Source organism: Callithrix jacchus, chromosome 5 (assembly GCF_049354715.1).
Source record: "Callithrix jacchus isolate 240 chromosome 5, calJac240_pri, whole genome shotgun sequence".
Classification (NCBI taxonomy): domain Eukaryota; kingdom Metazoa; phylum Chordata; class Mammalia; order Primates; family Cebidae; genus Callithrix; species Callithrix jacchus.
This window is the reverse complement of record NC_133506.1, coordinates 3794213-3864700: the sequence shown is the minus strand read 5'-3', so window position 1 is coordinate 3864700 and position 70488 is coordinate 3794213. Positions and strand designations below refer to the sequence as shown.

General features: G+C 47.6%; 1 protein-coding gene across 14 annotated transcripts; it reads left to right on the top strand.

Moving 5' to 3' along the window:
• Positions 1-10426: 10426 nt before the first annotated feature.
• On the top strand, positions 10427-67365 carry CEP250 (centrosomal protein 250). Of its 14 annotated transcripts, none has more exons than XM_035297994.3 (34): positions 10427-10567; positions 16069-16191; positions 18639-18927; positions 20061-20117; positions 22933-23015; positions 23237-23402; positions 24159-24265; positions 24495-24746; positions 27065-27161; positions 28960-29061; positions 29583-29741; positions 30276-30454; positions 30745-30927; positions 33352-33496; positions 34301-34447; positions 36135-36365; positions 38096-38289; positions 38514-38641; positions 38846-39015; positions 44443-44610; positions 45003-45137; positions 47237-47380; positions 48616-48749; positions 51083-51221; positions 52228-52570; positions 53068-53189; positions 54598-54718; positions 56348-56469; positions 57216-59831; positions 63532-63645; positions 63829-63987; positions 64399-64500; positions 65404-65463; positions 66761-67365. In XM_035297994.3, the coding sequence occupies exons 3-34, from the start codon at positions 18742-18744 to the stop codon at positions 67022-67024; spliced, it is 7329 nt and encodes a 2442-aa protein (XP_035153885.3). In that variant the 5' UTR covers positions 10427-10567; positions 16069-16191; positions 18639-18741; the 3' UTR covers positions 67025-67365. The 14 variants fall into 14 exon arrangements, 12 of the variants coding, with proteins under 12 accessions (XP_035153885.3, XP_035153882.3, XP_078227170.1 ...); XM_035297991.3 differs by having other exon boundaries at positions 10427-10572; XM_078371044.1 differs by having other exon boundaries at positions 10427-10572; positions 23232-23402.
• Positions 67366-70488: the final 3123 nt, after the last annotated feature.

The window sequence follows — 70488 nt, the reverse complement described above, 5'->3', positions numbered from 1 at the left end:
TGGCATTACAGGCATGAGCCACCATGGCTGTCCCAATACCCTCATTCCAAAGATAAATAAATTGAAGTTCAGAGAGGTTAAATTATTTTTTAAATCTAATTTTTGGCTTCAACCGATTTTATACCAGCGAAGCCTCATCTGGCCCCTAGAAACACTAGAAGTAATAGGGCACTGGGAGAAGTGACAGTATTCCTTTCAGTCAACGTCTCACCCAGTGGGCTGGGACTTTGGGGACATGGAGGAGTTTTGGGGCCAGAGCTATTGTTTGAGGACCAGGGAACTCCCAGAAATGGGGTGGGGGCAGGGAAAGGGGACTCTGAGCTTGGTTAGAAGCCCCTTCCAGAGAGGAGCCCAGGGTTCCTGCCTGGCTCTCACTATAAAGGTGACTAATCACTTCGGTTCCCTCTGGTAATTGCAACCAGATGCTGCTGGCAGTGCTTCAGTCCCGACATGTTTAATTACTGAGACACAGTGTCCCTGGGTCCCCCGTGTCCCCCAACCTCCCCCTGACCTGTCAGCAATATTAATGTCAAACTTGAGGTAGAGGATGGAAGCCTTGGGAAGCCACTGTCATGGATGTAATCTCTGCCGTCCCTTCTACCATGTAGAGCCTTTGGCTTTTATGATTCCCCATCCATTATCTCATTGCTATTCCACAAAACATCCTTATAAGTCAGTAGGCCAGATTATTATTTTATTGTTATTTTATTACTACTATTATTATTTTGGAGATGGAGTCTCGTTCTATCACCCAGGCTGGAGTGCAATGACATGATCTCGGCTCACTGCAACCTCCACCTCCCAGGTTCCAGCAATTCTCCTGCCTCAGCCTCCCAAGTAGCTGGGATTACAGGCAAACGTCATCACGCCTGGCTAATTTTTGTATTTTTAGTAGAGATGGGGTTTCACCATGCTGTCCAGGCTTGTCTTAAACTCCTGACTTCAAGTGATCCACCTGCCTTGGCCTCCCAAAGTACTGGGATTACAGGCGTGAAACACTGTGCCCGGCAGGCCAGATTATTATTATCCCTTTTTTATTATGCCCCCAGATGAGCAAACAGTAAACTGAGTAATAATAATAATAATCCTTTTTTTCAAGCACTTGTCAATTTTCAAAATGGCTTCCCATTCATGTTGCTATTCAAACCTCTTGAGATCACTCCAAGAGTCAGTGCTGCACAGCACAGCGGCTGGCAGCACAGGCACAGGGACCAGACAATGCAGTGTCCCATTTACTAGTTGGGTGGTGCTGGGTATTCATTTCTTTATTCACTTAATTATTCAGCAAGTACTGGGTACCTACCACGGGATGGGCCCCGGGTCAGAGTTCTGGGTATCCAGCCGTGGACGAGACCAAGTGGTTTGTCTGAAATTCCTCTCATGCGTTTGTCTGTCTCTTCTCACATTCTCGTGGAAGAGACAGACAAACACATAATTTCAGAGAATGCTGAGTGCTGTGAAGAAAAATTAAGCAGGTCAAAGGGGCATCTATTTTAGAAAGGAATGCCCTTTGAGGAAGTGATGTTTGGGTGGAGACCCAGATATAGTGAGGGAATGAGCCACACTAAAGTCTGGAGAACAAGCATCCAGGTGGAGGGAACAGCAATTGCAAAGGCCCTGAGGCAGGAATGCACTCGGCACACCTGAGGCAAGGAGGAGCTGGTGTGGCTGAAGCGGAGTGAGTGAAGGGGGCAGTGGTAGGAGGTGAGGTCAGATCATGCCAGAACCACATCATGTATGGCCTTGTAAGCCCTGAAAAGGGAGCTGGATTTTTTTTTTCTTTTTTTTTTCTTTTTTTTTTGAGATGAAGTCTCCCTCTGTTGCCCAGGCTGGAGTGCAGTGTCATGATCTCAGCTCACTGCAACTTCTGCCTCCTGGGTTCAAGCAGTTCTCCTGTCTTAGCCTCCTGAGTAGCTGGGATTATAGGCATACGCCACCATGCCCAGCTAACTTTTGTACTTTTAGTAAAGACAGGGTTTCACCATATTGGTCAGGTTGGTCTCAAACTTCTAACCTCAGGTGATCCACTCGCCTCAGCCTCCCAAAGTGCTGGGATTACAGATGTGAGCCACCATGCCTGGCCTGGATTTTATTTTTGATGCACTGAGAAACCCAGTAGGATGTTTTAAGCGGGGGAGTAATGATATAGTGATTGACAGCTAAGCCACTCGCCATCAAATCCTGGCTCCCCGAATTTATCAGCTATATAATCTCCAGCAAATCATTTAATTTCTCCCTGCCTCAGTTTCCTCATGTATAAAATGGGAATATTGATAATATACCTGGCTGCGAATACCTGTAAAAATATACTTGGCTCACAACTGTAATCTCAGTGCTTTGAGAGGTTGTGTTGGGAGGATTGCTTGAGCCCAGGAGTTTGAGACTAGCCTGGGCAACATAGCAAGACATATCTCTCTAAAAATAAAAAAGTAGACCGGGTGCAGTGGCTCACATCTGTCATCCCAGCACTTTGGGAGGCTGAGGCTGGTAGATCACTTGAGGTCAGGAGTTTGAGACCAGCCTGGCCAACATGGTGAAAACCCATCTCTACTACAAATACAAAAAAATTAGCTGGGCGTGGTGATGGGCGCTTGTAATCCCAGATACTCAAGAGGCTGAGGCAGGAGAATCGCTTGAACTCGGGAGGAAGAGGTTGCAGTGATCTGAGATCATGCCATTGCCCTCTAGCCTGGGAAACAAGAGTGAGACTCCATCTCAAAAAATTAAAAAATACGTAAATAAACATATAATATACCTACCTCATGGGGTGGTTGTGAGCAAAGTTTTTCAAACAGTGTCTCATGTAGAGTCAGTACTACGTAACTGTTAGCTATTATTTAAATTTTTTAAAAATCACTTCTCTGAACCTGTTTCTTCACCTCTAAAACCAGAACAAAAACACCTGCATTGGAGTTGGAGACCAGCTTGGCCAACGTGGTGAAACTCTGTCTCTACTAAAAACACAAAAAAATCAGCTGGGTGTGGTGGTGGGCACCTGTAATCCCAGCTACTCAGGAGGCTGAGGAAGGAGAATCACTTGAACCCAGGAGGCAGAGGTTGCAGTGAGGTGAGATCCTGCCACTGCACTCCAGCCTGGGCGACAAGAGAGAAACTCCATCTCAAAAAATAAAAAAAAAAAAACCCTGCATCACAGAGTGGTTATAAGAATTAACATGTTTATATATTAAAGCACCTTTCTTTCAATGACCAAAATATAGTATGTGCTTCATCAATTATAATGTTACTTATTGCTTTTTTTTTTTTTTTTTTTAGAGACAGGGTCTCTGTCACCCAGGCTGGAGTGCAGTGGTGTGATCTCTGCTCACTGCAGGCTCGAACTCCTGTGCACAAGCAATCCTCCCATCTCAGCCTTCTGAGTAGCTGGGACTACAGGTGCAAACCACTGCACCCAGCTAATCACACATTATAGTTTTGTTTTGTTTTGCTTTTTTTTTCCCAAAATTTTCTGCTGTTAATATTGTCCTTGTTTCACAAATGAGGAAATCGAATCTCTGAGTAGTTAAGTGCTGGCACAAGTTCACATAGCTAAAGACGACAGAGCTAGAATTCAACCCAAGCCCCTAATTCTGAGTCCAGTTCCTTCCCCCATAAAGGGAGGATTGATCACCCTACAGGTTAAGAGCTGGCTGGGAGAAAAGCCCAGAGTTCCTTCCCTTTTCATTTGTGTTCTTTCTAATCTGTGGGGCCTGCCGGGGCTGCCCAAACCCAGGGGTGCCCTGAGAGCCCCAACAAGAGCAGAGCTGCCTCTGCCTACCCTCACCCCACCGTAAACCTGGTTTCTTTTCTAAACTCCGCAGCAGTGACCATTGCTCAGGTCACCCTCTCAACGGCTCCCCCTGCTGAGCTCCTCAGGAGCTGCACCTTGTTAGAGTTCAGCGTCTCTAGGCCGTCTGTCCGTAGGTCAATGAATGTCCTTCTCTGGGCTGCAAATACCTGTACTACAATCTGAAGCTGGAATTTGTGTGTAAGTGTTGCGTGTGTCTGTCTGTTGTGGGTAGAGGGGTGTGAATAAAGTAACATAAATGTTTTTTGTATTTATTCTAGAAAATATTTTTATTTTTTTAAATAATTCTTTTTTTTTTTTTTTTGAGACAGAGTTTTGCTCTTGTTACCCAGGCTGGAGTGCAATGGCACAATCTCAGCCCACTGCAACCTCCGCCTCCTGGGTTCAGGCAATTCTCCTGCCTCAGCCTCCCGAGTAACTGGGATTACAGGCACGCGCCACCATGCCCAGCTAATTTTTTGTATTTTTAGTAGAGACGGGGTTTCACCATGTTGACCAGGATGGTCTCGATCTGTTGACCTCGTGATCCACCCGCCTTGGCCTCCCAAAGTGCTGGGATTACAGGCTTGAGCCACTGTGCCCGGCCCCTAAAATAATTCTAAAACGTTTAAAGTCATAGATATTAGGAAGGAAAGTAATATGAAGTCACGATTTTAAAAATTCAAACAGTAGAAAAGAATGTGAAAGGAAAAATCTTCCTCCTGCCCCAGACCCTGGGTCTTTCAGTCCTCCTCAGAAGCAACCACTTTTTTTTGAGACAGAGCCTTGCTCTGTCACCCAGGCTGAAGTGAGGTGGCATGATCTCGGCTCACTGCAACCTCTGCCTCCCAGGTTCAAGCAATTCTCTGCCCCAGCTTCCTGAGTAGCTGGGATTACAGGCACGGGCCACCACACCCAGCTAATTTTTTGTATTTGTAGTAGAGATGGGGTTTTGCCATGTTGGTCAGGGTGGTCTTGAACTCTTGACCTAGTGATTCATCCACCTCGGCCTCCCAAAGTTCTGGGATTACAGGCGTGAGCCACCATGCCTGGCCAACAACCACTCTTATCAGTCTTCTAGATGATTTTCCACACAATATAGTAACATAAGCTTTTTTTTTTTTTTTTTTAGACAGCGTTTTGCTCTTGTTGCCCAAGCTGCAGTACAATGGCAAGATCTCAGCTCACTGTAACTTCCACCCCTCCCAGGTTCAAGCGAGTCTCCTGCCTCAAACTGCTGAGTAGCTGGGATTTAAAGGCATTCGCCACCACATCCAGCTAATTTTGTATTTTTAGTAGAGACAGGGTTTCTCCATGTTGGTCAGGCTGATCTCAAACTCCCAACCTCAGGTGATCCACCTGCCTCAGTCTCCCAAAGTGCTGGCATTACAGGTGCCAGCCTCCACCCCCAGCCAACATAACTTAATTAGGCTGGGCACAGTGGTTCATGCCTGTAATCCCAGCACTTTTGGAGGCTGAAGCAGGAAGATTGCCTGAGCCCAGGAGTTCGAGATCAGCCTGAGCAACATGGCATGACCTGTTTCTATAAAATAATTTTTTTTTTGAGATGGAGTCTCCGTTGCCCAGGCTGGAGTGCAGTGGCACAATCTTGGCTCACTGCAACCTCTACCTCCTGGGTTCAAGCGACTCTCCTGCCTCAGCCTCCTGAGTAGCTGGAACTACAGGCAAGTGCCACCTGGCTAATTTTTTATTTTTAGTAGACAAGGTTTCACCATGTTGGCCAGGCTGGTCTCGAACTCCTGACCTCAGATGATCCTCCTGCCTTGACCTCCCAAAGTGTTGGGATTACAGGCGTGAGCCACTGTGCTCAGCCCTAAAAGTTTTTTTTTAATACCTTTTTATTGATGCATGATATTCATACCAAATATATTTAAATACAAAATTATATAATGTTCATTGTAAAAATATTCAAATAATACCAAAGTTAATAATAAAATAAAAGGTTCCCATCTCCCCTTACACTCCAATCTCTACTCATGGGAAACCTCTCCAATCACTGGAATCCTTGTTGTCATTCTTGAACCTCTCCTTCCCTCCATCTAATTCCAATTCCCCCTTTGTGTATAAGAACCCTAGCAGATAAGTATTATTATCCCCACATTGCAGCTGAAGAATTTGAGGCTCAGAGGGGGAAGGAGGGTTGTTCAAGAAGATAAGGCAAGCAGGACATGGTGCCGCACACCTGTAGTCCCAGTTACAGTCTCGGAAAAAAAAAAAAAGAGAATATTGTTAAGGGCCCTCCTTTTTTTTTTTTTTTTTTGAGACAGTCTCACTCTGTCACCCAGGCCGGAGTGCAGTGGTGAAATCTCAGCTCACTGTAACCTCCTCCTCACAGGTTCAAGTGATTCTTGTGCCTCAGGCTTCCAAGTAGCTGGGATCACAGGTGCGTGACTCCAGGCCTGGGTAAGTTTTGTATTTCTATAGAGATAGGGTTTTGCCATGTTGGCCTGACTGGTCTCAAACTTCTGGCCTCAAGCGATCCGCCCACCTCCGCCTCCAAAGTACTAGGATTACAAGTGTGAGCCATCACACCTGACCAAGGGCCTATTTTTGAGGAAGGAGAGGACCTGGTCCTGTGGGAACTGGACTGAACATCCTTTATTTCGAAAGCCCTGAGTGTCAGTGAAAAGATGTCTTCCACTTCAAGAAATCTCAAGCTTGGGTACGCTGGTCACTTAGAGTCTGACTTGGTCAGTGAGAGGGAGCTTGGGGCTGGAATAAGCACTGCCTACTGAGGTGGAGTCAGGACCAGGGAGAAAATATCCAGCTGTCGAAGGGAATCCAACCAGAGAGAGTCACACAATTCAATTAAGTGGTGGCATCAGCAAGAGGCGTGTCTGGCATTCCCATGCTGTAGCATGCTGCTGTGCCTTTGCACACGCTGCTTGGAATCCCCACCACCACCCTACCCCCGCCACTTTGCTTAGCATTTTTTTTTTTGAGATGGGGTCTTGCTATGCTGCCCAGACTGGTCTTGAACTCCTAAACTCCAGAGGTTCTTCCGACTCAGCCTATTAAGTAGGTGGGATTACAGCCACATGCCAATCATGCCTGGTTTGTCTGCTTTGCATTTTTTTTTTTTTTTTTGAGACAGGGTCTTGCTGTGTTGCCCAGGCTGGAATGCAGTAGCTTGAACACAGCTCACTGCAGCCTCAACCTCCTGGGCTCAAGCGATCCTTCCTGCCTCAGCCTCCCAAATAGTTGGGACTACAGGAGTGTGCCATCACACCCAGCTAATTTTAGCTTTTTTATCCTTCACGAACAAGTCATAGAGGCACTGCCTCTGTGCAGCCAGCTGCTCCCTCTTTATAGAATTTACTACACTGTATGTGTGTGAACTGTTTCTTTACTTGCTTGCCCGCCATGTTTGTGAACAGAGGCTCTGGACAAAGGTCATTTATTACTGTTCTTTGGGTCTTTCCCTGTGTCTAGCTAAGTGTTGGCACATAATAGGTGCTCAATCAATATTTTAAAAATAATGAATGAATAGCTCACAAGCTGGGATTACAAGCATGTGCCACCACACCTGGCTAATTTTGTAGTTTTAGTAGAGATGGGGTTTCTCTATGTTGGTCAAGCTGGTCTTGAACTCCCGACCTCAGGTGATCCACCCACCTTGGCCTCCCAAAGTGCTGGGATTACAGGTGTGAGCCACCATGCCCAGTCCATCCATGGGGTGTTTTTATACACTCTTCAGGGGTTCCCTACTGGCCCCTCTCTTGCAGTTCCCTTAGCAAAGGGATCTATTACCAATAGCAATTTGTCCAGCTTCTTGTTCCTGGGGTCCCTTTATACCTCCAGGAGGCCCTACTGCACAGGACCTAGTAGTCAGCAGGCTTGTCTCTTCCTGCTAGATTTCAAAGGCAGGAAGTATATCCTAGTCACTATATTCCCTAACTGCAATGATATGGATTCTGCACCTCAGGTTCTCATGGAAGCCCCCTCTCCCAGTCACTCGGTTTGAGTGGTTAAGGTAATGTCCCCTCAATCTTCCCTAAGGAGGAATGGAAGGAGAAATATCTTCACACAAATTCTCTATCCTCTACCCTGTGATTCCCTTTATATTAGGATAAGGGGCTTAGGAACTTTAAAACAGAATTTAGGCTAACAGAATATGAGAGAGAGAGAGAGAGAGAGAGATTTAGCACCTCACTTTGAAACTTCACATGTATATTTTTTTAAATTCAGTTTAGTCCAGACAGCCTCTTGGCATGGGTTAGGAGGAATGTGTATAAATAATGAGAAAGGCTGGATGCAGGAAAGATTCATATTATAACACCCAGAGAGGGTCTGAGTGTGAGGCATATTTCTAGAGATGGAATTTGGGAGATGTAAAGGAGAAACTCTTCCCCTCACCTAGCAGGGACCAGGGCTGATTTTCTTTCAACTGATCCATTGTTTCTCCCTCCAATCCAGCCTCCTTTGAGAACTCCCCAGTCTGGTTCATCAGACAGGTCTGAACATGATCAGACTTGAGTTGCCTGGTTTAAGTCTTTATAGGACTCCTGGGCCCCAAGCCAGGTGATGGGTAGGAACACCTGTTTGTACGTCTCAAATGCTCCCTGCAGTTTGCAAAATGTGGGGTATTTTTTCCAATTTTTTTCTTTTTCTTTTTCTTTTTCTTTTTTTTTTTTTTTTTTTTTTTGAGTCAAGGTCTTACTCCTGTCACCCAGGCTGGAGTGCAATAGGGCCACCACAGCTCACTGCAGCCTCAACCTCCTGGGCTCAAGCGAAACCTCCCACTGCATTTTTAAATTTTTTTGTAGATACAAGGTCTCACTATGTTGCCCAAGCTGGTCTCTAACTCCTGGGCTCAAGTGACCCACCTGTCTTGGCCTCCCAAAGTGCTGAATTTACAGGTGTGAGCCACCGCACCGAGCTATTTGCAGGAGATGTGTAAAGGCTGATGTGTCTTGTGCCTAGAGAACCACTGGGGCAGGGGTTCCCAATGCCCCTGGGCTGCTGATCTGTTAGAACCCTGGCTGCACAGCAGGACTACTACCAGTCTGTGACTTGTTAGGACACTGGCTGCACAGCAAGAGTTAAGTAGATAAGCAGGAATTAACACCTGAGCGCCACCTCCTGTCAGTTCAGCAGCAGCATCAGATTCTCATAGGAGGCTAATCCTGTTGTGAACTTCGCATGCAAGGGATCTAGGTTGCACACTCATGAGAATCTAATGCCTGATGATCTGAGGTGGAAGTCTCATCCCAAAACCACTCCCACCCACCCCCACCCATCCCTGCTTCACGCACCAGCTAACTCCACTTTGGGTTTTGGCTCAGACAATATCCAGTTGTACTACTTTACGTTTTAATACAATTGCCAACTTGTCCTTAATACATCGTAATATTATTTAATATTAGAACATAGTCAATGCTCAATAAATGTTCACTGGGTGAATGGGTGAAAGAATAAATAAGGGAATGAAATAATGAATCCCCCTTTACAAACATCAAAGACGACTGTTTGGTCTTGAGCCTCTTCTCCATTTATCCTTTATTGGTGTATCTTGGTAATCTGAAACCTGTTTACTCCTCAGTCTTTTATTTTTCTTTCTTTCTTTTTTTGAGACGGAGTTTCGCTCTTGTTGCCCAGGCTGGGGTGCAATGGCACAATCCCGGCTCGCCGAAACCTTCGCCTCCCAGGTTCAAGCGATTCTCCTGCCTCAGCCTCCCCAGTAGCTGGGATTACAGGCGTGCACCACCATACCCTGCTGATTTTGTATTTTTAGTAGAGACAGGGTTTCTCCATGTTGGTCCGGCAGGTCTTGAACCCCCGATCTCAGGTGATCCGCCCGCCTCGGCCTCCCAAAATGCTGGGATTACAGGAATGAGCCACCGCGCCCGGCCTGTTTTTTTAAATTTTTTTTTTTTTAAATCACCAAAGACACTAAACTGGATTTTTTTTTTTTTTAATTCCTACTAAAAATTGAGAACCACTGAGTGCAAGAGTGAGGCAGGTAAAGGGAGTTTACAACTGTAAGAAAGCGCATTAACAATTTATACACAAAATGCTAAGGGAATAACGCATGGGTTCCACAGAAGAAAAAGGTGCTCTAGGAGACGTCAGGCTTATGCAGACGAACTGCTACAGGTAAAGGTAACACTCTGTGCAGAGACCTGTAGACAAAACCGAGTGTTGAGTTACTCGCCTGTAAGTGTTGTGCTGCCTGAAGCTGCTCTGAGCGTCTGAGCAGCAAGGTGAGAAAGCCCCAGAAACTGGTCGCGCTGCTAGTATAATCGGTAACTGGTACCAGCGAGCCCCTCTGTTTCTCACACAGTTGTAATTGTAGCATCGTTTGTGCGGGGAGCTGTGCGCAGGCGCACCTAGAACCGGATGACCGTGCACATGCGTTGTATGTAATTCTGAAGCCAAAAGGGAGATGATTGAGGGCAATTTCTTTTTTTCTGCTTCCGAAACGTCCTTTTCGCGAATCCAGAGACTCTGACGGTCCTCATTTCTGGCGAGGGATCTTATAATTCTATAAATAATACCCCCTTTTCCTTCTGGGCCTACTCTAGTAAGTCGGCTGCCAATACCCAACATGGCGGTAGGCCCTGCGCCGGCGCAGTCTGCCTATAGGCGCAGGACTTGGCGGGGCGGGCCCCTCCCACAGGCGGGAGTTTGGGGGGCGGGGCCTGCCCCTTGGCCTGGGAGAGGGAGGAGGGCCCCGCCCCCGGCCCTGGCCGGGCCTTAGCAGCTGCTACCGCAGGCTCCACTACTGAGCGTCGAGCCGGGCGTCTGCGGGAGCGGAGCGTGGTGAGGTGGGGCCTCAGGGGCAGGCGGGAGGTGCTCCGGTTAACCGCCAGAGGCCCAGGGACCCGCCCGTCTAGGGCACCTGAGGGAATCCTGTTCCGGCAACGGCCTCTTGTTACCCTGGGGGACCCCCGAGGCCCAGAGCAGGGTTGGGACGCGTCGTAGGACCTGGGGCCCGCTTGCCTCCTCTGCTTCCTGGGGCCCGCTTGCCTCTGCTTCCCGCTGCCGCTAGCACGCTGAGCTGCCAGTCGGCTCCGCAGGACAGGTTCCTGACCCTCGCGTCCAGGAGCCCCAGTCCGGGGCTGTGAGGGCTGGCGCCGCGCTCTCCCGCCTTCCAGCCCCTGTGGCTCCCTGTGGCTCCCTGCGCCCTGGCGGCTTTGCACGTGATCTGCCCGAAAGCCCAGTCCCACCCGCCGCCCCACTCTGGAGCTCCCATTCTTCTGGACCTTGCTCCGTTATCCCTTCGCAGCCGCCTTCTCCAGGCGCAGCTGCATTCGCTTCTGGGTTTTTGCATTCGCTGCACCTTCCTGCCCCTCTTTGACACCGTGAGCTCGTTCGTTAGACGCTATGCCTTGCTCTTTTCATCTGCATATCCCAGGATCTAGCACGTGATGGTAATAGTTATGGCGCGTTGTACGGAGTGGTCACAGATTGTCAGGTGCTACTGAATGCATTGCACATAAGGGCCTATTTATTTATTTTGAGACACTTTCGCTCTTGTTGCCCAGGCTGGAGTGCGATGATGCGATCTCGGCTCACTGCAACCTCTGCCTCCTGGGTTCAAGCGATTCTCCTGTCTCAGCCTCCCAAGTAGCTGGGATTACAGGCATGCGCCACCACGCCCGGCTAATTTTATATTTTTTAGTAGAGACGGGGTTTTTCCAAGTTGGCCATGCTGGTCTCGAACTCCTGACCTCAGGTCATCCGCCCACCTCGGCCTTTCAAAGTGCTGGGATTACAGGCATGAGCCACCGCGCCCGGCCAATGGCCCATTTAATCTTTCCGACAATCCTATGGGGTGAGTTATTTCTATATCTTCACATTTTACCCATGAAGAAACACGTACTCATAGAAAAAGCAATTTGCCTGGAGTCCCACAACTAATAAGTGGGTGGAGCTGGGAAACTGTTCCCAGGGCATTTGATAACTTGACTAGATTGCCTTTGGGTTTAATAAACGTGGGTTGAAATGATCTTTACATTGGCCCCAGGAGTTATATTAGAGGGTCTGACTGTGATTAGTATCTTACCGAGAAAGCTTAGAAAGGAGACTTGGTGTTCCCAAATTTATAGAGATCACAACAAAACCAAGGCTATTAGTGCACCCTCTGTTCCTTTAGTCACATTCTACCTTTCTTTTCTCCTTTTCCAAAAGAAATCTGCAGACATAAGTGTCATTATTCCTCACTATTTAGGAAGAGCCCCTCACAGAGCTGTGACTCTGTAGTCCATGCTTTAGGAGGCAGCTAATGTAATGGAGAGGGTGTAGAATTTGGAATCAGATTGGGGTTCAGTCATTGGTCTGCCACTGACCAGGTTATAAGTTATATCTCTCCCTCCCCCTCAACTTTTCTTTTCTTTCTTTCTTTCTTTTTTTTTTTTTTTTTTTGAGATGGAGTCTCACTCTGTAGCCTAGGCTAGAGTGCAGTGGTGCAATCTTGGCTCACCGGTTCAAGTGACTCTCCTGCCTCAGCCTCTCAGATAACTGGGATTACATGTACATGCCACCACGCCCTGCTAATTTTTGTATTTTTAGTAGAGATGGGGTTTCACCACTTTGGTCAGGCTGGTCTCGAACTCCTGACTGTCTGCCTCAGCCTCCCAAAGTGCTGGGATTACAGGCGTGAGCCACCACACCCAGCCTGTTTTTTGCTTTTTAGTGGCCAATAGAGTTGTTAGCATTTTGCAAGACCATTGGTGATAATATGGATCATGTTACCTACTGTTCTATAATAGTAATAATGAGCACTGGTTATGAAACAGGGTATGTTTTAAGTAGGAGCTGGGAATACAGCATTCAATAAAACAATGCTTTTGCACTTGTGCAATTTGCATTTTGGTAGGTATATTACATAATCATTAGATAGGGACAGAAAAAGCATGGTAAGGAAAATAAAAGTACCAGTGTTATGTGGAGAGGTGATATTTATTTATTTAAGACAGCATCTTGTCCCAGGCTGGAGTGCAGTGGTGTGATCACAGCTCACTGCAGCCTTGAACTCCTTGGCTCAAGCAGCCCTCCTGCCTCAGCCTCCCAAGTAGCTGGGACTGTAGGTGCATGCCACATAGCCAGCATTTTTTTTTTTTTTTTTTTTTTTTTTTGGAGAAATGGGATCTCCCTATGTTTCCGGGCTGGTCTCGAACTCCTGGCCTCAAGAGATCCTCCTGCCTTGGTGAAACCCTGTCTCTAATAAAAATACAAAAAAAATTAGCTGGTCATGGTGGTACACACTTGTAATCCGAGATACTTGGGAGGCTGAGATGTGAGAATTGCTTGAACCCAGGAGGCAGAGGTTGCAGTGAGCTGAGATCATACCACTGCATTCCAGCCTGGGTGACAGAGCCAGATTCTGTCTTAAAAATAAAAAATAAAAAAACTGGATAAGATTACCTTGGAATGGAGATGGAGAAAAGGTCTGAAGCCTGAGTCTTGGGGCTTCCAAACTTTAGATATTGGGGAGATGAGAAAAGGCAGCAAAGGAGACTGAGTAGGAGAGGCCAGAGGTTGGAGGAGAACAGCAGAGAGAGGCCCCACATGAGATTTGAATAAGGAGCTGCATGCTAATTTGTTTCATAAGAAACAGAAATTGTCACTGGGCACGGTGGCTCCCGCCTGTAATTCCAGCACTTTGAGAGGCCAAGGTGGGTGAATCGCAAGGTCAGACATTCAAGAACAGCTTGGCTAACATGGTGAAACTCCATCTCTACCAAAAATACAAAAAAAAAAAAATTCACTGGGCGTGGTGGTGTGTGCCTGTAATCTCAGGTACTCAGGAGGCTGAGGCAGGAGAATCGCTTGAACCCAGAAGGTAGAGGTTGCAGTGAGCCGAGATTGTGCTACTGCACTCTAGCCTGGGTGACAGAGCAAGACTCCCTCTCAAAAAGAAAAAAAAAAGAAAGAAACATAATTCGTCTCTGTACACAAATGTCTGTACTGTAGTTTCTTCCTCAAGAAGTAAAATGTTTGTGTCCTTAAATATTTTTCTGTTTTTGCTTTAAGTGACAAATTATTTAATACCATTTCTTTTTTTTTTTTTTTTTTTTGAGACGGAGTTTCGCTCTTGTTACCCAGCTTGAGTGCAATGGCGCGATCTCGGCTCACCGCAACCTCCGCCTCCTGGGTTCAGGCAATTCTCCTGCCTCAGCCTCCCGAGTAGCTGGGATTACAGGCACGCGCCACCATGCCCAGCTAATTTTTTATATTTTTAGTAGAGACGGGGTTTCACCATGTTGACCAGGATGGTCTCGATCTGTTGACCTCATGATCCACCCTCCTCGGCCTCCCAAAGTGCTGGGATTACAGGCTTGAGCCACCGCGCCCGGCCAATACCATTTCATATCTTAGTCCTTGTAGCATTTATGCCTCTATTCCAAGTTTAGGTGGTGGTGCTTCTCTTTTAAACCTTACTTAAATACTCCTTTCGGAGTATTTCAGATGAGAGGGGACCAAATACATAATTTATCTCACTGTCACTTTCCACTGTAGGCTCACAGGCAGCTATTGGTCTTTACTAAGGGTGCTGTCTTCACCCTCTGAGTCTTAGCAGAAGTAGGAAGGTAGGTCTTGTTCATTTCTCTACCACTGTGGCAGACTCCTGGTATTGAGTTGAAATTCATGAGTGTTTATGGGATAAATTAATGTACAAAAGAAGTGAATCTTCCTTTCCCTTTTTCTGCAGCAACAATATCTTTGGCTTAGTGGTTTACTGCTTAGAAGTATACTGATACTCATTATCTAATTTGAATGCAATCCAATTTGTTACAATTTGCAAGCCACTGCTCTTTTCCCTTTCTCAGGCACATTGAAACTTACCTTTCCTTTGGGGGCTCTGCTAGTTTATTCCTAGCAGATCTGATGTCAGTATGTTCATAAAAGGATGCTGAAATGTGCCTTGAGGAATTTGATTCCTGAGATAATTTTTCTCTGTTTCTTCCCTTTTATTCTTGTTGTAATAAATTTCAGTTTTATGAGGATTTGTTTGGTTTTTAAAAACTTCAAATCATTTTTTAAAAACTATTTTTTAGAACAATTTTAGTATTACAGAAAAATTGCATAGTACAGAGAGCTCCTGTATACCCTGCACCTAGTTTCCCCTTTTAGGAACATCTTACATTGGTATGGTATATTTGCTATAATGCAATTTTTTTTTTTTTTTCTGAGATAGGATCTCACTCTTGTCACCCAGGCTGGAGTTCATCTCGGCGCACTGCAACCTCTGCTTCCCAGGTTTAAGCAATTCTCCTGCCTCAGCCTCCCAAGTAACTGGGATTACAGATACCTACCACCATTTCTGGCTAATTTTTTGTGTTTTTAGTAGACATGGGGTTTCATCATGTTGGCCAGGCTGGTCTTAAACTCCTGACCTCAAGTGATCCTCCCACCTCAGCCTCCCAAAGCACTGGGATTACAGGTGTGAGCCACTGCACCTGGCCATGCAAATCATTTTCTGAGATAAGTGGGATATATAAAAATAGAAACAAAATGAAGTTGCTTTATCTCTGTAACCTCAGTTTCCTTATCTGTAAGATGAGGGCAGTTGGACTAAATTTCTAAATAGTTTTGAAAATGTTTAGTTATCTCTTAAAGTAAAATAATTATATAATTCTAATATAATTTCATTTATTTGCTGAAGCATTACTAATACCACCTTGCAAATAATGTTTACAAGTTACTGACAGCCTTATCCTAAAAGAAAACTTAATGAGGATTCATGGAACTATGCGTGACAGGACTGCTTATTAGAGATATTAGGTTGAACTACATGAAATTGTCATTTTTGTAGGTAAAAAGAATGGGTAGGGCTGGGCTTGGTGGCTCACACCTGTAATCCCAGCACTTTGAGAGGGTTGGGCCAGAGGATGGCTACTTGATACCAGGAGTTTGACACAAAGCTTAGGCAACATAGCAAAACCTTGTCTTTACAGGAAAAAAAAATGGCATGGTAGCACACACCTGTAGTCCCAGCTACTCTGGAAGCTGAGGCTGGAGGATCCCTTCAGTCCAGGAATTTGAGGCTGTGGTGAGCTATTATTGCACCACTGTACTCCAGCCTGGGTGACAGAACTAGATGCTTTTTCTAAAAGTAATAATAGTAATAGGATAATATTAGCAATTTCATGTGGTTCAACATAATGTTTTGGGATAAGGATTCAACAAAGTGTCAGGGGGACTTTGGGGCCTCATAAACTCCCACTATATGCAAAAGCCTGGCTCAGCCCTCACAGTACTAGGAGAGAAAAGGCTCCACAGTTCCCTTGAAGCAACTTGGATCTACATTGTTATAGGTAGAGTTGTTGGCAGAAATCCTGGGATAAGAGAACAGTTTCCTGGAAGGTCTGTGCCTCCAACCGGCAGAAAGGTATTGAGCTTCATTGAACTCAACAGAGCCAGCATTTCATAGCATCATGGTGAGTTGGTCACACAGCTTTGGCAAAAAGGCTGAAAAGAAGGGTGTCGTAGTATGGGGAAAGGTTGTATTACCCTGGTTCGCAGGCTAGGAAGAGGCCTAGAGTACTGGTGCCACCAGGTCTTTATTGGTGCCATTCTATTCTTTCTACTTTATGCCCTTTCCTTACTGCTTAGTACAGACTCTGCAAACTTAAGTATCTTTGATTGTTCAGGAGGTCATGTAAGTAAGCTGAGTTTTCCTCTGTAGTGCTACTATAAAGGAAACAATAGCATAGTTGCAGCGGTAAATGACAACTGAAATATGTGATCATTGTGAAGGAGAGAATCGATGTGTGTATAGGGGAGGTCACGATGAACTGGAGAGTACGTGCCCTGTGTGAAGGGGGCAGGCACTATGCACCTGTGTGGGGCACATGCGCTGTCTAAAGGCTTATTCACCTGCATGACTGGTTGTTGCCTCATGGGAATATGGGTCAAACATCACTAGGTATGGTGATTTTCCAAAGGAGCCAGAAATATGGATTTTATGTACATTCTCCCAGTGACAAATGTTGGCATCTAATTTGAATTCTTAAAAACAATTGTGTGGGCCACACAATGGCTGAAAAGAGCTAGCAGGGCACTGATTTGTAATCTCTGGCCTAAGGTTTTGCATATAGTGGGAGTTTATGAGGCCCCAAAGTCCCCCTGACATTTCTTCATACATTTCTTCATTGGACATGACATTGTTAACAACTTACAATTAAAATGAATTAAATGGCTTCTGCCTTTGAGGCACTCATGGATTAGCAGAGAAAGTAAACAAGTAATGATGATAAAATGTAGAGTAGACATCAGAACATACGTATTCTTTCTGTGTATATAGCTATAAAAGTGATGAACTCTTCCTGGGTTCATCTGGAAGGACATGATAGGATGTGGCATTTGAGCCAGGATGTGGGAAATCAATAGTTTGGTGCATTAAAGGGATTTGGGGCCCTTGAAATTTCTACTGTATGTGCAAATGTTAGGTTTGCATTTGCTGTATATACCCTTTTGTTGATGGGTAGTTGAAAATACAAATAATTCCTTAGCCCTGCTGCTGAAAGTCATAAAATAAGAGAACTCTTTCCCTGGCCCAAGTGATAGGATAATTGTGTGCTTTAGAGGCCTAAGTAACTCAGAGGTCATATAACTCAATGGCCTCATTTCTGGATGAGAAAGGGAAGTAGCACATCTGAGGTCACAGAACCCATTGGAGGCGGAGCTTGGACTACCACCCAGAACTCTTCTTTACCACCATGCTTTCCCCTCTCCTGGGTATCTCTGAAGGTTACCATTAAGCTGGTCGCCTCTGCCTACGGTGGCCCATTGCCCTGTTTTTGGCCCAGCTCCTGGTGGGTGAGGGGGTTTGGCTATCCTGCCTCCACTGGTTCCTTCTCTCTTTTGGATCCCATGCCTGAAATGCCTGCTACCCCTTTTCTTCGTCAGTCAGATTACTTGTGTTCAAATCTCTCATCAACCACCTGCAAGCTGTGTGGCTTGGTACAAGTTTTAACCTTTCTAAGCCTCAGTTTCCTCATCTATATGTAAAGAGTTGTAATAGTATATTTGATGAAGTGTAATGGGAAGGCATTGGAAGGTTTCAAGATTTTTGTAAAGACAAAATGACATTATGCATATAAAGCCCTTAAAGCAACAGCTCTCCAGAAGCACTCAGCAAGTATTAACTATGAAGATGATGATAATTCACACAGTTTACAGCTCCTCAATCTGCGTGAAGTTCTCTTCCTTTGTTTTCTCATACTATCTTCTTCTTATTTCACATGCCACGTTATATATTGTAATTGTGTCTATTTCACCTGCTAGACTAAGAACACCTTCAGCAATTCATTCAACAAATGTTTTTGAGCCACTGTGCCAGGCACTAAGGATGCAGTCATAAACCACGTGCTCTTGGTTTAGTGCAGGGTTCCAGAAGGCATGCCAGGAGACACTAGCCCTATGAGCTTGTCTCATGGTTAAATTTGGGGAATGATGCTCATCATAGCGCCCCTCAGAGATGAGGGTTCTTCTTAGTATTTAAAAGGTTCTGGGCCAGGCGTAGTGGCTCACGCCTATAATATCCCAGCCCTTCGGGAGGCTAAGGCAGGTGGATCACGAGGTGTCAGGAATTTGAGACCAGCCTGACCAATGTAGTGAAACGCCTTCTCGACTAAAAATACAAAATACAAAAATTAGCCGGGCGTGGTGGTGTGTGCCTGTAATCCAAGGTACTCGGGAGCCTGAGGCAGGAGAATCCCTTGAGCCCAGGAGGTGGAGGTTGCACTGAGTCAAGATTGTGACACTGCACGAGACAGAATGAGACTCTGTCTCAAAAAAAAAAAAAAAGAAAAAAAGTTCTGAGAAGTCTTGTAAATAGTAAAAGAACAGTCTTTTCAATTTGACTATGTGCTTTGGTCCCCAGTTCAAGAGAAGGTTGAAGTGGCATGGCAATGATTAGAGACCCTACTGGGCGTGAACAGTCTCTGACTACCTAGGGATCTGTGGGCTTACTGCCTTGTGCCCTCATGGAGACAAGAAGCTCTGGGTTGAATAACATGAAGCCCCCGTCACTGCGGCTGATGCTGGAAGAGCAGGTGCTGGCACTACAGCAGCAGATGGCTGAGAATCAGGCAGCCTCTTGGCGGAAGCTGAAGAACTCCCAGGAGGCCCAGCAGAGACAAGCAACCCTTGTGAGGAAGCTGCAGGCCAAGGTGAGGCAGCTGCCCTTTTGGGGAGGGGAAAGAGAACAACCACCAGAGCTGGGTGCTGAGGTGAGAGAAGTGTGGTAGGAGGCAGAACCTTGTGGGAGTGGCCTGCACCTAGCTTGGTGAGATAAGACCCAGACCTTCTAGCTTTTGCGTACAGCTTCTCTTCTGATGCTCACAACTGTTCCTTGAAGTACGTATTATATCCTTTTTATTTTATTTTATTTTATCCTATTTTTGAAATACGGTTTTGTTCTCTTACCCAGGCTGGAGTTTAGTGGTATGATCACAGATCACTGCAGCCTCAACCTCCTGGGCTCAGGCCATCCTACTGCCTCAGCCTCTCGAGTATCTGGGACCATAGGTGTGCACCACCACTCTCGGCTAATATATCCCTTTTAAAGACAGAATTCACAAGGGTTAAATCAGTTATCCAGGTTTGCTCACCTAGTCTAGAGCCAAAGCCCATGATCTTACCTATACAATATAATGCATATAGCAAGTGTTATTTAAATGTCCAAATAAGGCCAGGCACAGTGGCTCACGCCTGTAATCCCAGCACTTTGGGAGGCCATGGCAGATCACAGGTCAGACATTCGAGATCAGCTTGGCCAACATGGTGAAACCCCGTCTCTACTAAAAATATGAAAAAATTAGCTGGGCATGGTGGCGCACACCTGTAATCCCAGCTACTCAGGAGGCTGGGGCAGGAGAATCACTTGAACCCGGGAGGCAGAGGTTGCAGTGCCGAGATCACGCTGCTGCACTCCAGCCTGAGCAATGGATGAAGACACCATCTCAAAAAAAAAAAAAAAGAAAAATTGGGTGTGGTGCCATGTGCCTATAATTTCAGCTATTCAGGAAACTGAGGTAGGAGAATCGCTTGAACCCAGGAGGCAGAGGTTGCAGTGGGCCAAGATTGCAACACTGCACTCCAGCCTGAGAGACAGAGTAAGACTCCATCCCAAAAAAAGAAAAAAATGCCCAAATAGAAACTATAAGGTGTTATGGCCTTACCTCACTGTCACCCCCCAGTTCTTCTGTTCATAGCAAGTTTGCCTAGGAGCCTCAGGGGCCTTTGCTTTGGGCTGTTTGTGCCAGCTGTGTTCATTGCCCAGGGCCTGTTCTGTTTGCCACAGGTGCTGCAGTACCGGAGCTGGTGCCAAGAGCTGGAGAAGCGTCTGGAAGCCACTGGAGTGAGTGAGGTTGAGCTCTGTGAACTCCCTGGATCCTCAGTGAATATACTTGTTTAGGTTTCATTTGTTGACTGAGAGAGGTTGGAGTGTACAAGGAGGTGTTTGGTAGGAGTCTCTCTTTTTCTTTTTCTTTTTTTTTTTTTTTGAGACGGAGTTTCGCTCTTGTTACCCAGGCTGGAGTGCAATGGCGCGATCTCGGCTCACCGCAACCTCCGCCTCCTGAGTTCAGGCAATTCTCCTGCCTCAGCCTCCTGAGTAGCTGGGATTACAGGCACGCGCCACCATGCCCAGCTAATTTTTTGTATTTTTAGTAGAGACGGGGTTTCACCATGTTGACCAGGACGGTCTCAATCTCTTGACCTCGTGATCCACCCGCCTCGGCCTCCCAAAGTGCTGGGATTACAGGCTTGAGCCAACGCGCCCGGCCGAGTCTCTCTTTTTCAACCTCTGAGAGCTTTATCACACCGACATCTTCATCAGACCTAGCTGCCCTGTCAGTTTCCAACCAGTGGTTCTCAAAGGATGAAATGTAAATTAGATTAGGAGGAGTGTGGGATTAGCGGGAAGAAGTACAAGTTTCGTCCAGCAGGTGTCAGTGTTTGTCTGTCATAGAAAGATGCAGGCCTTTCCGGGCCTACAGCATTGTCTGCAGCAGAGGGATGTCTGTGCTATTAGAACTGGCTTTGAAAAGCTCTTTTATTTGCCTTTGTTCCAGCTCCCTCTCAGCACCTCCTCACATTTTCCTTAGAAAAGTTCTCTCAGAGGAAAGAAAGAACCAAAACTTATTGAGCACCTTCAATGCAGGTCAGGCAGCATGCGGCACTGTCATATCCAGATGGTCCCAGCTTAGGATGGTGCAAATTTTCAACTTTATGGTGGTGTGAAAGCTATATGCATTCAGTATGCTCCTTGGTTTATGATGGGGTTACGTCTGGATGAACCCATTGTTTGGGGCTGTTTTGTTTGCTTGTTCGGTTGGTGTTTGTTTTGAGACAGGATCTCACTGTCACCCAGGCTGGAGTGCACTGGTGCCATCACGGGTCACTGCAGCCTCAACCTCCTGGTTTCAAGCAATCATCCCACCTCAGCCTCCAAAAAAGTAGCTGGGACTACAGGCACATGCCTCCATACCCGGCTAATTATTTTTTTACAGACACAGGGTCTCTCTATGTTGCCCAGGCTGGTCTCAAATTCCTGGACTCAAGCAATCCTCCTGCCTTGGCCTCCCAAAGTGCTGGGTTTACAGGTGTGAACCACTGTGTCTGGCCCAAACCCACTGTTAAATTGAAAATATCATAGTTGAAAAGGCTGGGCATGGTGGCTCACTCCTATAATCCCAGCACTTTGGGAGGCTGAGATGGGCAGATCATGAGGTCAAGAGTTCGAGACCAGCCTGGCCAGCATGGTGAAACCCCATCTCTACTAAAAACACAAAAAATTAGCTGGGCATGGTGGTGTGTGCCTGTAATCCCAGCTACTTGGGAAGCTGAGACAGGAGAATCACTTGCACTGAAGAGGCAGAGGTTGCAGTGAGCCGAGATTGCACCACTGCACTACAGCCTGGGCAATAAAGCAAGACTCTGTCTCAAAAAAAAGAAAATAAAATGTTATAAGTTGAAAACAAACCTTTAAAGCAACTTTCAGAAGGGACTGATATCACCTTCATTTTGTAGCTGAAGACACTGTAGCTCCAAGAAGTTAAATGACTTCCTAGGCTGGGTGTGGTGGCTCACACCTGTAATCCCAGCACTTTGGAAGGCTGAGGTGGGTGGATCACTTGAGGCCAGGAATTCAAGAACAGTTTGGAGTGTACAAGGAGGTGTTTGGTAGGAGTCTCTCTTTTTCTTTTTCTTTTTTTTTTTTGAGACAGAGTTTTGCTCTTGTTACCCAGGCTGGAGTGCAATGGCGCGATCTCGGCTCACCACAACCTCTGCCTCCTGAGTTCAGGCAATTCTCCTGCCTCATCCTCCTGAGTAGCTGGGATTACAGGCACGCGCCACCATGCCCAGCTAATTTTTTAGCTTGGCCAACATGGTGAAACCCCATCTCTACTAAAAATACAAAAATTAGCCAGGCATGGTGATGGGTCTCTGTAATCCCAACAACTTGGGAGGCTGAGGCAGGAGAATCACTTGAACCCAGGAAGTGGTGGTTGCAGTGAGCTGAGATCATGCCATTTCACTCCAGCCTGGGCAACAGAGTAAGACTCCATCTTCAAAAAGAAAAATGAGGGCCAGATGTGGTGGCTCACGCCTGTAATCCCTACACTTTGGGAGGCTGAGGCAGGCGGATCACGAGGTCAGAAGATCGAGACCATTCTGGCTAACACAGTGAAACCCTGTCTCTACTAAAAAATACAAAAATTTAGTGAGGTGTGGCAGCAGGCGCCTGTAGTCTCAGCTACTCGGGAGGCTGGGGCAGGAGAATCGCTTGAACCTGGGATGCAGAGGTTGCAGTGAGCCAAGATCATGCCACTGCACTCCAGCCTGGGCGACACAGCAAGACTCTGTCTCAAAAAAAAAAAAAATCACTTCCCAAGGTCAAACAATTAGTGTAGTGGAAGTCAAGGCCATTAGTGAAAGATATATCACTTCTTAGATCGAAGATTCTTTTTACTACCAAAGGCCATCTTTCGGGAGAGATCATCAGTTCGCTTTTGGAGTGAGGAATGCAGTGATTGAGAGTAGAAGCATATTGCTAACAAAGGGGAGAAAGAATAGAAAGAAAGTGGACTGCCATGGAAGGGAACCTCAGGGAACTGGTCTGAGTGACGTTTTCTTCCGAGGTAAATAAGACTTGTCTCTGTCTGGCCCAGGGACCACTCCCCCAGAGGTGGGAAAATGTGGAGGAGTCAAACCTGGATGAGCTGCTGGTTCGATTGGAGGAGGAGCAACAGAGGTGATGGACCCCAAACTTTCTGGCCTGGGTAATTGGCCAGTGGGTGGAGAAGGCTGATGGGAAAACTCTGCCCTGAGGACTAATGTGGATTAGAGCCATAGACTTCAGCCCTCTAATTTCTTGCAATGGAAAATTTCGGTGGTTGCCATCTTACTCCCAGGAGGTCCAAGGGTTGAACCAGACCTTTATTTTGTACCCACTTTTACCTCTCCCCAGTGCAGGTGTGAGAGTCTAGCAGAGGTGAACACCCAGCTTCGACTGCACATGGAAAAAGCTGATGTGGTGAATAAAGCCCTTAGAGAAGATGTGGAAAAATTGACCGTCGACTGGAGCCGGGCCCGGGATGAGCTAATGAGGAAGGAGAGCCAGTGGCGGATGGAGCAGGAGGTAGGACGAACAGGGACTGGAACTGCAAGAGGAAGGCTGTGCACTCTGGATGCTGCCCTGGTCAGTACTGGAAGGGGTTAACTTCAGGACTTAGATGGAAACTGAGCTGTTGCTGTTGAAGTCTCTGACCATTCTTAACCTGCCCATGCTGGCAGCTTCATCCTGCTTGGGTCCTCAGCTTAGACCTGCCACTACCTGCCTAGTCTAGGTTCTGCTGGCAGGTAGCATGGCACTCAAAGCAACTCTGTTCCTGCAGAAGTGACATCTTAGGTTTTCCATGGGCCTGAAAGCTTATTGACTCTCCTGGTCTGGAGGCCTTGCATATCTAGATGCTAAAGAGGCAGATATTGAAACTGAATAGGAAAGAAAGACCAGTTATAGGCCCTGCGGAATTTTTGGGTCCCAGCTGAAGGAAACAAATGTTTCCTGCACTTTTGCTTTCTTTGTGCTAGGTGGTTTATGTATATCATTGACTCTCCTTATAAAAGTCTGCCCCCTTTTGTTAAGCAGCTACTGTGTATTCTTTTCCAATAGGCCCAGAGGAAAGTGACATACCATCCTAGGCCTCTGACCTCTCAAATCCCACTGCCAACTTTATTAAACCCTTCAGCATAACCTGGATAGATAACCATTCATAAACGATCTCCTGTAAGTCCCTCCTTCCTTCCCCCAGTAGTCAGGAGGAATCCAAGACTCTTGTGTTGGCAAAACATAGTCCTCTGCCTTTTGGTATGACCTGGGTTTCTGAACACACAGTTCTTCAAGGGCTACCTGAAAGGAGAGCATGGTCGCCTTCTCAGTCTATGGCGGGAGGTGGTGACCTTCCGACGCCATTTCCTGGAAATGAAGTCAGCTACTGACAGGTCAGTGTGGGGAGAAGAACGGAGGAGGTTTGCCCCTACCAATTCTGGACTTACAATAGTGGGCTGCTATAGAAGTGGGATCAGCTATGAGGGTGGGGTAGGCTGGGGAGTTGGTAGTGGTGGAAGCAGATTTTTCCCAGCTTTGCTCCTCATGCTTCACTGGGCCTGATCACCACACTCCCTTCCCTGGTTCTTAGTGGAGTCTGCTGTTTTCCTTGCTTGTACTCAGAGATCTGACAGAGCTAAAGGCTGAGCACGTGAGGCTTTCCGGGTCCCTGTTGACCTGTTGTCTGCGCTTGACTGTGGGAGCACAGTCTCGGGAACCCAACAGATCTGGGAGAATGGATGGGCGGGAACCAGCCCAGCTGCTGCTGCTGCTAGCCAAGACCCAGGAGCTGGAGAAGGAAGCCCATGAGAGGAGCCAGGAGTTAATACAGCTGAAGAGTCAAGGGAATCTGGAGAGGGCTGAACTGCAGGACCGGTGAGATGGCCTGGGGTCTCAGGAAGGGTTTGCTGAGAGAGAGCTGACTCCTTAGAGGGTTAGGGACAGGGAGGGGAGATGCCAAGAACATTCCTACCATGGAGGGGAAGAAGATGTGCCTGAGGGAGTCTACTTTGAAAGCTGATGCCACAGTTGGGGCTTGTACTGATCTCTGCCCTCAGCCTGTCTTTCAGCCCAGTTTCTCTCCTGTTGATTTATAGAGCTAGCTATGACTCCATCCTCCATGAACACCAAACTACTTGCCATTCCCAGAACAGCCAAGCTCTTCCCTTTCCCTGCCTTTGTACCTGCTGACTTTAGTCTGGAAAGCCTCGCTCCCTTCTCTCTCTGCCTTATCCTCTAAGGCATAGTTCAAATATTACCTTTTTTTTTGGAGACAGAGTCTCACTCTGTTGCCCAGGCTGAAGTGCAGTGGCACAATCTCAGCTACCGCTACCTCTGCCTTCCGGGTTCAAATGACTCTCCTGCCTCAGCTCCCAAGTAGCTGAGACTGTTTACAGGCATGCGCCACCACATCTGACTAATTTTTTTGTTTTTAATAGAGATGGGGTTTCACAGTGTTGACCAGGCTGGTCTCAAACTCCTGACCTCAAGTAACTTGCCTCAGCCTCCCAGAGTGCTGGGATTATAGGGGTGAGCCACCACAGCTGGCCAAAATGTCACCTCTTCTATGAAGCCTTCTCTGACCTTAGTAGCCTGCTAAGTTACTGTGCTCTTGTAGTCTTTTGACTTCTTATTACAGCATTGATCTCACTGATGATTTAGTTTCCCCCACCTTCTTTTTTTTTTTGGTCAGGCTGTTTTAATTTTTGGATTATAATGAAGTAGGTCTTTTAAAAATGATGATGTAGAAAGGCAGGGAAATGAGCAGAGAGCGCCAATGAATCTCAGGACAAAGTTCACAAATGCCCATGACTAGGGTTGTGTCTTCACCTGTTGGAGATACATACATAAAATGCAGGACTATTTTGTTTTTGCTTTTGGAGGCACTGAGAAGCACAAAGACAGAGACCACGGCTTCGTAAGTTTTGTGTTTCTAGTACTTTGTACTTCACCTGCCACATAGTAGATACTCGATACATTTTGTTTCTGTGCTTTTTGAGACAGAGGCTAGCTCTGTTGCCCAGGCTGTAGTGCAGTAGTGCAAACACAGCTCACTGCAGTCTTGACCTCCTTGGCGCAAGCAGTTCTCCTGCTTCACCCTCCAGAGTAGCTGGGACTACAGGCACACACCACTATGCCTGGCTGATTTTTTTTTTTATTTTTTGGAGTGGTGGAGTCTTGCTATGTTTCCCAGGCCAGTCTAGAACTCCTGATCTCAAGCAATCTTTCCACCTTGGCATCCCAAAGTTCTAAGATCACAGGTTTGAGCCACCATGCCTGGCCAATAAATGTTTGTTGAGTGATGTAATACTTAAACAAATGACCATACAGTGAGTTAAGTTTCTTAGAGATGGTATAGGATAAAATTACTAAGACTTTCACTGAGGCAAGAGGTTCACTGAGCCCAGGAGTTCAAGACCAGCCTGGGCAACAAACTGAGACCTTGTCTCTATTAAAAGTAAAAATAGAAAAAAAATAGCCATGTGGTGGCATGCACCTATAGTCCTGGCTACTTGGGAAGCTGAGGCAGGAGGATTGCTTGAGAGTGAGCTATGACTGCACCACTGTACTCTAGCCTGGTCAACAGAGCAAGACCCTGTCTCAAAAAAAAATACTGAAAAAAAAACATTTAAACTTTTAGATACCATTCATTCAAGAAATATTTATTTAGCCATTCACATATTACCAAGCAGTAAGCTCCAAGATACAGTTTAAGTGTTTGGTGATTTTCCTGGACCTTGAGTTTAATATCAAGAAGGTTGACCATAATCTTCCCCAAATTGCCCTTCCTTTCTCCCTATCAGAGTCAGAACCTCAGGCAGGAGGGACCTTGGGACTATCCCTTGCAGCACTTCTGATGTTCTGCATTGGCTTCAGGGTGCTTGACTTCAAGATCAAGTGAGGCCTGGAAGGGCCTGGGCCAGGGCTTTCCTTCAGCTCTCAGGTCCCCAAACGCGTGTTCCAGCCTTGAGATGTGGTAAATCCCTGCATGTGTCTGAGTGATTTTTTGCCTCCCTACTTCAAGGCTATAGCATCAGGTGGTATTCAGGGAGTGCAGAGGGGCTAGGGGTGCTAAGGGATTTTAGGGTGGCCACAGTTGGGAGTGTCTGGGGTTGGGTCTGGGGTGTGCTTCATCGGAGCTCTGTCCACATCCATGGGTTGTTCTGGTGACAGTGCTATGCTCTTCTCTTTAGGGTGACTGAGCTCTCTGCTCTGCTGACCCAGTCTCAGAAGCAAAATGAAGATTATGAAAAGATGGTAAAGGCTCTGAGAGAGACATTGGAGATCCTGGTACATGATCCTTTGTTCTGGAAGGGAATAGGGCATGGGCTTGTAGGTTTCTTGTCCTATATGGACAGATAGTGCAGGATATCAATTAAATATACCATGACGAAATCCTCTAAAGCTAAAAAATAAATTTTGGGTGAATCTGATAATCAATTAACTCATTCATTTATTCATTGAATAAATGTTATTGGCTGTCTACTATCCCTACTGTATTCCTGGGGAAATTGCAATGGCATGCATATGCAGTATGCCAGAGACTTTGCACATACATTCAGAGACACATTAGCAAATTAGTGAGTTACCAGGAAGCGTATGTGTGGAGAGATTTAAAACCTTGTCACATGGGAAACAACTGAGGAGTATGGCAGTGTTTAGCCAGCAGTAGAAAGAGCCTGAAGCTTATTGAAGGCCCTTGAAGACATGATAGCTGCCCTTACATATCTGAAGGACTGACACTGGGAAAAGAGAGTTTATGTATTTAATGTTTTCTAGGCCAAAACCAATGTCAATAGCTAGAAGTTATTAGGGAAGTAGATTCTGACTCACAGTTAGAGCTCTTCAGTAGTTGAACAGCCTGTCTTGTGAAGGAGTGAGGTTTTGGTCAGTGGCTTAACATCTGCCAGGGATGTTATCAAAGGGATTCTCTAAGGTTGGATGTTAGAACCCTCTGGCTTGATATCATGTTTCATCTCTGCAAGTTTTCAGATTCCTGATGTTAGGTAGCTCCTGAACCCCTATTCATATACATACTCCTAGTCTTCTCATGCAAGCTGGGATCAATCAACAGCCATTGTCACTTTCTGATTCCGCACCCCGCTCCCCGACCCTTTTTTTTTTTTTTTTTTTTTTTTTCAGGAATTTGCCAATTCAGAATATCCATGGGGCTCAGATAATGTAAATAAATGAAATGAAGTGGGTTCAGTTGTAAGAATTCTGGTTTTCCAGTGCTGTTGTATTTAGTTTTCAGTACTGCAGGGAACACTTGAGCTCAGTATTAAGGAAGCCATGAGGAGTGATAGAGATTGTGAAACCTTGAAGAATAAATGTCTCATCTAGAGGAGGCATCCGCCGTTCAACTTCAGTAAATCATTTCCATGTAGGAATGAAGGCTGGGTGTGGCCCATTTATTAACATTTTGGTAGAAGGCGGAAATTTATGTTTTTAATGTAAAATCTTTCCATTTATAAATGTTGATTCAAATTTTGTGTAAGCCAAATAAAACATAGTTGCAAGTCTAAGTCTTCAGGCCTTCACTAACACAAATAGGAGGGAAGAGAAGAACTCTTGAGTCTTTAAGATTATGTCTAGCTTTGGGGCTAGAGGATTCTCTGGTTTAGCATTAGGTCTCAAGCATCCATTTACTGTTCAGAGACAACAGCCGTCCCCCATCTAATAATAGCTTACATTTATTGAACATTTGCCTTGTTCCAGATACTATGTTGAATAACATAAATGCATTTTTCATTTAAGCCTCAAAACAAGTAGTTACTGATAATTATTTCTATTTTAAAGAAGCCCAAAGAAATAGTTGCCTATGGTAACCAAGCTAGTAAGTGATAGGAGCAGGAATTCTAATCTGTGAAGTCTAATTGGGAACTCATAATCACTTAATCTAAACTTGTAATCACCACATCACATTGTCTTCAGACTCTTCAGATAACATATTAGCATTCACGTATGGTCAGGGAAAAAGTGGGGCTGATAGAATAGATGGAATGAGACTTTGGTTGTATGGGGGCCTGGAATAATAAATTCACTTTTGATAGTTTGGCTCTGAAGCTCTATTCTGTTCCTTGGTCAGGAGACAAATCACACAGAGTTAATGGAACATGAAGCATCTCTCAGTAGGAATGCCCAAGAGGAGAAGTTGTCTTTACAGCAGGTGATCAAGGATATAACCCAGGTACTGGGAAGCCTCCTATTCATGGTAACCAGGTTATGCCTCCTCTCCCCAGGTCTCCATGTCCTTTCAGTCCTGCTTAGACTTCCAGTCTCTGAGGTTTGGGGGCTTAAAGTCTTGTGGGGATGAGTTCTGTGTTTTTGAAGACCAGAACCCTAAGAGATAGCTATGCATTCGTGTCTTAGCACTACCTGAAAAGATAGGCCCTCTTTCCTGTTTCTAGCGGCAGTTCTCAGGGCAGAGGCTAGATTCTGGTCTTCACTATCTCAATAGTTTCATCTTTTATTTCTTCACTTGTTACCTCAGAGAGTGTTCTAGCCTTGTTGCTAGTACTAGACGTGGGTGACCAAAGGTGGAGAGTTGAGGGAACCAGACTTTTATGCTCTCAGATACTCCCCTCCTTCCCCCAAGGGAGAGGATCTGAAAAGGAAAACATCAGGTTTGTCCAGGCTACAGGGTTAAGTCCCTGTATAAACTCTAGGCTTTGGTCAGTAGGGTGTTGACCCTGCTGTATTGGGTTTCAGGTCATGGTGGAAGAAGGGGATAATATAGCCCAAGGCTCTGGTCATGAGAGCTCTTTGGAATTGGACGCTAGTATCTTCTCCCAGTTTGATTACCAGGATCCAGACAAGGCTCTTACTCTGGTGCGTTCTGTGCTGACTCAGAGACGCCAGGCTGTGCTGGTAAGAACCCTCAGCATTATCCCTCAGTCGCAGGGGTGTGTGTCTAAACTGATGTGTGCCCCAGATACCTCCCTAGCTTGGACTGTCCCTTTCACTTTGTTGACCAATCGTGAGGTGTTTTGTCAGCATCCCAAAGTGAATCTGTCTGTGTCTGCTGAATTGTGCTTGTGAGTAGCAGGCACATCCATGCCAATGGCATGCTTCACTTTGTATACACTCTTTGCCTAACATGCAGAGATTGGGAACCAGAGCCCTGGGAGATGATTGGGCCAGTGTTTTCCAACTCTGAGGGTCCTAGGCACACTTACCACTCTCCCATGCCACTGTACACTTGGAGATGACAAACTCTAAGAATCTAGAGCCACAGAAGCCCAGTGACCTCTGATGGTCTGTCTTCTTGAAGAGTTGCATCTCCCTTCTTAGCTTACTCTTGTTGCACCAGCCCCTGACCCCCTTCTCCGGCTCCACATTCAGGGTTCTGACATCTCCTTTGCCCTTGCTCATCATCTGGTTTCTCTTGCTCTCCCTCCACAGGACCTAACGCAGCAGCTTGCAGGCTGCCAAGAGGCTGTGAGCTTGTTGCAACAGCAGCATGATCAGTGGGAGGAAGAAGGCAAAGCCTTGAGACAGCGGCTGCAGAAGCTCACTGGGGAGCGGGACACTCTAGCAGGGCAGACTGTGGACCTGCAGGGAGAGGTGGACTCTCTTAGCAAGTGAGCAGATGGGCTATTTATCCTCCCCTCCCAGCCTGGTCTCAGTCCAGCCTCATCCAGCCACTTACCCACTCACATCAGGTTTTGGGGTGCTGACCCTGCTGTCCCTAAGACTCAGGGCTGTTTTGCTCTGTGTTCTACTTGTTTCTGCAGAACAAGCTTTTGGGTTGGAGTCTAAAGGGAAGATGGGATCTTGAGACAAGCACCTTTCATTTGAACCTGTGATGTCTGCTTCCAGAAAGAAATTGAGGTCCCACGGTCTCTCCTCATCTCTGATTTCCTTCTTCCAGGGAGCGAGAGCTGCTGCAGAAGGCCAGGGAAGAGCTGCGGCAGCAGCTGGAGGTGCTAGAGCAGGAGGCATGGCGCCTGCGAAGGGCAAATGTGGAGCTTCAGCTGCAGGGGGACTCTGCCCAGGGCCAGAATGAGGAGCAGCAGGAGGAGCTGCACCTGGCTGTGCGGGAGAGGGAGCGTCTGTAAGTGTAACCAGTCTCCTCCTCTCTGGGGCCTGGTCTTCCTTCAATTCTGCATCCTCCTCACCTAGTCCCCTCTCTTAGAAAGTAGAGTATGTAGAAGTGTGGCATGCAGTGGGTTCAGATTAGCTTACTGCTTCTTTCTTTGCAGAAAGATGAATACGGAAAGTTCGTGGTTGGTTAAGTCTTTGCAGAGCACCCATATGGGATGAGACAGTGGGGGGAAAACAGAAATGAATAAGACAAAAGCCCTAATCTCAGGAGCTTCCCAAAAGACAGACGACTAACTGTGACATAAGGCCAGATGAAGTATGAGTTAAATAGAGTTTCAGACTAAGCCCTTTGGGAGCACAGGAGTAACGGTTAATTATCGAGGACTAGGGAATGCTTTATGGAGGAGTGCGTAGACTTTGTGCTGGGCCTTGACCTGTTTGGTTAGTAGAGAGTGGGAGAAGAGCTCAAGGAACAGATTAGCAAATAAAAGGAGGCAGGAAGGTTCATGACATGTTCAGAGTAGGCTGGGGTGGCTAAAGGCTAAGACTTATATGGGGAGTAGTGGGAAATGTGCTAGCTAGTCAAGAAAGGGAAATCCAAAATCAAAGGCCCCAGCTAATCTGTAAATTCCCCTATATGATGTCACATGAAAAGCAAGGACTTTGAGCTGGGCAAAAGCTTGGTTGGAATTACGGCTCTGTCAGTTGGACAGATTATTTGTAAAATGATGATGATACTATTTATCTTGAAGGGTCGCTGGGAAAATTAGAGCAATGTTCTGAAAAATGCCAACGTAGATCCAGGCATATTGTAGGTCTTTAATAACTGGGAGCAGGAATGTATTTTCTTTTCTTTTTTTTTTTTTTTTTTTTGAGACAGAGTTTCACTCTTGTTACCCAGGCTGGAGTGCAATGGCATCATCTCGGCTCACTGCAACCTCTGCCTCCTGGGTTCAGGCAATTCTCCTGCCTCAGCCTCCTGAGTACCTGGGATTATAGGCGTGTGCCACCATGCCCAGCTAATTTTTTGTATTTTTAGTAGAGACGGGGTTTCATCATCTTGACCAGGACGGTCTCGATCTCTTGACCTCGTGATCACCCGCCTTGGCCTCCCAAAGTGCTGGGATTACAGGCGTGAGCCACTGCGCCAGGCCCCTGGAATGTATTTTCATCTTTGTTCTATTTCCCTCTATGCCCCAGTTCCTTATATCTGGTAGGCATGAATAGCTGAAGCTTAAAGGGCTACCATAAGGGTCATGGCTTGTGCTAAGAATGATCTCCCTGTACCAGAGACAAGGGCAGACAATCCACAGAGATCTTAATATGTTTTTAAATTTAATTTATCTGACTTGATAATACATTTATATGATTCAAAAGTCAAAACTATTTTAAGGCTAGGCACATTGACTCACACCTGTAATTCCAACCCCTTCAGAGGCCTTAGTGGGAGGATTGCTTGAGGCCAGGAGTTTGAGACCAGCCTGGGCAACATAGTGAGACCTCTGTCTCCACAGAAACAATAAAAAATTAGCTGAATGTGGTAGCATGTGCCTGTAGCCTTGGCAGGGTAGATGGGAGGATCGGCTGGGTGCAGTGGCTCACGCCTTTAATCCCAGTACTTTGGGATGCTGAGGCGGGCAGATCACAAGATCAGGAGTCCAAGACCAGCTTGGCTAACATGGTGAAACCCCATCTCTACTAATAATACAAAAAATTAGCTGGGCGTGGTGGCACACACCTGCAGTCTGAGCTACTCTGGAGGCTGAGGCAGGAGAATCGCTTGAACCTAGGAGGCAGAGGTTGCAGTGAACCGAGATTGCACCACTGCACTCCAGCCTGGCTGACAGAGCAAGAGCCTGTCTCAAAAAAAAAAAAAAGGAAAGAAAAGAGGCTGGACACGATGGCTCATGCCTATAATCCCAGCACATTGAGAAGCCGAGGCAGGCAGATCACGAGGTCAGGAGTTCAAGAACAGACTGACCAACATGATGAAACCCCATCTCTATTAAAAAAAATAAAAATAAAGAAAAGAGATGGGAGGATCACATGAGCCCCCAGGAGTTTGAGGCTTCAGTGAGTTTAGAAGATACACAGAGAAGTCTCATTCTCACTTGTGCTTTCTCCATCTCATGTCCCTTCCCTCTTTAGGCAGCCATTTTAGTTGACTTCTTGTTTATCTTGCCGGTGCTACTTCATGCAAATATAGGCATATATTCTTTCTTCTCCTGCTTTCTAGCATAAAAAGTAGTGTATTATGTTTATACTGTTCTGTGCCTTGATTTTTTTTCTCTTGATATGTCTTAGAAATCTTTCCTTATCAGTTTTATAGACCTTCCTCATTCCGTTGCATAGCAAAGGTGATTACATTCCTGTTACCTTTGGGGTTATGGTCCATCCCTAAGAGTCCTCTAGACCCCTCTCCTTCCCATCTTAGTCAGGAGACGCTGGTGGGCCTGGAAGCCAAACAGTCAGAATCACTCAGTGAACTGATCACTCTTCGGGAAGCTCTGGAGTCAAGTCGCCTGGAAGGGGAGTTACTGAGGCAAGAACAAACGGAAGTGACCGCAGCGCTGGCTAGGGTGCGTGGCCTCCTCTCCTCACTTGCTGGGTGGGCGGCTTCGAAAATGTATTCTCATGCAGCCTGCCTCATTCTTCACCTTCAAGCCAGGATCCCTCATCTTTCCTTAATCATTAGTCTGCTTGTGGGTTCTCTCTTCCAAGATACCCTCTATATTGAAATTAGAATGGGCTTTCTAAAGTATAAAACTGGTTATGTCTGTCTCTTAAAACCATTCAACGGCCCTCTAGCTCTGTGGTGCCACATTCAAAGCTTTTTGTCATGTGCCCTAAACTGTGTTTTAGCCTCTCCTTCTACTGCAAAACCTGCCCTAACGCCTCATATCCTTCGTTCCTGCCACGGAGCAGTAATCAGATTCTCAGTTACTCCATGTTCTTTCATGACCCTAGTACTTTGCGTATACTTTCCTCTTTCCCTGCGCTACTTCTTTCCTCCTCCTTCGTGCGCAAACTGTTCCTCATCTCTCAATACCCAACTTAATCGTCAGCTTCTCTACCAAGCATATTTGATTCTTCCGAACTACATTAATATTTTTTTGAGTTCCCAGAGCACTTTGTGCTTACATTTTCTATGGCTTCATTACAACTGTAATCATTTCTCTGTCCTTACATTGGTACCTCTATACTGTGAGCTTCTGTCTTACTCTTTAACGAATGATTGAAGGGAAAACTTGTTTAGAATGCAGGAGAGGAATGGAGTATTAACTCATCTCTATACCAAAAAAGCAGCAGTGTTCGGAATGTGAACTGTTTACTGTTGCAGGAAAATTGGAAATAGGAAACTCTTAAACTCTCTTTGTTTTTAGGCAGAGCAGTCAATTGCAGAGCTGTCGAGTTCTGAAAACATCCTGAAGGCAGAGGTAGCTGATCTTCGAGCTGCAGCTCTCAAGCTCAGTGCCTTAAATGAGGCTTTGGCCTTAGATAAAGTTGGGCTGAACCAGCAGCTTCTCCAGGTGAGTAAAGATTTTCCTGGTTCCCAGGGAAGGGTTGGACCCTAACTGAGGACAAGACAGACCAGCTCCCAAATGTAGTTCTGAAATGAGCAAAAGGAATACTTACGGTGCAGAGGAGAGCAAAGGCTGTAAGGATTGGGCTTTAGACGTTACAAATACTCCACTCCCACATCTGCAGAACCATCTCTGGGCTTCAGGGTAAGTCACCAGGGTTGGGAAGGGGCCCGTGTCCTCTGGAAGAAAGACTAGAATTTTGCTGGTTGTTTTTTTTTTTTTTTTTTAGATGAATCTCCCTCTGTCGCCCAGGCTGTGGTATGATCTTAGCTTACTGCAGTCTCTACCTCCTGGTTTTAAGCTTTTTTTTTTTTTTTTTTTTTTTTTGAGATGGAGTCTCACTCCGTTGCCAGGCTGGAGTGCAGTGGCGTGATCTTGGCTCACTGCAACCTCCACCTCCTGAGTTCAAGCGATTCTCCTGCCTCAGCCTCCCGAGTAGCTGGGACTATGGGCATGTACCACCACACTCGGCTAATTTTGTATTTTAACTAGAGACAGGGTTTTACCATGTTGGTCAGGCTATTCTTGAACTTCTGACCTCAGGTGATCCACCCACCTCAGCCTCCCAGAGCCCTGGAATTATAGACATGAGCCACTGTGCCCAGTCTCGGACTAGGTTTTTAATACTGTTGGGTGAGATAATAGCAATCACCAGAAAAAAAATCTGCTGAAGAGCCTAAGTCCGAAAGAATGTTTTCTATCGATTACAGATTACCTCCTTGCAACCTCTGTTCCCTTAAGCCCCAGAAATGTTCTCTATTCCGTTATTCTGAATTATCTGAGAGCAGGATTTTGCCTTTCCTATCTCCATCTCCAGCATCCAGCCCATCTATTATCTGGATTATAGGCACTAGATCAAATGAATGGATTTCCCCCCCTCCCTTTTTATTTTTTTCCTGAGAGGGAGTTTCACTCTTTTTTTTTTTTTGAGATGGAGTTTCGCTCTTGTTTCCCAGGCTGGAGTGCAATGGCGTGATCTCGGCTCACCGCAACCTCCGCCTCCTGGGTTCAGGCAATTCTCCTGCCTCAGCCTCCTGAGTAGCTGGGATTACAGGCACGCGCCACCATGCCCAGCTAATTTTTTGTATTTTTAGTAGAGATAGGGTTTCACCATGTTGACCAGGATGGTCTCGATCTCTTGACCTCGTGATCCACCCGCCCTCCCAAAGTGCTGGGATTACAGGCTTGAGCCACTGCGCCCGGCCCCGAGGGAGTTTCATTCTTATTGCCCAGGTTGGAGTGCAATGGCTCAATCTCAGCTCACCGCAACCTCTGCCTCCTGGGTTCAAGAGATTCTCCTGCCTCAGCCTCCCAAGTAGCTGGGACTACAAGCATGCGCCACCATGCCTGGCTAATTTTTTGCATTTTTAGTAGAGACAGTGTTTCTCCGTGTTGACCAGGCTGGTCTCAAACTCCCAATCTCAGGTGATCTGCCCCTCTCAGCCTCCCACAGTGCTGGGATTACAGGCGTGAGCCACCGCGCCCGGCAGATGATCCCCCCTCTGATAAACACTCCTTTGTTCATCTTTGGAGAATAGATTCATATCTCACTTGGATTTCAGTCTTAGCATTTAATTCCTAAACTAACCATTTGTCTTTGATGCCTGTTCTCCTTTCCCTTTTTGGCCAGTAGTTAGAGGAGGAGAACCAGTCTGTGTGCAGCAGAATGGAGGCCGCAGAGCACGCAAGAAATGCTTTACAGGTGGACCTGTCGGAGGCAGAGAGGAGCAGGGAAGTCCTCTGGGGAAAGAACAATCACCTGGAGGCTCAGTTGCAGAAAGCGGAGGAGGCTGGGGCTGAGCTGCAGGCAGATCTCAGAGGTATCCAAGAAGAGAAGGAAGAAATTCAAAGGAAGCTAAATGAGGTGAGAAGACAAAATGGACACCATCATTAAGGTATAATACATGCTCATTTAAAAAAATTAAAACACTACAGAAATTATCTGGAAAGTAAAAAAGTCTTACTTCCTAGAAATGACCAGTGTTACTAGTTTGCAGTATATCTTACAATTTTTTTTTTTAATTTTTTTGAGATGGAGTTTTGCTTTTATTACCCAGGCTGGAGTGCAATGGCGTGATCTCAGCTCACCGCAACCTCCGCCTCCTGGGTTCAAGCAATTCTCCTACCTCAGCCTCCCAAGTAGCTGGGACTACAGGCTGCACCACCATGCCCAGCTAAGTTTTTGTATTTTTAGTAGAGACAGGGTTTCACCATGTTGACCAGGATGGTCTCGATCTCTTGACCTAGTGATCCACCTGCCTCAGCCTCCCAAAGTGCTGGGATTATAGGCGTGAGCCACCGCGCCCGGCCTACAATTTTAAAAAAGAATGCCTGTAAGAATTCTTCACTGCGGCCAGGTGCGGTGGCTCACGCCTATAATCCCAGCACTTTGGGAGGCAGAGGGGGGCAGATCACGAGGTCAGGAGTTTGAGACCAGCCTGACCAACATGATGAAATCCCATCTCTACTAAAAATTAAAAAAATAGCCAGGCGTAGTGGCACACACCTGTAATCCCAGCTACTCAGGAGGCTGAGGCAGGAGAATCGCTTGAACCCAGGAGCCAGAGGTTGCAGTGAACCAAGATCATGCCACTGGACCCCAGCCTGGGTGAGAGAGCAAAACTCCATCTCAAAAAAAAAAAAAAGCTCTTCACTGATTCCCCACTACTTCATACCAGCTTCTCCTTATACTCTGATAGCACCTCATGCTTATTTCAGCTGCTACATTCCTCATGCCATAATTATCTCTTTATATGTCTCCATCTTTAGACCAAAAGCTCCTTGAAGGCAAAGCTATATCTTATTTGTTTTTATTCCTCCAGCTTTTAGCATGCTGCCTACCACACAACAGGGGCTGAGTAAATTTTTTTCCTGATCCAATAAATGACCTGGCTCAAAGATCATCTTTCTCCTCTACAAAACCTCCCATTGTCCTAGTAATTTTTTTTTTTTTTTTTTTTTTTTGAGACGGAGTTTTTGCTCTTGTTACCCAGGCTGGAGTGCAATGGCGCGATCTCGGCTCACCGCAACCTCCGCCTCCTGGGTTCAGGCAATTCTCCTGCCTCAGCCTCCCGAGTAGCTGGGATTACAGGCACACGCCACCATGCCCAGCTAATTTTTTTTTGTATTTTTAGTAGAGACGGGGTTTCACCATGCTGACCAGGATGGTCTCGATCTCTTGACCTCGTGATCCACCCGCCTTGGCCTCCCAAAGTGCTGGGATTACAGGCTTGAGCCACCGCGCCCGGCCTGTCCTAGTAATTTTATGGACTCTCGCTTCAGAGTCCCTTTCTCCAGATACTGATCACTTTCTTCCTGGTATTATGTGTGCATCTTCTCAGGACTAAAACCTCCTGAGGGGCAGGTCTCCTGCTGTCCTAGCACAGGGTCTTGCTCACCAGAGAGCATTCTTCCTGGGCTGGGGGCTCTGTGGGCTGATCAGGGGAATAGATAAATGCCACATGGGGTGTGTAATGGTCTGGGCCACAGAGCTAGGTCCAGAGTCTCTGAAGAGCCGGTGCCCCTAACCTGGCTGTAGTGGCCCCAGGGGGAATCCTGCCTCTGCTCCACGTCTCACCACATTCTTCCCCTCAGTCACATCACCAGCAGGAGGCAGCCATGGCTCAGCTGGAGCAGCTGCATCAAGAGGCAAAACGACAGGAAGAAGTGCTTGCCAGGGCAGTCCAGGAGAAGGAGGCCGTAGTACGAGAGAAGGCAGCTCTCGAGGTGCGGCTGCAGGCCGTGGAGCGCGACCGGCAGGACCTCGCTGAACAACTACAGGGGCTCAGGTAGGGCCTAGACTCAGTTCAGCCACGCGCAGAGAGAACTTTGCAAGGCAAAGGCAGTGAAGGTAAGCTCCCTGCCGTTAAGTATGTAGGTCCTAAATTGATTATGAATTTATAATTGCCCACCTAACTTCTCCAGGTAGCCAGTAAGTACTTAGAACCCAACCCCTCTTGAAGGGTAAGGGCCTTGATGGGTAAGAACCTCTTCTGATTCCTGAACCTTACAGCTCAGCCAAAGAGCTACTGGAGAGCAGTCTGTTTGAAGCCCAACAACAAAATTCTGTGATAGAGGTCACCAAGGGGCAGCTGGAGGTCCAGATTCAAACTGTCACTCAAGCCAAGGAAGTAATACAAGGTGAGAATCCAACTGGGATGGGGTGTGCTCCATTCCATGGAGATATTGAAAGCTAGGAAGACAGTGGGAGGCTATTACAGGTCTTTCTCCAGCAGGGTGCAGGGCCTCTGAGATGGGAGTTGCTCATGAGGTCAGGGGAGAGGGAGAATTTTATTAGATAAAAGGAGCGGGGGCAGAGGCCTGATCCTGTCCCTGGCATGTTAGGGGAAGTGAGGTGCCTGAAGCTAGAACTGGACACTGAACGGAGCCGGGCAGAGCAGGAGCGGGATGCTGCAGCCAGACAGCTGGCCTGGGCTGAGCAAGAGGGGAAGACTGCCCTGGAGCAGCAGATGGTGGCCCATGAGGAGGAGGTGAACCAGCTTCGGGAGAAATGGGTAAGTGATCAATGTGGCAGGGGAAGGCCTCCCTTTCATGAGGGCTCCACCTGCTGCCTCTTGGTCCAGTTATTGCTGATCGTACAAGTGAAATTTGGTCACCAAGGTGTCCAATCCAGCTTCCTGCTGTTAAAGGAGTTATATATGAAAAGCACTAAGAGTGTTTCCTGGCATATCGTGGGCTCTCTATTTGTGTTAGCCATTATTATTGTTGTTGTGTTGGTGTGTACAGAAAGTTGAGAGTGGACCCTGGGATTTAGGATTATTAACCTGGCAGAGAAATATCTTGGATGCATTCTTGTACAGTTCAGAACTGTGTTTTGTCTTTTAATTAAGTAATTTATTCCATTTGCTTTTATTGTTATTTTAGGTGTATTTGGATTTATTTGTGCCATGTTATGTTATTTCTCATGCCTTTTTATATCTTTTAGGGAGGGGAAATCACCTTTCTTCTTTTCGAGTATTAAGTTGGGTGATTAAGTTGTATTCTTTTCTCACCTCTTTTTTCTCTCTCTACAACTTTGGATGATATGTTCTTTATTTTAAAAATTCTATTAGTGGTTACCTGTAATATTTTAAAGTATATACTTAATAAAATCTCAAGGTTCAGTCGTTTTACCCTTTTCCTGAATGATACAAGGGTCTTAGAACATCTTACCTAGCCCAGGAGTTTGATACCAACCTGGACAATACAGCAAAACCCCGTTTTCTACAAAAAAAAATTTAAAAATTAGCCGCACATGGTGGTATACATTGTAGTCCCAGCTATTTGGGAGGCTGAAATGGGAGGATCATTTAAGCCCAAGAGGTTGAGGCTGTGGTGAGCTGTGCATCACTGCACTCCAGCCTGAGTGACAGAGTGAGACCCTGTCTCAAAAAAAAAAGAACCTTTTACCTGATTCACTCTTCCCTGATTTATGTGCTGTTTTGATCAGTGTGTTTAGTTCTAACTAGTTTAACATCACAAATTTGATTTTTTGTTGTTTTATACAGTCAATATTTGATCAGATACAATGATGAGCTCATGTTCTTGAGAAATTTTCCTTTTTTTTTCTTTTTCTTTTTATATTTTTTTCTTTCCCCCAAAGACCTTTGTTCTGAGGAGGTTTTTCCGTGGGAATCTTTTTAGGCCTTAGGCAAAGCAGTTTTTCCTCCGAGGACTTGCTTTTGCTTCTGTCAGGAAGCTGGAGGACTAGCATCCCAGGACCACTTTAAAGTAAATTTTCTGTTTAAAGTGTTTTGACCCACAGTCAAGCCCATAGCCCATGTGCAGCTCAGCTTGTGGTTATGAATTCTCAGAGGAGATTTTTTTTCTATCCTGTATTAAAGTTGAGATACGCACATTTCCTTGATAATTTCCTTCTGTAGAGTTTATTTTGTTTTGTCTCCTCTCCACATCCCTCCACTTTCTCTGTTTCCCTTCCTCCCCATCTCTTCCTTCTTTTTGCTTTTTCCCCCTTAAGCCGAGGTCACTATAGCCCAGGGATAGGCAATTGTTTTTCCTTTTAGAGATGGAATATCGCTATGTTTTCCAAGCTGGTCTTGAACTCCTGGGCTCAAAGGAGCCTCCTGCCTCAGCCTCCTCAGTAGCTAGGACCACAGGCACGGTCTACCATGTTTGGCTTTTTGTTAAGGACTATATGCTAGGTTTTGCAGACCATATGGTCTCTGTCACAATTACTTAACTTTGCAGTTGTAGTGCAAAAGCAGCCATGTATAAACAAAGAAGCATAACTGTGCTTAAATAAAACTTTGTGTATGGATACTGAAATGTGAAGTCCATATAATTTTCACATGTTACAAAACATTATTGTTTTTTGTTTTTTGGGTTTTTTTTTGAGATGGAATTTTGCTCTTGTTGCCCAGGCTGGAGTGCAGTGGGGCAATCTCGGCTCACAGCAACCTCCGCCCCCCAGGTTCAAGCCATTCTCCTGCCTCAACCTCCCGAGTAGATGGGATTACAGGCATGCACTACCACGCTTAGCTAATTTTGTATTTTTAGTAGAGATAGGGTTTCTCCCTGTTCCTTAGGCCGGTCTCAAACTCCCTCAGGTGATCCGCCCACCTCAGCCTTCCAAAGTGCTGGGATTACAGGCATGAACCATCACGCCTGGCACATTATTGTTTTCAACCTGTAATCCTAGCACTTTGGGGGGCCAAGGTGGGTGAATCACCTGAGGTTGAGAGTTTGAGACCAGCCTGACCAACATGGAGAAACCCCATCTCTACTAAAAATACAAAAATTAGCCAGGCGTGGTGGCACATGCCTGTAATCCCAGCTACTCAGGAGGCTGAGGCAGGAGAATCTCTTAAACCTGGAGGCAGGGGTTGTGGTGTGGTGAGCCGAGATTGCACCATTGCACTCCAGCCTGGGCAACAAGTATGAAATTCTGTCTCAAAATAAATAAATAAATAAATAAAATTCATCCTTTTTATGTTTTCACAGTTGGCTTTGGCTTTTTGAACCAGAGGGTTTAAAAGACTATCCTATAACTGGGACATTACACATTGCTGGGTTTTGTAAAGAACAAAGGAAGACCTCTCTTTTTCTTTTTATTATTTCTTTTGCGACAGGGTCTCGCTCCATTGCCCAGGCTGGAGTGGGGTGGCATGATCAGGGCTCACTGCAGCCTTGCCCTCCTGGGCTCAAGTGATCCTCTTACCTCAGTCTTCTAAGTAGCTGGGACCATAACAACGAACTACCACACTTGACTGATTTTTGCATTTTTTGTAGATAAGAGGTTTCATCATGTTTCCCAGGCTTGTCTCAAATTCTTGGGCTCAAGTGATCAGCCTACCTCAGCCTTGCAAAGTGATGAGCTAATATGTGTGAACCACCATGTTGGTGAAGCCTTCCCAGACAATACAGTTGACAGCCAGACTACTGTCAATTGTATTGTCTGGGAAGGCTTCACCAAGGAAGTGTCAGTTTAGGTGTGAGGAATGATGGAATAGGGGTGGAGAAGGGATTTCCAGGTAGAAGGAAACATGAGTAAAGGCTTTAAGTTACGAACATGTTTGCCGGGCATGGTGGCCCACACCTGTAATCTTAGCACGTTGGGAGGCTGAGGCAGGTGGATCACTTGAGGTCAGGAGTTCAAAATCAGCCTGGCCAACATGGTGAAACCCTATCTCTACTAAAAATACAAAAAAAAATAGCCAGGCGTGGTGGCAGGTGCCTATAATCCCACCTACTTGGGAGGCTGGCTAGAACCCATGAGGCAGAGGTTGCATTGAGCTGAGATTGCGCCATTGCACTCCAGCCTGGGCAACAGAGCGAGAGTCCATCTCAAAACACAAAGAAAGTGTTTAGTGTGCTCAAGGACCTGCAAAGAGGCAAGTGTGTGTAGCCGGGGTGTAGTAAATGAGGGGGAAAGCTGCAGAGATGACACTAGGAAAGCCGAAACAGAGATATTCCCATTGTATGAATAAGCAACTACAAGTTTGCAGGCATTTTAAAGGAAAAGTATAGTGTATGCTAATGTGATGATGATGTTAGCTGTTATGTATGGCCCACTTTCTGTGTGCTAAGCACATTTAAAGTGATTCACATGGCTTATATCCATCCTCAATACAACCTGAAGAGAATGATACTGTTGCTATCCCCATTTTAACAGATAAAGAAACTGAGGCACAGAGATGTTTAGAAAATTTTTTTTTTTTTTTGAGACAGAGTCTCACTCTGTCGCCCAGGCTGGAGTGCAGTGGCGTGATCTCAGCTCACTGCAACCTCCGCCTCCCCACCTGTAATCCCAGCACTTTGGGAGGCTGAGGCGGGTGGATCACAAGGTCAGGAGTTCTAGACCAGCCTGACCAACATGGTGAAACCCCATCTCTACTAAAAATACAAACATTAGCTGGGCATGGTGGCACCTGCCTGTAATCCCAGCTACTCAGGAGGCTGAGGCAGGAGGATCACTTGAGCCCAAGAGTTCAAGTCCAGTCTGGCCAACATAGTGAGGCCCCATCTCTGAAAATAAAAATACCAGGCCAGGCATGGTGGCTCATGCCTGTAATTCTAGCAGTTTGGGAGGCTGAGGTGGATGGGTCACGAGGTCATAAGTTCAAGACCAGTCTGGCCAACATAGTGAAACCCTGTCTCTACTAAAAATACAAAAAATTAGCCCGGTGTGGTGATATGCACCTGTTATCCCAGCAACTCAGGAGGCTGAGACAGGACAATCACTTGAACCCAGGGAGTGAAGGTTGCAGTGGGCTGAGATTGTGCCACTGCACTCCAGCCCAGGCAAGAGTATGAGACTCGTCTCAAAAAAATAAAAATAAAAGACAACAGATACAGAGCTGTGTGTGGTGGCCCCTATGGTCTCAGCTACTCAGGAAGCTGAGGCAGGAGGATCACTTGAGCCTAGGAGTTCAAGTCCAGCCTGGCCAACATAGTGAGACCCCATCTCTAAAAATAAAATGGCAATCCAGGCATGGTGGCTCATGTCTGTAATCCCAGGCACTTTGGGAAGCCGAGGCAGGTGTATCACTTGAGGTCAGGAGTTCATTACCAACCTGGCCAACATGGTGAAACCCCATTTCTACTAAAAACATAAAAATTAGCCGGGCATAGTGAGGGGCACCTGTAGTCCCAATTACTCAGGAGCAGAGGTTGCAATGAGTGGAGATCACACCACTGGGTGACAGAGCAAGACTCCATCTCCAAAAAAAAAATAATAATAATGCTGGACATGGTGGCTCACACCTATAATCCCTGCATGTTGGGAGGCTGAGACAGGCAGATCACCAGGTCAGGAGATTGAGACCAGCCTGGCGAACATGGTAAAACCCTATCTCTACTAAAAATACAAAGATTAACTGGGTGTGGTGGTGCGTGCCTGTCGTCCCAGCTACTCAGGAGACTAAGGCAGGAGAATCGTTTGAACCCAGGAGTGGGAGGTTGCAGTGAGCTCAGATCGTGCCATTGCATTCCAGCCTGGACAACAAGAGCAAAACTCCATCTTAAAAAAAAGAAAAAAAGGGTTCGTAGGAGACAAAACTTCTAAGTTTGCATGTTTAGAAAAGCCATTATTCAGCTTGCAGGAGGTAGAATTGTGTTAAAAAAAAAAAAAGGAAAAACACATTAAAACCCAGATATCTGTAGCATATATAAGGGACAATTGCAGTTTGGAAGGTATTTTCACATATATCATTTGATTTTTTAAAATTAATCTAATTTGCTTATCATAAAAATTGATAAGATAGATAAAGCAGGGATTATTAGTGTCACTTTACAGGTGAAGAAACAGGCTTAGAGAAGTATCAAGGTAACCCAGTTAGGGACTAATATAGAGACTTACAGGCTTAGAGAAGTATCAAGGTAACCCAGTTAGGGACTAATATAGAGACTTATTACTCCAGTCAATTCTCCTGCCTCCCCTCCTCACCCATTTGGTTCTAATGGTGTTTCTTTCATGTGGCCAGGAGAAGGAGCGCTCCTGGCACCAGCAGGAGCTGGCAAAGTCCCTGGAGAGCTTAGAGAGGGAAAAAATGGAGCTGGAAATGAGGCTGAAGGAGCAGCAGACAGAAACGGAAGCCATCCGGGCCCAGAGAGAAGAAGAACGGACACAGGCAGAGAGTGCCCTATGCCAGGTGGGAGCTGCCTGTCCAATCAGTGATCTCCTTACCTTTGACCACTTCCTTTTCCACTCTCAAGAATAGTGCTGCAGAAGAGCTTCCAGAAGAGATCATAGCTACCCACTTTGCTACCAGTGAGCAGGGTGGTCTTCCCCATTAGCTGCAGTTCCGGCAATATGTCACATTTCCTGAGGGAGGGCTGACATATACCACATCCTGTCAGCTTGTAAACCAGTGGTAATCTTTGCACTTCCTTGTTCTGAACCCATGGGCTCAGACCTTCCTTTGCCCTCAGCCCCCATTCATTTGGTAGAAGAGCCCTAGAGCAGCTGGAATGTGCTTGTGGCCTTATTGGTGAGCATGGTAACCCTGAGCCCACAAGTCCTTACCCCTCTACCCCTCCACAGATGCAGCTGGAAACAGAGAAGGAGAGAATGTCCCTTCTGGAGACACTGCTGCAGACCCAGAAGGAGCTGGCAGATGCCAGCCAACAACTGGAACGGCTGAGGCAGGACATGAAGGTCCAGAAGTTAAAGGAGCAGGTATGCAGGGTGGCCTCGGGAGTAGGGGAGAAAGGGGCACTCATTTACCCATTCAACCATGAAGAGTTCTTGGGCACTTCTTATGTGCCAGGCCCTGTGCTAGGTGCTGACACATGACAAGTACATAAAGGTATGGCACAGGCTAGGTACAGTAGGTCGCACCTGTAATCCCAGCACTTTGAGAGGCTAAGGCAGGTGGATCACCTAAGATCAGGAGTTCAAGACCAGCCTGGTGAAACTAGAGATGGTGAAACCCCATCTCTACTAAAAATACAAAAATTAACCAGGTATGGTGGCTGGTGCCTATAATCCCAGCACTTCAGGAGGCCCAGGTGGGCAGATCACCTGAAGTCAGGAGTTCAAGACCAGCCTGACAAACATGAAGAAATCCTGTCTCTACTAAAAATACAAAAAAAAAAATTAGCTGGATGTGGTGGTGCATGCCTGTAATCCCAGCTACTTGGGAGGCTGAGGCAGGAGAATCACTGGAACCCAGGAGGCGGAGGTTGCAGTGAGCCAAAATCACACCATTGCACTCCATCCTGGGCAACAAGAGCAAAACTCTGACTTTAAAAAAAAAATTAAAAAAAAAAGGTGTGGCACAGCAGTCAGCATGGCACACATTGCCCCTGCCTTCAAGGGACTTACATTCCTGTGGCAGGGTTGGATGACAAATGAGCAAACGCAAAGTAAATGAGATGATTAGAGTTTCTAATAAGTGCGATAAAGGAAACAGAGTGATACACTGAGAAAAGGAACTCACTTTGAACTTAGTGTCAGGGAAGGCCTCACTGAGAAAGTAGCATTTGAGCTGAAACTTGGTTAAAAAAGAAACCAGCTCCATGATACAACATAGGTGAACCTTGAAAACATCTGGCTAAGTGGAATAGCCAGTCACAAGAGGCCATATATTATACGTGATTTGATTCCATTTATATGAAACACCAAGAATAGGCAATGCTATAGAGGCAGAAAGCAGATTTACAGTGGGGAGTGGGGTGGGGAATGGGGAGTGACTGAATGGGTGTGGGGTTTATTTTGGGATTGATGGAAATGTTCTAAAATTGAATGCGACAATAGTTGCACAACTTTGTGAATATCCTAAAACCTTATATACTTTAAATGAGTGGATTTTATGGTATGCGAATTATATCTAAAGCCATTTGAAAAAAGAAAGAAATGCCTACCATTTGAAGAACACTTTAGGCAGAGGAAACAACTGTTGCAAGGGCCCTGACACAGAAAAGGGCTTGGGAAGTTCAAGGACAAAAAAGAGGCAGTGTGGCTCCAGCTTGTTAAACTCAGGGGGAGTGAAGCTGTAGCCAGAAGCCCTTTGTCAGCCGTTGTAGGAGCTTGGATTTTGTTCTAAGGGCAATGGGAAACTGTTGGGTGGTACGTATGGTATGTATGTAGGTATGTGTGTGAGACTGAGTCTCTATCACCCAGGATGGAGTGCAGCGGTGCCATTTCAGCTCACTGCAACCTCCACCTTCCAGGTTCAAGCAGTTCCTGTGCCTCAGCCTCCCAATTAGCTGGGATTACAGGTGCCTGCCACCATGCCTGGCTAATTTTTGTATTTTTAGTAGGAAAGGGTTTCACCATGTTGGCCAGGCTGATCATGAACTCCTGACCTCAAGTGATCCACCCACTTCAATCTCCCCAAGTTCTGGGATTACAGGTATGAGCCACTGCGCCTGGCCAGTTGGGTGGTGTTTTAAAACCAGGAGTAGGATATGATTTATTTTTATATACATACACACATACATATACATATATGTATTTTTAAATACTTTAGCTGCTGAGTAGAGAATAGTGTGTGTGTTTTTAGGGGATCGTGGCATCAAGTGTAAGTAGGGATATGGTTAGGAGATTGTTGCTGTGGTCTGGGTGAGAGACTATAACCAACCCATGGACCCTGACCAAGAAATCTGGGTGACCGAGTACACTTTGTGAGGGAGAAGAGGGACTAGGAAGTGAGAAGTTGGGGTGAAAACAATGTGAATTGCTGGCTCCTGCCTCAGCTTTTGCCACCCCTCCGAAAAAAAAAAGTATTTATACAACACAGTTCCTTTATTCACTGATGTCTTATCCCTGTGCAGGAAACCACTGGGATGCTACAGACCCAGCTCCAGGAGGTTCAGCGGGAGCTGAAGGAGGCAGTCCAGCAGCACAGAGATGACCTTGCTGCCCTCCAGGAAGAGAGCAGCGCCCTGCTGCAGGATAAAATGGACCTGCAGAAACAGGTCTCCTCCACCTCCCCACCCAGTCCCATGGTCCTTCCCCAACATAGCCAGGCTTTCCCACTTCCTCCTGAAGGACAGGGAGAACCTTGGCCCTGCTGCCTGATTTGGGAGGTAGATGGGTGGGCCATGGTATGGACTGGAAAATTAGAGGGTGCTCAGAGTTGAGCATGTGCCTCTCAGAGCCCTGGGATAGTAACCTCTTTCTCTGTAATGGTCGCAGAGCTTCTGTTTTCCCCAGCAGTCTCAGCTTCAGTTGTTCTTTCTGACCTTGCTATAAATCTAATATTTTTACATACTAGGTTGCAAAATGATGTTCTTTTCATTTTTAAAAAAGCAATCACAATACATTTTTTTGCCTTTGATCATAGTTATAGTCAGCCTGTTTTGTTTTGTTTTGTTTTTGTTTTTGTTTTTTTTGGTGGGGGAGACAGAGTCTGACTATTTCACCCAGGCTGAAGTGCTGCAGATCACAGCTTACTTCGGTCTCGACTTCCCAACTCAAGCAATTCTCCCTCTTCAGCCCCCTGAGTAGCTGTGACTACAGACGTGCCGTCACACCTGGCTAACTTTTTAATTTTTATAAAGACAGGGTCTCACTTTGTTGCCCAGGCTGATCTCAAGCAGTCTGCCTACCTTGGCCTCCCAAAGTGTTGAGATTACAGGCATGAGCCACTGCACCCAGCCCAGTCAAAAAAATATATTTTTTTTAAGACTGAGTTTTACTCTGTCACCCAGGCTGGAGTGCAGTGGCGCAATCTTGGCACACTGCAACCTCCGCCTCCCAGGTTCAAGCAATTCTCCTGCCTCACCCTCCCAAGTAGCTGGGATTACAGGTGCGCACCACCATGCCCGGCTAATTTATTGTATTTTTAGTAGAGATGGGGTTTCACCATGCTGGCCAGGCTGGTCTCTAACTCCTGACCTCGTGATCCTCCCACTTTGGCCTCCCAAAGTGCTGGGATTACAGGTGTGAGCCACTATGTCCAGCCTCCAGCCAAGATTTTTATTTATGCATGCCTCTACGCAGCATATGTGAGGCTGGGAGGCCCAGGCCGAACTGTATTGAGGAAGTGGGTGGTTAAGAACAGTGTGTAGGGGTTGGGGGAACCACCAGAGCATTGGAAATGGCCGCTGACTATGGTAAACCTTGAAGGACCCTGAAGCCCTAGGTGAGGAGCATTTTCCCACTGGCCCCCTGCCCTGCCATCTTGGTCTTCATGCCCTTAAATTTCCAGGTGGAGGACTTGAAGTCTCAGCTGGTGGCCCAGGATGACTCCCAGAGGCTAGTGGAGCAGGAAGTTCAGGAGAAGCTGAGAGAGACCCAGGAGTATAACCGAATTCAGAAGGAGCTGGAGAGAGAGAAAGCCAGGTAGGCTAGGTAGGCCATGGAGGTGGCTTTTGCCTATCTGGCTGTATGGTCACTATGATACTGACAGTTGTCTGCTCAGGCCATCTTGCCTTTCATGTCTGCAGCTCTGGGATGTACATGTAGCCATGTGGAGAGGGCATGATTCCTGTCCTCAAAGCTTGCACTTCATTCATTTAGTAAATATTTCAAAAACACCCATCATGCACCAGGCACCATGCTTGGGGATACAGTGATAAAGAAGACTGTATGGTCCCTGCCCGAATAGAATTTGCAGTTTTCTCGAGAAGACATTAAATAATAACTCAAATTATTACAGATTATGACACATCGAGGAAACAGGGTGAGAGAGAAGAGACCTACTTTAGAACCATTGTTAAGGAAGGCTTTTCTCAGGAGGGTGCATTTAAACCGTTGCAGTAAAACCCCAGCCAAAGAAGACAAAGAGACCAATGGAGACCAAAGAGAACTTTAATTCAGGCACCCGGGCTGGCAGCACACTCACGCCTTAAATGGCCGCCGACCACCACAAAGAAGGCAGTTTTGCTTATATGCAGTTTGAGGCGGAAAAACAAGACAGGATGCAGGTTTTAGACAAAGACAGTAAATTATTTAACTTGTGACAATTTTGAGAGAACTTACAATTTAGTTATTTTGACCAGTCAACCTTGCTGTTAGACAGGAATTACAGAGGTATGGGGGGCGGTGGGCGCAGTGTTTGGAGGCAGGTGATAAGCTTGGAAAGTTGAGATAAGCTTGCAGCTGCAACTTGTTAGCTATGCTGGGAGAGGCTGTTTAAATTCCTTAGCCTCTGTATAACTTCTAAATGACCTTTACTGAATGTTAACTATCACCTATGTTATGCTTATTATTTTAAACTTTATTATTACTTATTTTATTTTTCTTCCACAAAACAACACTAAGCATGAAGTGAAGCTACCCATGTGAAAGGGTGAGGGGGAGTTCCATTCTGAAAGAGTAGAAATCATGTGCAAAGGCCATGAGGCAGGTAAAAGCTTACAGTGTTTGGTGGAACTGAAAGAGTGTGGCATGATTGGAGCCTGGTGAATGAGGAGAGTGGCATGAGCTGGGCAGGTCCACAGCACTCAGGATTTGGTAGGTCACAGCAAAGAGTTCATAGTCTGAGTTTCATAGGAAACATCTGGATAATTTTAAGCAGGGAGATTGATATAATACAACTTACGATTCTTTGAAGGGTGCAATGACATGAGATATCAGGTATGACAGAAGACCATTCAGAGTGAAGAGCAGCTTGTATTTTTAGTGCTGCAGGAGTCTGAGAAGGGGATGGGGCTGGGCGCAGTGTAATCCTAGCACTTTTGGGAGGCCAAGGCAGGCAGATCACTTGAGATCAGGAGTTCAAAACCATCCTGGCTAACATGGTGAAACCCCGTCTCTACTAAAAATACAAAAAGAATTGCTGGGCATGGTGGTGGGTGCCTGTAATGCCAGCTACTCGAGAGGCTGAGGCAGGAGAATCGCTTGAACCAGGAGGCGGAAGTTGCAGTGAGCCAAGATCATGCCACTGCACTCCAGCCTGGGTGACAGAGTGAGACTCCATCTCAAAAGAAAAAAAAAAAAATAGGAGTTTCAGAAGGGAAATATCATTTTGGTGATGCAACTAGAGGCAGGAAGACAAGTTAGGCTGGTAAGAGTTGTCCTGATTTGAGATCCTAAAGCTAAACCAAGGTAGGGTAGTGGGGAAGGGGAGAGAAGAGAAGAGGTTTAAAGGATGTTAAGGGAATTAGATTCAATTGTATATAATCATAGATTGGATATAGGTAGGACAAAGGGGGAACTCTGGAGTGGTCAAGGTTCTACATTGGGACCTGTGTAGATGGAAGTGCCATTCACTGAGCTAGGGAACATAATAGGAGATGATTGGGTGGGCAAGGGAAGAGAAGAAGGGGCAGGGGAGGAGAGAAGAGGGACTGGGAAGATCTGGACATGTTGATTGAATGGGAGGTACTAATATAAGGTATATGTGAAATTTGCCAGAGAATAAACTGTGAGGTTGATAGCCAAGCATGGTGGTACGTGCCTGCAATCCCAGCTACTAAGGAGTGTGTGCCATTGCACCCCAGACTGGATAACAGAGCAAAACTCTTTCCAAAAAAAAAAAAAACAAACCCTGTGGGGTCGAAATGGGAAGTACCTAGGAGCACTTATTAAAGTAATAAATGATAGCTCTTATTGTTATATAATAATTACTATTTCTATTTTGATTTTTAATGCTATGTTAAGAATACTCAGACGGGAGGTAGTTTTTCATTTCCTAAGAGAATGGCCCAACACTCTGACCCCTCTCTTTTTAGCCTGACTCTGTCACTGATGGAAAAGGAACAGAGACTCCTTGTTTTACAAGAAGCTGACTCTATTCGACAACAGGAGCTGAGCGCCCTGCGCCAGGACATGCAGGAGGCCCAGGGAGGACAGAGAGAGCTCAATGCCCAGGTACTTCCTACTCTGGTTATGAGCCCTGCATCCCTGGCAGAAGCCTGATCCTGGAGTAGTAGATTGATTGCTCTGAGTCCTCTCATGGAGAGGACCCATCTATTTTTCCTAATTATAGAATAGGCAGGTGCCTCAACAGCCCCGCAGGAGGGGGAAGCCAGGACTAGACAAGGTGGGGGCTTCGGAACCTGACCCAGAGGTGGGCATGGCTCCTGTGGGAAACCTGACAGCCCAGAGCAAAGTACACACAGGGGTGGAACCCACGCAGGCCTGATTCCAGCACAGCCACTTTCAAGTGTGCTGGATCTGGTTGGCAAGATGCAGCAGGGGGGAATTAGCAACCAGTAACACTCCAGATCAGGCAGGCAGCAGCAAGACTTCCAGGGACTCAGTCTGCCCACATCAGGACCCCAGACCTTGTATACAGAGGAGAGATGGAACTAGGAGGGGAAGAATGGGATATAAGAACTAGATGGTGGATTGCAGGGGTTAAGGGCACACAGGTTTGGCTGTTCAACAGTCTTAAGTTTGAATGCAAGCTGTACCACTTTCTAGTTATGTGAACGTCAGCTTCTTCATCCATAAAACAAGGGTGATAATTCTTGTTCTTAATTCCTGTAACCATTATAGAAATATAAAAATGTCAGGAGCACAATAAGCATTCAATACATAGTAGCTATGTTATTGTGACTGCTCTTACTAGGTGCAGCATCAGGGTTTCAGGCCAGAGTTCTGATCATAGCAGGGAGCCAGCATATCTGCCCAAGAAGCCAGGGCTGAAGCCCATTAGCATAGCAGCCTGGGCCCATGTGTTCAGTAGTCAGCAGGTGTTAGATCTCTAGGGTAACACTCATTTCAGAGTCCCTCTACCTGCCTGAGAGCTGAGCTGAAATCCTCCCAGCCCTGATCAGAGTTTGTACAGGGATTGAGTGGGGTCTCGCCTGGGAGAGCCTGAGGAGAGGGTGTCCACTTCCTGCTTAGAGTATGTACAATTCTTCCTTGGCAGATGGAATTACTGAGGCAAGAGGTGAAGGAAAAGGAGGCTGACTTTCTGGCCCAGGAAGCACAGCTGCTGGAGGAGCTGGAGGCGTCTCGTATCATGGAGCAGCAGCTACGAGCTTCCTTGTGGGCCCAGGAAGCCAAGGCAGCCCAACTACAGCTGCGACTGCGCAGCACAGAAAGCCAGCTGGAGGCAGTGGCCGCAGAGCAGCAGCCTGGGAACCAGGCCCAGGCCCAGCTGGCCAGCCTCTACTCTGTCCTGCAGCAGGGCCTGGGGTCTGTTTGTGAGAGCAGGCCTGAGCTGAGTGGTGGGGGAGACTCTGCTCCCTCCCTCTGGGGCCTTGAGCCAGGTGAGACAGCCACCCCAGAACTAGGTCCTTTGGGCCAAACCCAGGCCATTCCCACCAGAAAAGGAGAGGAATGCTATTCCTTAAGCCATATTGCTTTAGGGTTAAGACTGCATACTGGGGAATTCTGAGTTTGAACCCCAGCTCTACTGTTTGCTAGCCATGTGTCCTTCGGCAAGTCACCTATCCTCTCTGAGTTTGATTTTCCTTAACTACAAAATGAGGCCGTTAAAAGTACTTACCTTATAATTTCACCAAGGAGTTAGGAGATTGCAGATGTGAATAGCTCACACAGTTCCTGGCACTTAACTAAGTGCGCCACAAGCGAGAGCTGGCCTTACCCAGCACCCACCATAGTGCCTGTCCCATACTGTGAGTGAACTGCTGAGAAGGGGTTCTTTTGCGGAGTGGAGGAAACAGTGGGAATGCCAAGGCTGTGTCTGGGAAGGTCTGGCTGTTTCTTTTCATAGTGGCAGCTGAAGTTTTTCTCATTTTTTCAGACCAGAATGGAGCTAGAAGCCTCTTTAAGAGAGGTTCCCTGCTGACTGCTCTCTCCACTGAGGCAGTAGCATCTGCCCTCCATAAGCTTCATCAAGATCTGTGGAAGACTCAACAGACTCGGGTATGTTTCTCTGCTCCCCTTTCCTGAACTCTTTACCTCCCTCAAAGGACATGAGGCAAAGATGCATGAAGCAGTTTGACCTGTTTTATTCCTGAGATCAAGTTGGGACGAGTTTCACCTCTATCACTTACCACCTGGCAACCCCAAATAGAGTGTTTGGAGTTCCTGGGCCTTGTTTTCCCCTGCATATTAGGGCAGACGGCGCCTGCTCAGAGTTGTGAGGACCAGATGAGTGAGGATCTTGAATGAGCCTTGTAAACTATGAAACCCTGGGCAGACCAGGTGCCATGGCTCAGGTCTGTAATCCCAGCACTTTGGGAGGTCAGGACAAGCGGATCACCTGAGATCAGGAGTTTAAAACCAGCCTGGCCAATATAGTGAAACCTCATCTCTACTAAAAATACAAAAATTAGCTAGGCATGGTGGTGGGTGCCTATAATACCAGCTACTCAGGAGGCCAAGTCAGGAGAATCTCTTGAACCCAGGAGGCAGAGGTTGCAGGGACCCGAGATCGCACCACTGCACTCCAGGCTGGGCAACAAGAATAAAACTCCGTCTCAAAAAAAATGTGTGGCAGATGTGTGGCATTGTTTTGCATCATTTTTCACTCAGCCATGAATTTATTCTTGGTATCCAGGCTTCCAAGAGAAACCCTAGAAATCAGTGACCACTATTTGAGGTTGGCATTTATAGGAGCATTCTAGGCCTAAGAATGCTCTGAAATGAAGATGTCATAAATTCCACCTCACAGTGAACCTATCAGTACAAATTGAGTTCTACCCACATGTCAGCACAGCCACTCTGAGCTGAGGATGCAAAAGGGGTAAAGACCTGATCTCTGCCTAAAGGAGTTTTGTGACACGGTGGAGGAGCAAAACTGCATTCTGCTAGAAAGCAGAACTGATAGAATTAATTGGGTCAGTAACAAACGCAAGTGATGTACTTTTGGGACTAGGAGGAAGGGGCAGTTCATTCTGATTTGGGAAGGGTCAGAAGGAAAGAAGATATGGCCTTTGGGCTAAGCTTTGAAGTAGGAGTGTCAGGAGAAAAGAGGTGACCCCTGGGCTAACTTTGAAGTAGGAGTGTCAGGAGAAAAGAGGTGACCCCTGGGCTAACTTTGAAGTAGGAGTGTCAGGAGAAAAGAGGTGACCCCTGGGCTAACTTTGAGCAGCTCTCTTTCAAAAGACATAGGTCAGAAGGAGATTCTTGTTCCATCCAAGTGGAGCAGACCCTGTAGGCACTTCAGGGTGCTAAATGCACGTGCGTTCAGAGGAAGTAATCCAGCTCTCTGGGAGTAGATCCACAATGGCGGCCCACCACAGAGGCTGAGAATGAGGAGAGAGCTTGAGCCCTGCAGTGCTTGTGGAAGATGAGGAACTCATATTTAGCCATGTCCTTCCTTTCCCAGGATGATCTGAGGGATCAGGTCCGGAAACTGGAAGAACGTCTAACTGATACTGAGGCTGAGAAGAGCCAGGCCCACACAGAGTTGCAGGATCTGCAAAGACAGCTTTCCCAGAATCAGGAAGGTGAGAAGCTCAAGACAGGTGGGGAAATTTAGAGGGAGAGGGAAGATAGGTGAGGAGCCCAGAAGTGGCAGGAACAGGCCTAGCAGCCACCTATTTTTTTTATTTTGTTTTTGAGATGGAATCTTACTCTGTCACCCAGGCAGGAGTGCAGTGTCACGATGTTGGCTCACTGCAGCCTCCACCTTCCAAGTAGCTAGCATTATAGCCAGCACCACGCCTGGCTAATTTTTTTGTATTTTTAGTAAAGATGAGGTTTCGCCATGTTGACCAAGCTGCTGTTGAAGCTCTGGCTTCAAATGAACCGCCTGCCTCAACCTCCCAGTGTGCTGGGATTACAGGCGTTTTGAGCCACCATGCCTAGCTGCATTCTGTTATTTACCCAGAACTGTGAGATGAAATCTAGAGGCACTTCCAAAGGGGTAATGACCTCCTTGAACTATTTTTTCTGCTTTGCTTGGCTTTTGAGGCCCATCCTGGAAGAAAAGATTAGGAGGAACAGATTTGGTGAACTGAAAAAAGGAAATGGCTGGGCTTCCACTTTCTGTCTCTGCAGCAGATTTAAAAATTAAAAAAAAAAAAAATTGGCTGGGCGTGGTGGCTCACACCTATAATCCAAGCACTTTGGAGGCCAAGGCGGGTGGATCACCTGAGTTCGGGAGTTCAAGACCAGCCTGACAACATGGTGAAACCCCGTCTTAAAAAATAAATAAATAAATTTTAAAAATTAAAAAAAATTGGAGACCCAGGGCCAGGACTGTAAACACATAAAATGGCATCTTTTATCATCTACGTTACTTACTTTTATCATCTTCAAGTATGTCCTCCAAGTTAGCCTTTGGTAGCTGAGGGATTATGAATTTATTTGGGAGAAAGCAAGGAGAGGAGTTCTGGGGAGGACGTACCTATGCACCAGCCAAGGACTGGAAAGGGTCATGGCTCCTTCAAAGGAGAGGAGAGGAAGGGTCTTGAAGCTCAGGTTTCTACTTAGAAGAGTTAGCCGGATGTGGTGGTAGACGCCTGTGGTCCCAACTACTCGGGAGGCTGAGGCAGGAGAATCACTTGAACCCGGGAGGTAGAGGCTGCAGTGAGCCAAGATTGTGCCACTGCATTCCAGGCTGGGCGACAACAGCAAGTCTTCATCTCAGAAAAAGAAAAAAAAAAAGAGAAGAGGATAGCTTGGGCCTATTTTGAGGCCATTTGAGGGTTCCCTGAGAGCCACGAACATAGAGTGGGATTCCAGCACCTGCTGCAGAAATCAGGGGCAGCAGCAGAACCAGCCATGTCTCTAGGAACTCCTGCACAATGATAGGATTGGGGGCTAGAAGGGACCTCCAGTGTCATCTGTCTCAACCCTGTCTGGAATTGAGGGCTGAGGCTCTTGGTAATGAGGATGAAGACGTATTAGGATGACTACCAGGCAGTGCTGGGGCTGGCAGCAGCAGGGAGTGCTGCCAGGCAAATAAAAGCAGCTGGCAGATGGTTGATGTCTCTAGGACACTGGATGTAATTCTCTCCTTCTTGGCCGCCGCCTTCTTTGAATCTGTTCCCCATCCTCCATCTGCCTCTATATCCCTCTTTTCCCCCACCCCAACCATGGGTCTTACTCAACTACCTCTCCTCTCCTTAAAGAGAAATCCAAGTGGGAAGGAAAGCAGAACTCCCTAGAATCTGAGCTGATGGAACTGCATGAAACTGTGGCATCCTTACAGAGTCGCCTGCGGAGAGCAGAGCTACAGAGAATGGAAGCCCAGGTAAAGTGGCACTGGTTTTGGTGCAGTGTGGGGAATGCATCAGGAGTAGTCCCTTGGACCCACCTTGGCCTGTGGTCACGTGTCCCACTTCCTTCAGCAAGTCTGTCAGCTCCTCTGGCTGTCTCCATGTCCCTGGGGGCCATCAGTAAGATTCCAGTGAATCTTCTTTCAATTGCTTTTTCTGAATTGAGGTTGATGTTTTTGCCCCTTGTCCTGAAGGACCAGTCTGCCCTGGGCATAGCAGAGTCCTAGGAGGTGGCAGCAATGCTCTTTTACGGTATCAGCTTAAGTGGAATATACCACCACTTTTTTGCCCAAGTCCTTGTCACTGCTAGTACCACAAAATAAGAAAGAGAAGGGCCAGTGTTGGAGTGACAGTAGCAGGGAAGTATAGTCTAAAGTGGTTTGTTTTTTTTTTTGGTTTTTTTTTTGAGACAGAGTTTCACTCTTGTTACCCAGACTGGAGTGCAATGGTGCGATCTCAGCTCACTGCAACCTCCGCCTCCTGGGTTCAAGCAATTCTCCTGCCTCAGCCACCCAAGTAGCTGTGACTACAGGCGCACACCACCATGCCCAGCTAATTTTTTGTATTTTTAGTAGAGACGGTGTTTTACCTTGTTGACCAGGATGGTTTCGATCTCTTGACCTTGTGATCCACCCGCCTCAGCCTCCCAAAGTGCTGGGATTATAGGCCTGAGCCATCGCACCCGGGCAGTTCTAAAGTGGTTTTTCATCTTGTCGTCCAGGGTGAGCAAGAGTTACTTCAGGCAGCCAAAGAGAACCTGACAGCCCAGGTGGAACACCTGCAAGCAGCTATTGCAGAAGCCAGGGCTCAGGCAAGTGCTGCTGGCGTCCTGGAAGACGACCTGAGAACGGCTCGCTCAGCACTGAAGCTGAAAAATGAGGAGGTGGAGAGTGAGCGTGAGAGAGCCCAGGCTCTGCAAGAGCAGGGTGAGCTGAAGGTGGCCCAAGGAAAAGCTTTGCAAGAGAATTTGGCTCTCCTGACCCAGACCCTAGCCGAAAGAGAAAGGGAGGTAGAAACTCTGCGGGGACAGATCCACCAACTGGAGAAGCAACGGGAAATGCAGAAGGCTGCTTTGGAATTGCTGTCTCTGGACCTGAAGAAGAGGAACCAAGAGGTAGATCTGCAGCGAGAACAGATTCAGGAGCTGGAGAAGTGTAGGTCTGTTTTAGAGCACCTGCCCGTGGCCGTCCAGGAGCGAGAGCAGAAGCTGACTGTGCAAAGGGAGCAGATCAGAGAGCTCGAGAAGGATCGGGACACCCAGAGAAATGTCTTAGAGCATCAGCTTCTAGAACTTGAGAAGAAGGACCAAATGATTGAGTCCCAGAGAGGACAGGTTCAGGATCTGAAAAAGCAGTTGGTTACTCTGGAATGCCTGGCCCTGGAACTGGAGGAAAACCATCACAAGATGGAGTGCCAGCAAAAACTAATTGAGGAGCTGGAGGGCCAGAGGGAAGCGCAGAGAGTGGCTTTGACCCACCTTACGCTGGACCTGGAAGAAAGGAGCCAGGAGCTGCAGGTACAAAGCAGCCAGATCCATGACCTGGAGAGCCACAGCACCCTTCTGGCAAGAGAGCTGCAGGAGAGGGACGAAGAGGTGAAGTCTCAGCGAGAACAGATCGAGGAGCTGCAGAGGCAGAAAGATCATCTGACTCAGGATCTCGAGAGGAGAAACCAGGAGCTGATGCTGCAGAAGGAGAGAATTCAGGTTCTCGAGGATCAAAGGACACGGCAGACCAAGATCCTGGAGGAGGACCTGGAACAGATCAAGCTGTCCTTGAGAGAGCGAGGCCGAGAGCTGGCCTCTCAGAGGCAGGTGATGCAGGAACGGGCAGAGGATGGGAAGGGCCCGAGTAAAGCACAGCGTGGGAGCCTAGAGCACATGAAGCTGATCCTGCGTGATAAGGAGAAGGAGGTAGAATGCCAGCAGGAGCATATCCATGAACTTCAGGAGCTCAAGGACCAGCTAGAGCAGCAGCTCCAGGGCCTGCACAGGAAGGTGGGTGAGACCAGTCTCCTCCTGTCCCAGCGAGAGCAGGAGATAGTGGTCCTGCAGCAGCACCTGCAGGAAGCCAGAGAACAAGGGGAGCTGAAGGAGCAGTCACTTCAGAGTCAACTGGATGAGGCCCAGAGAGCCGTAAGCCAGAGGGACCAGCAACTGGAGACTCTGCAGCAAGAGCAGCAGCAGGCCCAGGGGCAGGAGGAGAGTGTGAAGGAAAAGGCAGACGCCCTTCAGGGAGCTCTGGAGCAAGCCCAAATGACACTGAAGGAGCATCAGGAAGAGCTTCTGGACTACAAGGAACAGGCACAAAGGCTTGAGGAAGAGCTGGCAGTGGAGGGACGGCGGGTCCAGGCCCTGGAGGAGGTGCTGGGAGACCTAAGGGCTGAGTCTCGGGAGCAGGAGAAAGCTCTGTTGGCCCTCCAGCAGCAGTGTGCTGAGCAGGCACAGGAGCATGAGGTGGAGATCAGGGCCCTACAGGACAACTGGCTGCAGGCCCAGGCAGTGATCAAGGAACGGGACCAGGAGCTGGAGGCTCTGCGGGCAGAAAGTCAGTCCTCCCGGCATCAGGAGGAAGCTGCCCGGGGCCGGGCTGAGGCTCTGCAGGAGGCTCTTGGCAAGGCTCACGCTGCCCTGCAGGGGAAAGAGCAGCATCTGCTTGAACAGGTAGAATTGAGCCGCAGTCTGGAGGCCAGCACTGCCACCCTGCAAGCTGCCCTGGACAGCTGCCAGGCACACGCTCGGCAGCTGGAGGAGGCCCTGAGGACACGAGAAGGTGAGATCCAGGACCAGGAACTCCGATACCAGGAGGACGTGCAGCAGCTGCAGCAGGCACTTGCGCAGAGGGATGAAGAGTTAAGACATCAGCAGGAACAGGGGCAGCTGCTGGAGAAGTCTCTGGCCCAGAGGGTCCAAGAGAATGTGATTCAAGAGAAGCAGAATCTGGGGCAGGAGAGAGAAGAGGAGGAGATAAGGGGGCTTCGTCAGAGTCTAAGGGAGCTACAGCTGACTCTAGCACAAAAGGAACAGGAGATCCTGGAGCTGAGGGAGGCCCAGCAAAGGAACAACCTGGAAGCCCTACCCCACAGCCACAAAGCCTCCCCAGTGGAGGAACAATCTTCAAAATGTTATTCTTTAGAGCCCAGGCTGCAGCGGAAGCTGGAGCAGCTACAGGCAGCCCTGAGACAGACAGAAGCCAGGGAGATTGAGTGGAGGGAGAAGGCCCAGGACTTGGCACTGTCCCTAGTGCAGAGCAAGGCCAGCATCAGCAGTCTGCAGGAGGTAGCCATGTTCCTTCAAGCCTCTGTCCTGGAGCGAGATTCAGAACAGCAGAGGCTGCAGGTGAGTCACTCCAGGGGCAGTAAGGGCCAAGGGACACAGCCCGGTCTGGCTGAGCTCAGGGACTGCCCACCACTCTGGGCCTTGTGATACCTCAAGATTATGAGAAAGCTGAGATCATGAGTACCTCAACACAGTGGGATTCAGGCTACTGTGCTAGTCTGGGGAAATACAAAGAGGTTAAGAGCCCACAGTCCCATGGGGAAACTACGATAATGCAGTGTGGTTGGTACCTAATAGGGGAAGTTTAGATTGCCCCCTGGAGGGATGCTCAACCTTTTCTGGGAGTGGGTCCCAACAGGCTTTCTGGTAAAAGCAGTGTTTAAGATTAAACCTGGGCCAGGCACAGTGGCTCACACCTGTAATCTCAGCACTTTGGGAGGCCAAGACAGGCAAATCACGAGGTCAGGAGTTCGAGACCAGCCTGGCCAGCATGGTGAAACCCCATCTCTACTAAAAATACAAAAAGTAGCCAGGCATGCTGGCATGTGCCTATAATCCCAGCTACTTGGGAGGCTGAGGCAGGAGAATTGCTTGAACCCGGGAGGCGGAGGTTGCAGTGAGCTGAGATCATGCCACTGCACTCCAGCCTGGGGAACAGAACAAGACTCTGTCTCAAAAAAAAAAAACATAAGATTAGGGCTGGGCGTGGTGGCTCACGCCTATAATCCCAGCACTTTGGGAGGCGGGTGGATCACGAGGTCAAGAGATTGAGACCATACTGGTCAACAAGGTGAAACCCTGTCTCTACTAAAAATACAAAAATTAGCTGGGCATGGTGGTGAGCGCCTGTAGTCCCAGCTACTCAGGAGGCTGAGGTAGGAGAATTGCTTGAACCCAGGAGGCGGAGGTTGCCGTGAGCCGAGATCGTGCCATTGCACTCCAGTCTGGGTAACAACAGCGAAACTCCATCTCAAAAAAAAAAAAAAAAAGATTAGACCTGAAGGGACCAGTAAAGAACTAGCCAGGCACAGGTTGGGGAGGAGCATTCAGGGGAAAAGGAAAAGAGAGTGAGAACAAGTGTACTATCTGTGTACACAGTTCAGGTCGCATGAGACAGAGGGAAGGATTTGGTAAGAGATGGGAAGACAGTAGGGGCCACACCCATCAGGGCTTACGGTCATGCGGAGGACCTGGGTAACTAGTAGGAAGCAAGTGAAGTGTTTGCGGCAGGGGAGTGATGTGATCAGACATACAGCTCAGAAGGATCACTCAGACTGCCATGTGGAGCAACAGCAGGCCTGGGGAGACCCACTGGGAGGCTGAACTGGAAGTCCAGCAGAGAGGTCGTACCCTAAGATGGAAAGTGTGAATGGAGATGTGGGTGGGTCTGAGAGGTAGGACTTCTGGCAGTTGATTGGCTAAGAGGTGGGAGGAATAAAGAGAGGGCAGAAAGAAGTCAAAGATGATACTCAGGTCTCTGCTCACCAAGAAGATGAGAAGCAGGTGTGAGAAAGGAATGAAATGATGAGGTCAGTTTGGAAATGGAGGGAGGAACCTGTGGGACAGGCAGGGGGAGGTGTCCAGTGGGCAGGTCAGTAAAGTGATCTGAAGTTTCGAGTTGAAGCCAGAGACACTTTGGAGTCATCAACAGTTAAAACAAATGGGTTCCTTGTAGGTAGAGTGTTGAGTGAGAGAGGAAGTGAGCTTAGGAGAGAACTTCAGGGTGTAATATTTAACCTCAAGGTCAAGCACCATGTCTTAGTCACCTTTGTACCCCCTGCACTGAGCACAAGACCTGCAGCAAGCAGGCCAACAGGAAAGCCAGGCTGACTTGACAGCGAGAGGCATCATCTCTTTTGCCAAGAGAAGCCCAGTCCAGTTTTCCAGGGAAATCGGTTCTATTTCCTGGTCCCTTGACTGAGCCCCAGGGAACCCCAGACACACAGCCCCCCAGAGAACTTCTGGGAACTCAAAAAGCTCTGCTCTTGGTGGGCAGTATGAGGAGAAGGAGGTCAGTGTGAACTGTGGAGTCCAGTTCCAGGGTTTAAAATGCAGTAGTGTTGTGTGACCCTGGGTGAATGCCTTTCCTCTGACCTTCAATTTCTCATCGGTAAAATAGGCAATGGGTATGTATGAACTGCTTAGGAAGAAAGCACTTGGTAAGTGGAACTCCTTTCCTGTGTTCAGGTGCACAGCAAAAGTAAGGTATGTAATTGGGCAGGAGGGCACTTTCCACCCATACTCTTGGGTTACTAAGCAGTATTCACTCAGTAACAACCCGGTCAGAGTCACTTCACCTGCTGACAGATATCCATACACACAGGGGCATCTGTCAGATGCAGCCCTCCCTTGTCGTGGGACCATTTCACTCTAAGTGTTTTACATGCTAGGGCACTATAACTCTCTGTTTTACAACTACCCTGAAAAATAGGAACTGTTACCATCCTCGTTTTATAGTTGAGGAATGGCAGTTCAGAGAGGTTAAACCCTCTTTGGATTGGTTGAAAGTCACGGCCAGGCGCAGTGGCTCATGCCTATAATCCCAGCACTCTGGGATGCTGATGCAGGTGGATCACTTGAGCCCAGGAGTTTGAAACCAGCCTGGGCAACATAGCAAAGCCCCATCTCTTCTAAAAATACAGAAATTAGCCAGGTGTGTGGTACGTACCTGTAATCCCAGCTACTCGGGAGGCTGAGGCAGGAGAACCGCTTGAACCTGGGAGGTGGAAGTTGCAGTGAGCCAAGATGACACCAGTGTACTCCAGCCTGGGTGACAGAGTAAGACCCCATCTCAAGAAAACCCTCATAAATGGCAGGACTGCAATGAGATCTGAATCATCTGCCTCTAGAGCCCAGACTGTATCACCAATCTCTTCCTCTCTCCCAGGCAACCCGCATGCATCCACTTTTTTTTTACTCTTGTTCATCTCTCTTCTTTTTTTGAGACAGTTTCGCTCTTGTTACCCAGGCTGGAGTGCAATGGCGCGATCTCGGCTCACTGCAACCTCCGCCTCCTGGGTTCAGGCAGTTCTCCTGCCTCAGCCTCCTGAGTAGCTGGGATTACAGGCACGTGCCACCGTGCCCAGCTAATTTTTTTTTGTATTTTGAGTAGAGACGGGGTTTCACCATGTTGACCAGGATGGTCTCGATTTCTTGACCTCGTGATCTACCCGCCTCAGCCTCCCAAAGTGCTGGGATTACAGTCATCTCTCTTCTTGACCGATAACATTTATGAACCACGGGGCGCCTAGAAAGTATCTAGCATGAGGCTTCCCCACTTACCCAAAGGGACTTAACCCAAGAGCTTTATCTGTTTCATGGTGCATGTAGTCATTTTGTAAATGAGGAAATTGGGGTTTGGGGAGCACTTATACTTCAATCAGAGTCATATAGCCACTGAGTGGTGACAAGGCACCCAGCCCTGTGTGACTCCAAAGCCCATGCTCTTCCCACAGAACGTCAAAGACTCAGTGCTCTGAGTCATTGCTCAGCCTTCTAGGAGATGTGAAGTCAACTGGAGACTCTGGTCCTAGCTCCCTTGCTAGCTCACCACATATCCTTGAGTAGAGTTGAGGCCCCTCTGCTCCTTTGTTTTACCCATCTGTGAAATGAAGGTTCTGTACTAGAATGACTCAGAGCCTCTAGGAAAAATAAGACAAAAGCCTGAGGAGAACATTGAACCACTGTTTCTGTGGAGGGTGGGTGGGTCTGGATATGAGGTTGGCAAGGGGTGATTTTACTCCATTCCTTGGCACCCTAGGATGAGTTGGAGCTCACCAGACAGGCTCTGGAGAAGGAGCGGCTACACAGCCCAGGTGCAACCAGCAGAGCAGAACAGGAGTCCGGAGGGGAGCAGGGCATGCAGCTGGGAGAGGTGAGCTGGGGACTCGGGGGAACAGATGGCCCAGCAGTGAGCTCCTGTCCCGGGGTTTGTCCCTTTCCCTTGGGACCTGGGTTCCTGAAGCTTAGACCTGCCAGACTGGTCTGTATGCCCTCTGTCTGTTCCCTGCTTGTCTTAGGGGCTTCCCAGGTGAGATTCACAAGTGGGTTCCCACAGGTCTCAGGAGTAGAGGCTGAGCCTAGTCCTGCTGGAATAGAGAAGCAGCAGCCATGGAGACAAAGGCTTGAACACCTGCAGCAAGCGGTGGCACGGCTGGAGATTGACAGGAGCAGGCTGCAGCGCCACAATGTCCAGCTACGGAGCACCTTGGAGCAGGTGACCCCTCCTCTGGTCAATAGGCATGAATCTCCACTTCTCAGGCAGTCCCTAGAGCTTGAGCTCAGTAAACTACAGCCTGTGGGCCAAATCCAGCCTGCAGCCCATTCTGAAAATCAACTTTTATTGGAATACAGCCATGCATTGTCTGTGACTGCTTCCCTGCTATGGCCCACAAAGCCTAAGTACTTACTACAGGAAAAGTTTGCTGGCCTTTGCTCCAGAGGCCTGAGAGGCAAGCCCTGCCTCTTCTGTCCCAGGAGCACTTCTTTGCACTCAGGGCTGCCCTAGCTGTACCCTCATACACCCTCACATATACCCTCACAGGCACCGGCCACCTCTGAAGAAAGGCAGCTCTGCTCCAGTCACAGAGCCAAGCCAAGCCCTGATTTCTTATTTGCACCTTGGCAGGTAGAGCGAGAACGGAGGAAGCTGAAGAAGGAGGCCATGCATGCGGCCCAGGCACGGTCCCTGGAGATCAGCAAGCACACGGCTTCTCCACCCACACAGCAGGTTTACGCATTTTACTGTACTGCAGCAATAGAGAGCCCAACCCCAGCCACCAGAAACAGCCCTCCTCATTGCATATCGCAGGCTGACAGCACTTCACTAATCCAGAGAGCCCCTCCTGACTGCCCCATGAGAAGAAGGCCCAACATTGGGGTGGCATCAGGGCTAGTGACCCTGCTTTCTGAGGGACTTAGATCTGTGCACTCCCAGACCAGTGCCACAGGCTGGCCCAGGAGCGGGACTCATGGGGCTCTGCTCAGGATCCCTGGTGTATGGGGGTTGTGTGGCACTTGTCAGCTCCTGGTAAGCCTGGGAGCCTGATCACAGCTTGATATCTTAGACCTTTCTACAGTGTTGAGTTTACAGGCTTAAGGGTCCATGGTCTTCCCTGGAGCCAGTGTCCCTTTTTTGTATAAAGGGCTTGAGGAAGACTCCCCATACCAGCACTCTTTTAGGTGAGGTATCCCCACCTTGCAGCCTGGCAGGGAGGCACTGTTTATGGGTGGCTGAACACTAGCTCTCTATCCCCTGTCCTTTAATGAAAGTTCTCAAGTGCAGGCACCGTGTCTTCCTCTCTGCATCCTTAACTCATACCCCAGGGCTACCACAAAGCAGATACATGGTGTAGTTCTGTTAAATGAAAACATGCCTCAGAGAAGTAAATGCCATCCAGGCCTTCGGATGATTTGTGTCAGGTTTCCACGGGCATTGCCCTTTGCGCTGGTGTGGGTCCTTTCCTTGCCTCAGGGCCTGCTGCCCTGTAGAGGGACAGTCTGAGTTCAGATGCTTCTGGCCCATAGCCTTTGTCCAGACCCCCAAGATTGTGAAGAGGTTCTGCAAGGAAACTTGCAGAAACCCCAGAGTCAGAAGGCCTATTCCAACAAGAGTGCTGTTTGTCTTCTTTAGGATGGGAGAAGAGGACAGAAGAACTCAGATGCCAAGTATGTGGCTGAACTGCAGAAAGAGGTATGTTCTGGATTTTCTAAGCCCATATTCCCTCCGTTGTACTCAGGCCCTTTGTACACCACCAGCAGGGAGAGGGGAAGTTCCTGCCTTCAGAGAACCTCAGTCTCCACCAGAGGCAGGAAGAGTCCCAGTCCGAACCCCATCTCTCATATGCCTAAGGGGTGGGAGTGGGGAAGAAAGCATGATCCTGGCCCCCAACTTCCAGATCCATGCTTAGCAAGGGAAAGGAGAAGGAAGAGGGCTGAGGAGCAGGCAGAAGATTCTAGGAGGACAGGTGGGAGCAAGTGGAGCCATCCTGGCCTCCCTGCCCTCAGAGGTACCCTCACAGGCAAGACTGTTGCCAGCGCCCGAGGCAGAGGAGCCGGGCAGCAGCACAGGCTCCAGGCCACCCAGCTCTGCTTGAGCCACCACTTGCAGAAAAGTGACTTGAAGAGCCTTCCTGCCTCTTAGGCCTCACTTAAAAGTCCACTCTCCCTTTCAAAGCCCAGGAGTCATAAGAAGTGTTTCCTTTTTATTTCTGAGCCTATTTCAGAAATCAGTAGTCATTACTGGCAGGGCCTGACTCTATAGCTAGACCTAAACTATTACTTTGAATTCTTTTAAACTCAGAATGCTTTTCTATTCTGTTAAAAAGTCAGAGCTGGGGCACAGTAGCTCACACCTGAAATCCCAGCACTTTTGGGAGGCCAAGGCGGGCGGTTCACCTGAGATCAGGAGTTTGAGACCAGCCTAGCCAAATATGGTGAAGCCCTGTCTCTACTGAGAATATAAAAATTAGCCCGGTGTGGTGTTGCACACCTGTAGTCCTAGCTACTCAGGAAGCTGACACACAAGAATCGCTTGAACCCGGGGGCAGAAGTTGCAGTGAGCCAAGATTGCACCACTGCACTCTAGCCTGGGTGACAGAGCAAGACTCCATCTCAAAAAAAAAAAAAAAAAAAAAAAAAGTCAGTTAGTGGTTATACATGGGTATATATTATCAGCCTCATCAAAAAGTACATTTAAAATCTGGGCATTTCTCACCACATGTAAATTATCTTTCAGTGAAGTTGATGAATAGCTTTGTAATTTTCAAGCTCCCTATTTGAGTCACATGTGCAGCCAGGATTGAGAATTACTGTATCCTATCATTCCTAAGGGCCCTTCCCCTAAACTCTCTGAAGTCTGTTTCTGAGATTGGTGTATGTGGTAGAGTTGATTCAGATGCTCAGACAAGCATCACAGGAACAGAGCAGGAAGAGCTGTAATAACTTGAGGGCCCTCAGCTGCTCTCCCTCTTGGTTTTCCTGCCCACCAGGTGGCCCTGCTTCGAGCTCAGCTGACTCTGGAGTGGAAGCAGAAGCAGGAATACATCGCCCGCTCAGTACAGACCAGCCGCGAGCTAGCAGGCCTGCACCACAGCCTCTCACACTCACTTCTCGCCGTGGCCCAGGCCCCTGAGGCCACTGTCCTGGAGGCAGAGACCCGCAGGCTGGATGAGTCCCTGACTCAAAGTCTTACATCCCCAGGGCCAGTCCTGCTACACCCCAGCCCCAGCACTACCCAAGCCACCTCCAGGTAGTAGCCACAGCCAGGACCACACAGGCAGAAGACTGTACCGTGGTTGCGGCCCCTCTGCACACCTACAGGTTTGCCAAAGGAAAAGCCTGGCTCTGTTAGGCATTTAGGAGCCCCAGGTCAGCTGGTGTTCCCGGAAAGAAGGAAACCTACAACACTGTGAGGGTCCCACCTCACCTGGGAATGAGGTAAATTGCATTTCCTTGCTACGTACGGAATCACCCAGAGGAGTGCCTTGCCCTGGCTGAGGAACACCTATTGCCTCTCGTCTAGATTTATTTTCCTAGCACTTCACCACCTCCTTCAACTTCCCCTCGATAATAAACCCTGGGGTCTTTGCATTCATTTTCTGCTGCTGTTTCCACTTGTGCAGCTGGATGGCGGCAGCACATCAAGGGAGTTGACGAGGGAAGAACTCGCCAGAGATTCCTGTCGAGGTAGCATGTGTTTATTGTACACCATGCTCTGTTATGGGGAGGGTTTCAGAAAACACACAAGACAAAGCTCCTGCCCACAGAGAGCCTGCAGTCCAGTTGATGAGCACAGACTAATAGGCATTTATGAGTCAGAGGCAATTCTTGTACTAACTAGAACTGTAGGAATTCCAGGGGCTGAAGAAGGGAGGCAGGAACTGGCCCTTGAAGGATAGAGTGGAGTCGGGGGTGTTGCCAAGCACACCATGAGAAGTCTGGTCTGTCTGTGGCAGGGGTTGGAGCTGAGCTTGGGTGGGTTGAGAGGGGAGATCATGGAGGGTTAAAAGAAGTCTAGGACCTCAAAATCAGCATTGACCTTCAGCTAAAGTCAGAATCTCTGAGTTCGGAAGCTCCACGCGGCCTCATTCCTCTTCTACTCTGGGTAGATGTCCTTGAGGTATCCCATTCTGGGCAATTGGCTGAAACTGACCTGGTCCCCTGTAGTCCAACCACGTGTCAAGGCAATCAGGACGTTGGACCATGGTGGAATTCCTCACCGACGAACTGGTCCTAGTGGAGGCTGCATGGAACTCAGCTCACAGGCCTAAGACCTATTGCTGGCAGCCTCCTTAATGCCTAAAAATTGTTTTATTTTTTAGAGACAGGGTTTTGAGCTGTCTTCCAAGCTGGAGTGCAGTGGCACAATCACATCTCACTACAGCCTGAAACTCCTGGGCTCAAGTGATCCTCGCACCTCAGCCTCTCAGAGCGATGGGATTATAGGCGTGAGCCACCATGCCCAACCAGAACAGTTTTCTTTAAAGAAGCAGCCCATTACCTTCCTCTGGCACTCCCACCATAATCTGGAATTCCTCTTCACTAAGCCTGGGAAGGGAACTGAGACCTAGCTAAGAATGCTGGGGGTATGAGAGCAATACCCCCTCAACCAGACCTAATTAGGGGCTCGGCCGCATTTAGTCTCCTTACACCACGCCAAGTGGAAATGATGTTTATAGCGGCTAGAGCTTTGTTCCAGAAACCCACACGTGCAGCTCAGCAACAGATGCTTAGTGAAAACTTCCAAAACCCTAGAAATGGATCTGGGGACCCAGAAATGCTACCCTGGTTTCTACTTCCAGTCAGATACCCTGTAGCTTAAAATCTTTACCTGGCTTCTAGGCCACTTCTGTGCTAGGAGTTGCTGAGGACAAACAAGACTTCTCTTGGTTGTTCACTTGTTAGGTCCTCCAGCCCTGGTTCTCAGGCTCAGACTGACAGCGGGGCCCAGTTTTTTACCCTGGAGTTTCTTCTCAGCATCATTTTCTGTAGGTCACAAGTCAAGGCCTCAGGCCCAACATAGCTTCTGGGCATCAGAGAGGTTCCAGCGAATGAAAGACATCTTAGAGGCTGCCAAGCAGGGTCTTTATCAGGATTAGACTAACCTGTATTTGCCCTTCTTTCCATCCAACCCTCAGGAGCCCCTCAACTCCATTACAGACCTCAGCCGAGGCTTTCCCCTCCCAACCAGATATTCAGAGCAGGGTTGGCCTTCAAGTATAGACTGTGCTCTTGCCCTTACACTCGCGCTTCTGGACGATCTTCCACTCTGGCTTTTTTATTTTTATTTTTTTTGAGACAGTCGTTCGTTGCCACGCTGGAGTGCCATGACACGATCTTGGCTCACTGCAACTTCCGACTCCCAAGTTCAAGTGATTCTCCTGCCTCAGCCTCCCAAGTAGCTGGGACTATAGTCACACGCCACCTCACCCTGCTAATTTTTGTATTTTTAGTAAAGACGGGGTTTCACCATGTTGGCCAGAATGGTCTTGATCTTTTGACCTCATGATCCTCCCACCTTGGCCTCCCAATGTGCTGGTATTACAGGCATGAGCCACCACGCCCGGCCTCCACTCTGGCGTTCTAAAGTACACTTTCCTTGCCCAGTAGGAGGATCACCTCTGGAGTGTCCCACCAGTAATAGTGACAACTGCTTTCTTTTTTGGGTGGAGGTAGGGGGAGACAGAGTATCACTCTGTCACCCAAGCTAGAGTGCAATGGTGCAATCTCCGCTCACTGCAACCTCTGCTCCCAGGTTCAAGCAATTCTGCCTCAGCCTCCTGAGTAGCTGGGATTACAGGTGTGCACCACCACACCCGGCAAATTTTTCTATTTTTAGTAGAGTGTTGGTCAGGCTGGTCTCAAACTTCTGACCAACACTCCTGAGGTGATCTGACCACCTCAGCCTCCCAAAGTACTGGGGTTACAGGTGTGAGCCACCGCACCCAGCTGAAAACTGCTGTTTTTATCAGCTCCAGACCCAAAGAGACCTGAAGTGGAGAACATGAAGGAAGGAATATGTGTCATCCAGGGGGGGACCCAACTTTGCCTAAGAGAATGAGACCAGAGCTTCCTTTCCTGACCTTGTCACATTTAGCAGGGCATAACCAGAGTGCTGAGTCCAGCAAATGGGAAATGAAGGTTACAGCTCAGCCACAGAGGTTATCTTCTGCAGAAAACTTTCCCCCTTACTAATCTTATCTGCTTTGATAGAAGCTGGTACTGGCTAGAAAGGCCTGAAACCAGAAGAGAACAAGAGTCGTCAGAGACTGGCAATGTTCTTATTCCCAGGGAGTGCTGGGGTCTGGCAGGTACTACCCCTGTTCTCTCAAGGAGCCTGCATGCTTTGTATGTTAGAGTGGTGACCATCACCTCCCAATCTAGTGACCTTTGTTCCTCTGCTTCCCACATGGGACTGCCAGCACCCTGGAGGCAGAAAAGCTGTCTGACATGAATATACCTATTACAGAAGGAGAAGCTGGTATATGTTGGCATAGGGAGGGTGGGGAGTGTACGGTTACAGGCTGCACAGGGAGGGCAAGATCAGTGTTGATACCTGTCTGTGCCAGGCCTGGGGCCCCCACCAGTCATACCACCTGATAAAACCATTTCAGTCCACACTAGGTGTGGAGGCTTCAGTGACAGCCACAGCACACGGGTGTTCTCATTCAGGCCATGAGTATTCCGGGTGCTTTAAGCGCAGGGAGTTTCCGTTACT

Coding starts and splice junctions, on each gene's coding strand:
- CEP250 (XM_035297996.3), top strand. CDS start 18,742: ATGGAGACAAGAAGCTCTGGGTTGAATAACATGAAGCCCCCGTCACTG. Junction 34,448..36,134: donor TGAACCAGCAGCTTCTCCAG/GTGAGTAAAGAT, acceptor TTTGGCCAGTAG/TTAGAGGAGGAGAACCAGTC. Junction 63,988..64,398: donor TACGGAGCACCTTGGAGCAG/GTGACCCCTCCT, acceptor GCACCTTGGCAG/GTAGAGCGAGAACGGAGGAA.